The sequence below is a fragment of the Emydura macquarii genome, unplaced genomic scaffold (genome assembly GCF_026122565.2).
Source record: "Emydura macquarii macquarii isolate MOO-44397 ecotype Brisbane River unplaced genomic scaffold, CSIRO-AGI_Emac_v2 contig_3530, whole genome shotgun sequence".
Lineage (NCBI taxonomy): Eukaryota > Metazoa > Chordata > Testudines > Chelidae > Emydura > Emydura macquarii.
Window position 1 is genome coordinate 6,685,021 of NW_027133667.1, and position 72,089 is coordinate 6,757,109.

General features: G+C 41.0%; 2 long non-coding RNA genes across 2 annotated transcripts in view; both read left to right on the top strand.

Annotated features, from left to right (window-relative positions):
• Positions 1–13,829, top strand: part of LOC137145467 (uncharacterized) — a 16,752-nt gene extending 2,923 nt beyond the window's left edge. The window contains exon 2 of the long non-coding RNA XR_010917666.1: positions 13,687–13,829. This is a non-coding gene — a long non-coding RNA (uncharacterized lncRNA). The remainder of the gene's footprint in view (positions 1–13,686) is intronic.
• A 22,738-nt stretch (positions 13,830–36,567) lies between these two features.
• Positions 36,568–55,341, top strand: LOC137145475 (uncharacterized). Its single transcript, XR_010917667.1, has 3 exons — positions 36,568–37,057; positions 51,674–51,904; positions 55,184–55,341. It is a non-coding gene; the product is annotated as an uncharacterized lncRNA (long non-coding RNA).
• Positions 55,342–72,089: the final 16,748 nt, after the last annotated feature.

The window sequence follows — 72,089 nt, forward strand, 5'->3', positions numbered from 1 at the left end:
AATGCCCATGTTGCACACAGCCCATGCCCAGATATGGGGAGGAATTACTGTTCTCCTTTGCACTGCACTGATACTGCTGCCACAACGTACAGAGCCAATCCCCTTGCACTAAGACACAGCTACTGATTCCAAAACCAGCTAGGAACCAGCATGGTATCTGTTGCAGCTACTTAGCCTTTCCCCTCCTGTGCCAGCAACAGGGATGGGGTGGTGTAAAAGCTTCTATGCTACTCAAAGGGCTGGATATGCCAGCTTGATGGAAAGATTGAACCAACAGTATGAATTCCTTTTTTTATTTTTCCTAAGGAGTAGCAATGACTGCTGATGGTCACTTTAACCTTTTCAGTGGCATTATTTCCCCCTTTTTCAACAAAGATTTCAAATAGTTAGAGAGCCCTTCCATTCCTTTTGCATAATCTCTTTCCTGAATTCATGTGGTACAGCCCTCTCTATTCTGTAACTAACAATAAGGCTTGTTAGAGGTCTATTACAGGAGTGGTAAGGTGAGGTTCTGTGGCCTGCGTTGTGCAGGAGGTCAGACTAGATTATCATAATGGTCCCTTCTAACCTTAAAGTCTATGAGACAATGATCCTGCAATATTAAAGCACAGTATTAAAGCACATTAAACCCCATGGGTGTGGGGTCTGGGCCCTGTGGTTAAGTGACCGAGTGGCCAGAGTCAATAGCTCTATTATTCTTATTCTATTATCTTATTCAGGGTGGGCTTGCCTAGTGGCTTGAGTCAGTAGAGCCGCCCCTGCCTTTGGAGCAGCGTGGCCTAGGGGCCAGGGCCAATAATTGCCCTTATGTCCAGCACTGGCTGGCCTAGGGGCCCCAGTCATTGGAGCCTCCCCCATCTTCGGGGTGGTGCAGCTTAATGGCCACAGTCAATGGCAGCCCTTATGTTCAGGGCTAGGCAGCCTAGTGGCCAGTGACAGTGGAGCAAACCCTGCCTTCAGTGCAGCGTGGCCTAAGAGCCAGTGTCAATAGTTGCCATTATGTTCAGGACTAGGTGGCCTAGTGGTCCAAGTCAGTAGGGCTGCCCCTGTCTTTGGGGCAGCATGGCCTAACAGCCGGAGTCATTGGGACCACCCCGGCCTTTGGGGCGGCACAGCCTAAGGGCCAGAGTCAATAGCGGCCCTTAGTTTCAGGGTTCAGCGGCCTAGTAGCTGAAGTCAATGGAACCACCCCTGCCTTCAGGGCCGCTCTTCAGGGTAGCATGGCCTAAAAGCCGCAGTGGTAGGGGTCAGCACCAGGGGATAGGTGGCTGTGGGGGTTGGGGGACCCAGTCCCTCCCTGCTGTATTGGGTCCCAGCACAGGACCCTGTCAGTGACCCACTAGTGCCATTGTGTCATCGGGGATCTGGCCAAAACGCTGCTTCTTCACAGGCCAATACGTAACCCTCCCCCTGGGCCACTTCCTACCCTGATTCCTGAAGCCTCCACCCAGGTATCTTCAGGGTCTCCAGGCTGACCTGAGCTGCTCCCCCTTTATATTGAAGCAGCAGTTGGAGTCTGCCAGGAATATTGGCTTAACCCCTTCGTCTCCAGTGCAGGGCAAAAACACCCTGTCACAGCACAAAATAGTTAAAGCATTTCATCTTATAAAAAGCATCATATGCTCAAATGAAATAGCAGGGGGAAGTGCCTTTGTCTATATCTCAAACTATAAAATATGGACTCCTAAGTTAGTTTTCAAGTAAGATTTGCTCATTAATTTACTGAAACAAAGTGGATGCAAGCAAACTTCCATCAGAAACCTTACAAAGAAGTTTTTTCTTTCTACCTTTAAAGGGAGTGAACTCAAGAATTTTCAGTAGTGATAAACATCAGTAATCGTACATAATTCAGGTGAAGCCAATGACCACAATATAATAACAAAAGTGGCTAAAAATATTGTAATACGTTAATTGAAACAAGTAATTTCTAGTATGGAGGTAACTAAGTAAGAATAGGCTGTGTGGAACCACCTGGTGCCATTTCTCTTTAAACTCTGACTTTAGTTTATGGTAACATTTTATTGCTGGTTATATTATTTGAAGAAACAGTCCATCTAATTAAATGGAGGGTTAATTTAAGGTTCTGGCTTTTTGGCACATCTATTTATTTTCTGATTTTTATTCTGGGATTATATAAGAATGCACTTTATTCAAATTGATTTAAAGAAGTCAAATAACAAACTCAGGGCTGTAATGTTTTGACAGCATATAATGTTCCATTTGGCTGCTCAAATGTAACCTTTTAGGTAGCAAGTCTGTAGCTAAAGAATGATTTTTAGTCAGAGAACCAATTTTACTGCTAATATTCTCAGCATGAAGACATGCTAATAGGCATTTCTTCAAAACCAAGCTGCTGTAAATTCTCATACGCAAAACCAGCAAGACTATTGGCAGCCATCATGCCATCTGGTGATTCGCGATAATGTTACCAGGACAAGTGGAGATGTACCCATTTACACGAATAGTGAATGTGGACCTGACTCTCATCAACCGAGACCAAATCCTTCATATTTTGGATCAAGAAACTTCATATTTTGTTTGTCTGTTTTCCTTGCCCATACCATAAAACAAAGGAAAAGCCCTACTAACGAAGGGGAAGTCATAAATACAATAACCTTATGGGGAGCTGTAAGCCCACTTTGAACACCTTTGAATATATCTGCATTCAAGCTGAAGCTGAATCTTATGGAGATTAAATGATTTCAAACTAGTTTATATTTGGGATGGTGTGCCTGGATGTTTAAGAAAATTAATAATATACTGTAGAGCCCTTCACCTGTAGGTTATTAGTTCAAATCCAGATCAATTAGTGTGGCCCAGAAGATTAGACTATTGGATGACTGTTTAGAGGCCTGTGTGAAAGGAGCTGGGGAAGACAGTCCATTGTGAGTGCATAGTTATCTATATAACAAAAACTTAACAATTGCCATTCACATCCATCTCAGCAGAGAAGTGAAAGATAATCAGCACTGAAGCCATTCACATTTAGAGGTCATTATTCTCGGTCAGAGATAAGGATTGTAGGACTGGATGGGAAGTTTAAATGACTGCCACCCAACGCTATACCTATTCCGTGGATAAACAGAGGATGTTAAGGTTGCTCAGACAACTAGATAAAGGAAAACTGGTGTTTAGAGAACCTGAATAAATCTTCACTAATCATGTTAGTGTAATGTAATTAGTGATGGTGGACTCAACCATGAGTTCAGAAGCATGTGTTCTGCTTGAAAAACTTATTTGAGGCTTTCTTGGTGCCATGGTCTGTTTTTGTGTTCAAGTTATTTATTTTGTTCAGGTCTGGCAGTGGTATTCAGAACTTTGAGTAGATTTAATAACTTATTCAAATTTCGTATACTAGGTGTAAAGCCAATCCAATAATGGGATAATTGGCCCTTTAAGGATGAATCAGCTCCTTATGTGCTAATACACAGGGAAAAGCTGATTTCAAAAGAGTGGAGGAAATTTTTGTAAGCCACTTACTATGGGTTTTTGCATATGGATTGTATGAGGCACAAAAAATCAATTTAATCTTTTTTTCTTTTTTAAAAAAGCTCCTAAAAATACCTACAAAACATTACACATTTCCCATATTTATAGATGTTGTATTTTTAATCTATAGTAGATTCCTTACAAGAATTAATTAAATAGGTTTAAGACCAAAAGTCAGCAGCTTGTAACACAACTTTAATCTTCATTCAAGTGTATATATCTCTCTCTCTTAGAGTGTTATAGTGCTACATATCACCCTAGTACCTGAGTGCTGAGTCTCTGGTACTTCTCCCTTTTGGGGGTACAAATCTGCTCTGGGGATAAGGTTTTTTGTTTAGATTTTTCGGGGTTTACTGAGTAGAAGGAGATCTGAGTGGTATGAATGTCATTCTTATGCTGGAAAGACCTTTTTTGAAGAAGATTTTACAGTGTTTCCTAAAAATGTTCAGACTCTGGATTCACCTGATATAAGGAAGTTTGCTCCACAGCCTGATCCCCTGGGCTGGGGGCCAGCTCTCATGGCTTCATCCTGGGCTTTGTGATATGCATTGTCCCAGATGTGTGCAGCTGTCACTGTGGTTTTTAGACCAAAATATGTCTTTGCTGTAGCTGGGGCCTGATCCATTAATTGCTTTGAAGATTAGACATATACTGGAAGGTCTCTAAGTTTAAAAAAAAATGAGGAAGAGGCCCTTTCGTTGGGGTGGGGAGGGGATTGAGCTAACTTGGAAAAATGCACATCAGTGTTTGGAACTTGTTCTTTCTGGAGCACACTGTCTCTGAGCAATGAAGCTTTTATTAGGCTTGAACAAGCCAATTTAGGAAATGTAAGATACATTCATGCTCCTCCAAAAAGAAAAACTTTTGCCGCTTCTGGAATGGAACCCAAATCAAACCTTTCTGTAGGTTCTGAAAAGATTCAGTTAAGGTTTTGCCGTTTTATTTCATTTTCATGCCTGTCTATTTTCAGATTACATTATATTATTTCTTATATCTATTTCAAACACCAAATGACTGCCGACAGCTACAGATTTCAGTATTAACTTATTTCTCCATAGCTATGTAAAGTGTCAACTCAAAGGCTCTGTCAATAACTACCACATGGCATACAGTTTAGTGGGTAACAGTTATGTAAGACATTTAGCATAATTACATAAGATATATAATTATATGATCACCTACTGTCTGAATGCCTCACAGTTCCTAATGTATTTATCTTCATAACAACCCTGTGAGGTATGGGAAGTACTATTATTCCCACGTTCTAGATGAGGGGAACTGAGACTAAATGACTTGCCAAAGGTCACAGAAGAGAGGAAGCCAAGAACTGCCCCCAGATCTCCTGAGTCCAAGGCAACTACCCGAACACTGGACCATCATTCTCTTTACATCAATCTTGTTGGAAAAAACATGCAGCTAATTAGCAGGGTCAGTAGACTGGCACCTGCTAAGTTCTCCAATAGACTATAAAGGTGCATTGTAACATAAGCAGTAGCACACAACAGAGATCAGTCACAAATCATAGTTCAGAATGTCCAAAAGTTAATCAGAATTTTACTTTTGTGAGGAAATGATGTCTAGTGCTTGGTGCTGTTCCCACCATTGACCTGTTGTTTGCCTTAACTTCTCTGTGCTTCAGTTTACTCACCTGTAAATTTGGGATAATGCAACTCAGGCACCTTTGTAAGTTGCTTAGAGATCCTATAGAAAGATCCTTGTTATCCTTGTTGCTTTATTTCATTGTAGTAAAATATCACCCTGTCTCACCAATTATTTAAAATCCCATACATCAACTTAGCAGTCTGGCTAGTCATAACAAATGAATAACTTCTGAATTCAAATTTGCAGAACAACTTTGGATAAAACTTGTTTCTAGAGGACTTTTAAATTACAATGCTCAAGAGCTTTAGATGGATGTATGGTTTCACATAATGGCTTGAGGTTCTGAAACAGGCTTCCCTTGACACCAGGGGACCTATCCGCCCAAGAGGTCAAACATCTGATGACTACTTTCTGATCTCTCTTAAATGGGTGACACATCTTCGGATCTAATTCATTAAAAATTTACACCTGACTTATCAAGGGGCTTATGTACTTTGCATAGACATTCAACAACACTTTATATCTATCTCAGTCATACGCTTCAGCTTATTAAGCACCTGCGTCTGCTTCCATCAAACCCAATGGCAATGCTCCCATTAACATCAGTGGATGCAGGGTCATGCTTTACAGACCTGCTTATATCCAAGTAGCTGTATTTCTGTACCACATCAGCAGAGCATATAGTGCAAGCAATCCAGGAGCTGATTTAGCATAGAAGTAGTAAGAGGAATTACATGACTGCATCCTCTAATATGCAAAACATATTGGGCCAGATGCTCAGGTCCAGCAGAGTTGCACTCAGTGCAAGACTGAAAGAGAAGACAATGATGCTTTACACCATTTTTAGGCCTAAATAAGTGGTTTGACTTTGGATGATGCTAAGCACCTGCAGGTCCCTTGGATTTTACTGGGGGCTGTGGCTCCTCAGCATGTCTGAAAATCAGGCCAATTATTTAGGCGTTTAAATATAGATTTAGGTATATAATTAGAGATGCTCAGAACCGAAAGTCTTGGTTAATGAGCCAGTTGTCATGTCTTTATTGAATCTACAATATCTAGAAAGTTTTTGCATCTAATAATTTGATATTATAAGTAGTTGGGAAATAGGCTTTTTATCCATTGGAAAATTTCAGTGAAAATGAAAAGAAAATACTTTTTTTGAAATTTGCCCACAGAAGAATTTGGCTTTTTAATGAAAAATCAGAAAGCAAGACACTCAGGCTGAAAACCAAAATATTTCATTTCAGAAATGCTGCCATCATGCCTTATGGGACTTGTAGTTAGCTGCCTCATGTGCCTGTTCTCTTGAAAAAGCTAAGTTCCCTGGTCAGACTACATATCCTATGGTGCATCATGGTCTCCCATCATAGCGACACGGGCAGGTGCGTCATGAGGAGTCCCTAGCTGTGGTGCATTATGACAGCTGTAGTCCAGCTAGGGAGGTAGGCCCCACAGATGAGACCGGGGACATAACTAAACCCAAACTACAACTCTCATTAGGTGGCATGGCAAGATAGTTGAAAACTGGAAGTATTTTTATTTGGCTGACTCTTTTTTTCAGGTGTTTGGGGTTTTTTAAAATTTTCTGTGGAATCAGACCCTTTTCTTGAAAAATTCTGTTTTGTCAAAGAACAGATTTTTCACTGAAAACCAGTTTGATGGAAAAATTTGACCAGCCCTATTCAATCTGACTAATTGAGAACTGTTTTAATTTTAGAGTTTGCAGCTATATTGCTAAATCCAGCTACTCTCACACAGGTAACTTCCCCATATAGTTTTGTTAAGGCTTATCTCAATAAGTTAAGTCAGCTCTTGATTCTCAAAAGGTTTAGTATAAAGCTGTAAAAATAACCCTTGAGTGGAGGCATGAATAAAAGGGAAGTTACAAGTAAAGTGTAATTAATTATAGAGAGCCAAATTCTGTGGTCCCTTAGTGTAATTTGTCTGAGAAGAACTCAGGCATCAATTCGGAACAACATTCTTGCTTAAATCCTGTCCTGAATAAGGATGTTTTCCTGAATCAGGGTCTATGTAAGGACATCACGATTTGCCTTAGGGCTGGTTGTCATAGTGAAGAGATGGATTGAAAGTGGGAAGGGTTATGGAAGCGCTGTTCTGAGGGAAGGTGGAGAAGAAGCAAAAGACAGGGTTTTTATGTGGTAGTGACCACCATAAGTTATCTTATGTAGGAACAAAAGTTATTAGCCAATCTGTCCTTCTTTTTCTCCCCCACCTTATCTCTGCATTCAGAAAGAAAACCCCATATATCTTCAGCTTTCTTTTATTTGATTTGTGGTTCATAATCATATTAGAACAGCAAAAGAGATCTTTTACTTCACCCCTCTGAAAGAAAGACTGATAATGATTCAAAATACCCTGTTTATAGGGATGTACTACAGTTCCCCCAAGGATATGATCCCTCTCCTCCTCCTGAAATTGAAATGCTGCTATTAAAAATTGGGTTTCATTAGTCCAGCTTTCAGAATGTATCGTATTAGAATGTAATGAGAGAAACCCTAATGAAGGAGGCTAAAATCTAGAATGGTTTCAGAACATGCTAATAGGACATCCTAAACCTTCTTCATTGCAAATCAGGTTAGGGACAGAATCTTCCTTCACTGCAGAAATGCCTCAGGATTATAAAACACACACATGACAAGAAGTGGCAAGAGCCCATAAGGGTTGGACGTACATAAGGGTGTGAGTTACTTACACAATAGTTCTTTTTGCTCTCACACAAGACAGGGTTAGTCTGAACCTCCCCTTTTTCCACTATTTCTTCTGTTTACTGATTTGTGCTTTATTGCACCAGCTCTTCAGTAAGATGAGACCACAACTTTGGTAACTACACATTTCAGCAATTATTATAACAATTGCTGTAACTGATAGACATTTTGTAAATGGGTTCGTTTTTTTTAAAACAGTAAAAGTGAAATTTTGCTCCAAAAATGTTCATTTTTCAGCAAAAAACTATTTTCCATCAATCAGAGAAGTGAAGTTCTGGAATAGCCTTCCAATGGGAGCAGTGGGGGCAAAGAACCTAGCTGGCTTCAAAACTGAGCTTGATAAGTTTATGTAAGTGATGGTACAATGAGACAGCCTAATTTTTGGCATTTGACTAATCTGGCAGTTTTGGCAATTGACTGATCTTTGACTACTAGCATAAATATGCCAATGGCCTGTGATGGGACAGTTGATGGGGTGGGTTCTGAGTTACTACAGATAATTCTTTCTTGGGTGTCTGGCTGGTGAGTCGTGCCCACATGTAGGGTTTAGCTGATCACCATATTTAGGGTCAAGAAGGAATTTTCCCCCCGGGCAGATTGGCAGAGGCCTTGGGGGTTTTTTGCCTTCCTCTGTAGCACGGGGCATGGGTCACTTGCTGGTGGATTCTCTGTGCCTTGAAGTCTTTCGACCATGATTTGAGGACTTCAGTAACTCAGTCGTAGGTTAGGGTCTATTACTGGAGTGGGTGGGTGAGGTTCTGAAGCCTGCGTTGCGCAAGATTTTAGGGTTTTGGGGGGATAGGCTACATCTTGCCACCTTAACTGCCAGAAAGTGTAGTTTTTGTTTGCTAATAAGAACTGTGTTCCACCCCAAACATGGCTGCATTCTAGCAAGGAGTTAAGTGGTGTGGGGCCTGATCCAAAGCTTATTGAGGTCAGTAATGGGAATCTTTCCATTGACTTCAATGGTCAGATCCACAACTCATGAAACACATTGGGAGGATAGGTGCTAAATAAATGTCATATATTAGTAATTGTTAAGACTGAGGGGTTCTTTAGCCTGTAATAGCAATAATATAGGGATTGACGACTGGCTGAGGTTAATAGCCCTTTGCACTGTACACAACCTAAGCCATTTCTTTCACACCTGGCTATTAATCCTCAAGACGTGCCCTGTGTCTCACCTGACAATGATATATTGATTGAATCCATTTCTCCATAAATAAAGATAGCTGTCCTAGTCTAAGAGCTTATAGAATTCGGTTCTATACTGAATCCTTTTCATAGTTACGGTTTCTAAAAGAGCTATTCAAAGGTATACATTAGATACTAGAACTTACTGTGAGGAAACAGCAGCAATTATACAAACAAGAGGTCCTGTAATCACTATTCACTGAGAGGGGAAGTTAGCTAGTTCGTGGGAGTTAAACTTAGTCCGTTTTTAAAAGTGCCATAAACTTCCTTTCACCTACGTAGTCACCCAAGAAAGGACTGAAGTTTCAACAACTTCCCCAGCTTCTGTAAGGTATTCTACCCCACAAAGTCACTGAAAAGATTAATTTCTCAATTAAGCAGAATCGAACAAACACTATATCCCCCTCCCCACCTCCCCAATATGGGCACATTTTCTGATGTGCAACACATGCACATTACATTCTAAATTGCTCAGAAACTAGATGGAGCAATCTAGAGTTCATCTTCATCATCCAACTTTTGTATCTTCCCATAACCACAGCCCTATAACACGAGCTACACAGATTCAAGCAGGGACCATCTGTAGATTGCAGCCTGCTAGTGCTTCACACTTGAGGTGGTGATGACCAGCCACTGTTGTGCACTCTTCAGGGGAGGAAGGTTAATCTTATGTTTAAGGTACTGGACTGGGAGTCAGGATTACCGGGTTCAATTTCCAGGCACTGCCATACGCTTCCTTTGTGATTTTTGCACAAGCACTTCAGATCAAGCTTTAAACAGGGAAAACACTTCCCTTCTTCAGCCTCGTAGTGTCTAGTGTGGAAGAAACCAAACTCAGGGGTCCTTACTAACATGTCCGTTGCCTAGCGGATGGTCCAGAATTAGCCAAACAACAGATTAGCAAAATCAGAGTTTATTCTTTACGTAAAGAAGGTGGTCCCTACAATGTAAGGGGCGACAACTTAAAACTAAATTCTAACAGCTTTATAGCTTCACACAAACAAGTCTTTATATGTCACAGTTCCCATGATCATACATACTAAAAAAACCTACTTATCTAGGAATTTTCTTAGCTCAGTATTTGCATCTTTCCTTATCCAAGTTACAGGGTCTTTCTCTGCATTCCATCCCTGCTGGCGTCTAGGCCTCTTAACTATTTTGTTAACCCTTAACATTCTAAGATTTAAACTTCTGTTAGAAAGGCACTTGCCATCTCAGGCTTTTACATCCATTACTAAAAATCAGTTCTCAGCAGAAACAGAGACCCCATCTTCTTTTTCCTTCACACTAGTCAAGTTAGATGGAAAGCTCTTCAGTGCAGGGACTGTCTGTAGCTGCCTACAGTCAGAGGCACTGTGCTTTCAACTGATTTAGCTTAAAATATGGTTTTCAGGAGCTGGCATAATCTAATATGTCCTGATTATGTCAGCAAAGTAACAAATGAAGAATCCTAGCAGATGTTGGTCACATCCATTCAAAACACTTAAGAAAATAGGGAATGACATCCCAGCAAAGGGGAATATATATATTTCACATCAATCTGATGGCCATTCAGCAGGTTGTTCTCAATGCAGCAGTAGTAAAAGCAAAGCAATGAACTGAGTGAACCTGCTGGAAAGCCAGTCTCATGGGTGAAACGTACCTTTTGAAAAAGAAACAAGGTCATGAACTCTGAACTCCTGGACACAGAAGCTAAGTTTCTTTGTATAAGGTCACATAGCAGAGGCTTTTTTTATATCATCTTTCTAGGAGGCAAATGTAGAGGGACATGTGTAAATATGCATGTGACTGGCAGAAAAAAATATTTTTGTGAACCACACACAGCCCTTTACAAGTTTATTAAACTTGTTTTAAAACTGTTTGTAAACCATAAACACATAAGGAAACACCCATCCCATGCAGAAGGAGGGGGGAGGGTCAGCTGCATTAATGGCCTTTCCTTTCTAGGACACCACAGAGGTATGATCAGGATCTATGCTGAGATGGGAGGGGGGCAACTTGGAAGGGAGGAAGCTCCCTTCAGTCCTGCAGAGCTTCCTCGGGAGAAGTTATCCAGCTTGCGGCTACAATACCTGCTTCACGTAGTCCTTTTCATGCTAAGAGAACCCGAGGGGCAGCAGCATCCAGGGGAATCCTTGGTAGTGCAGCCATACTGCCAGAGAGGGGAGCAAATTATAGAGGAACAAATCTGGTATAGGGCAGAGATCGCTGAGCATCTCTCAGCTGTGTAGGTAAGCCCCGGGGTTCAAGGAGGACAGACCCCACTTTGCCAATGGAATCACCAAGAATGAGCTCTGTGAGGGGATCCTGTTAGAGATTCTCTCCCCTTTAGCCCCCTCCTTGGGTTTTACCCTGGGGACAAAGTGATCTGACCATTCACTAGTTTCAAGTAACAGTTATTCTGCTACATGAAAACAGCTGAGTTCACACCTAGGGACTGATTCACCTAGGGATTGTGATACTCATATATTTTAAGGCCAGAAGGGACATTATGATCATCTAGTCTGACCGCCTGCATTTTGCAGGCCACAGAACCTCACCCACCCACTCCTGTAATAGACCCATCACCTCTGGCTGAGTTACTGAAGTTCTCAAATCTTGATTTAAAGATTTCAAAGTACAGAGAATCTACTATTTACACTAGTTCAAACCAGCAAGTGACCTGTGCACAATGCTGCAGAGGGAGGTGAAAACCACCCAGGGTCTCTGCAAGTCTGACCTGGGGAAAAATTCCTTCCTCAGCCCAAACATGGCGATCGGTTAGACACTGAGCATGAGGGCGAGACCCACCAGCCAGACACCTGGGAAACCATTCTCTATAGTAACTCAGAGCCCTCCCCATCTCGTGCCCTATCGCTGACTGTTGGAGATATTTGCTAATAGCAGTCGTGGATGGGTCACATGCCACCGTAGGCAATTTCACTGTACCATCCCCTCCATTAACTTATCAAGTTTAGTCTTAAAACAAGTTAGGTTTTTTACCCTTACTGCTCCCCTGGGAAGGTTGTTCCAGAACTTCACTCCTCTGATGGTTAGAAACCTTCATCTAATTTCAAGCCTAAACTTTCTGATGGCCAGTTTATAGCCATTTGTTCCTGTGTCCACACTGGCCCTTAACTTAAATAACTTCTCTCCCTCCCTGGTATTTATTTCCCTAATGTATTTATATAGAGCAATTATATTTCCACTCAGCCTTTGTTTGATTAGGCTAAACAAGCCAAGCTCCTTAAGTTGCCTCTCATAAAGTAGGTTCTCCATTCCTCTGATCAGCCTAGTAGCCCTTCTCTGCACTTGTTCCAGGTTCAGTTCATCTTTCCTAAACACGGAGGACCAGACTTAAACACAGTATTCGAGATGACATCTCACCAGTGCCTTGTATAATGGTAATAACACTTCCCTATCTCTATGGGAAATAACTCACCTGATGCGCTCAACTCTCACACCTGACTGACAGTAGGTGGCCCAGCCACCCGGGCAGGCTGACAGTGATTTCTGAGTAAAATTATTAAGTCTGACTCATGATCTCGGAATAGGGCTCTCAAATGTCAAGATTCTTTTTCCCCCAGCATTGCTGTATCATGAGTCAGGCTTATTTTACTTAGAAATTGCATCTCTTCCGATTAATTCGTGAGAGTTGGCCTGTCTGCAAACGGGAGCCTGCCTGGGTCACTGAGGGAGCAACATGGTCGTGGCAGCAGGATTGGGACTGCCTGATGCTGCTTGTGGAGAAAGACTTTAGAAGATACCTCTAGAAGGGAAGGACATGGCGTGACCTGGCCAAAGGGTCATGTCACAAAGCCACTGTGCTGTAGCTGTGGAAGGAGAGCTGTGTGCTGGAAGAGAAGAAAGGGGGTGGTGAACCGAGTGGAGCAATTCCCAGAATGGCCAGAAGGAGGTGCAACCCAGTAGAGAGTAGAGTGCCCCATGACACTGAGGCAAAGTATTCATGTAGATGTTGGGCCATACCTGGGTTATCTTTCATCTCCACCCCATCTCCAGTCTTCAGCAGTCCCACTTCTTCTTTCCTTGTTTCCTTTTTATTTATACAGCTAAAGAACCTTTTACTACTGATCTTAGTCACATGGGTGTAAATCAGGAGTCAATTAATTTAATCCAAGGGCCAAATTCTGTTCTCAGTTTTACTGAAATAAAAAATTAAATACATTCTAATGAAACCAGGGGAGTTACAGTGGCATAAAACCAGAGTAATAGAGAGCAGAATCTAGCATAGAGAGTTTAGTTGTGTGTGTGTGTGTGTGTGTGTGTGTGTGTGTGTGTATATATGGACTCCTTTCTGTGTCCTTCTTATCTTTGGTACAAAGATTGCTCCTCTTACAAATGATTACATTTGTCCCCAGTTATAACTTATTGGGGCTTGATTAACTCTTGTTTTGTTTTGTTGGGATTTTTGTTTGCTGATGCTACCAGCAAACAAACAATGTGTACATTTCATTTCTTCTTCATGAATATTGCTTTAATGGGACTTACAAAAGCTTTGTCCCCTAGCAACAGCTCTCTGCAAGTTCCACTTATAAATCAATGCCAGCTAGATTCAGTGAGTGGAAGGGACTGAGATATTAAATTCTCTCTTGGTCAAACAAATTTTTGTTTTTTATTCACTTGATTGTTAATTTTTTAAAAAACTTTCATTGTCTATTTTTCTCTTTCTTCTCAGTGCTCTACAAAAACCTTAAGTTTTAGATCTTGAAGTGCTCTTCGACATCATATGAATCAGCACAAGCCAGAGACCTGGAAGATTTAAAGAGAAGTGGGTGTTGCAGTAACAACTAAAACAGCATTAAAGCACTGTAAATGTGATAGACAGCTGTCATGTTTGTATAATACAAATGATGTTCTACAATATTGATCTCCAGATAGCCTATGTCTTTAGGGAACCAATTTTGCTGAGCATGGTTCGATGGTACTGTGACGCTGTAGCTACATTATGGTTTCCAAAGGTATTAGGGTAAATTATGTTTTGCCCAACTTTCTAAGCCTGCGGGCGCTATGAGAGCAGGGCTAGATATTCATTTTGCCAGATCTTTAGCACTTACTCAAATATTATGGATTCAAATGTTTCATTCATGATTAAGGATAAGATTATGTCATGGAGATCATGGAAGTCACGGACTCTGAGACTTTCAGAGACCTTCATAACATTTTCCGCTTCAGCCCTGGGGCAGCAGGGCTGGAGCTGTAGGGCAGCAGGGGAGCCCCACAGCTGCCAGCCACCATGGGCAGTGAGTGCCGGACTGCCCCCCACCTTCCACAGCCCTCATCCCCCACTGCTCAGGCTGCAGTTCCCCCATCAGCGCCACTTTTGTGACATGGTGAAAAGTTCCAGAGTGGTAGCCATGTTAGTCTGTATACAGCAAAAACAACAGGAGTCCTGTAGCACTTTAAAGACTAACAAATTTAATTTCTGCAGGCATAAGCTTTCGTGGGCTGCATCCCATCTGACGAAGTGGGTTACAGCCCACGAAAGCTTATGCCTGCAGAAATTAAATTTGTTAGTCTTTAAAGTGCTACAGGACTCTTGTTACTTTTGTGTCAGTTTTTTTTTTTTAGAAAAATTCAAGGACAGATCACAGGCTTCCATGAATTTTTGTTGATTGCCATGACCTGTCCCCGACTTTTGCTAAAAATAACCATGACAAAACCTTAACCTTATTCAATATGTAAGATTATAACTTATTTTCTCCTGGCTCCCAGCCCAGTTCTCTTTCTCTCAGGTTAAAGGGTACTTTAATAGGGAAAAGCAGGTGCAGGAAGAGGAAAATCCATTTTGCCGGTGTCTAGCTGAGAGCTATAACTCCATCTAGTTATCAGCAAATAATGCAGGAGGTTCAGTAGAGTCTAGAGATGTGCAGTACAAAGTGGCAGACTTTCTAATACACTTATGCAAATGGTGATGATCTGCAACTTACAATGAAGACAAATCTGGAATGATTTTCATGGGGATCATGAAAGGCACCTCTGTGATCCCAGGACCTCCCTCTTCATCCCACCAACCAGATTTCAAGTTTCTACTTCAAACCTCTGAGGCACTAAAACTATTTTAATAAAAAAGCTGGAAAAATATTTTACAACATCAAATGACCTATCTTTCATTGATGTCCTTCTCAAAACAGAATGAACCTCTTGGGATCAAACTCTCCAGAAAATTCTGAGAAACACGACAAGTAGGGACATTTTCCACCATAAAAGTTAAAGTTTTGACAGTTATAGGCAACTCAAAGGAACAGGACTGGGAAAACTGTTAAGCGACCTTAACAAATATCAGTTATAATTATATCTTTGTTTGGCTACAATACTTTCCTGCATCAAATATAATATTCTGCCCTGTGTTGGCACAGAAGGAACATTTAAGTCATTCCCTTCTATTTCTTTCTTAGAAAATATGAAAAAAAAACTCCCACAAAGATAGAAGTTTGCCATGAAAAGAAGACAAAATCCCACTTCCAAAAAGGAGCAAGAAATTTCCTTGCACCACAAAGAATTCCATTATTCTTTCGGTTATTTGATCTTCTGCCCAGTGCCAGGTACAAAGCTAATTACCCATTCTGCACACCCTTCAGCTGTAAATATTTCAAAGCTGACTTTTATGTCCCTTCTCCGTAACAAAGTTACAACCTGCGGAATATTTGTAACCTAGAGAGCTCATTGTAAAGATTTAATGGCCTCGGTCCCAGAAAGGAGTGGTTCTCAAGAAATCAATTTTGGTTCGTTATGGCAGATTAGATTTAAATTCAAAATTTAAAAAGAAAAAAAAAAAGTCCCTAGTTTTTATTTTAAAAGAATGTATCACTTAGAGAAGTGCTAATGGGGTTGGAGTCATGGTTAATCAAAGCCAAGAAACCAAGTAGAAAATAGTTGACTTTAGTACGAACTAAATGCAACTATATGAGCAAAGTGGAATGGGAGCATCTTTCTAAGCCAGTGAGAGTGCATTTGAGATGCACTTAGTACTGACACGAGTCAGTTTACAAAGATGTCTATAAGCCACCTTGATGCTTCACCTTGTTCCAGGGGCCAGTTGGTGGGTCAGTCCCTGACATAAAGCAGGGCTTTAGGGCTGCTCTGCTTTGTGGAAGCTGCAAGTGGCTTCCAAGGGGCCATTCTGGAAGCCAGGGAAAACCTTTCCCCTTTGACCATGCCCCATGTGCTGGGAGCAAGGGTAGTGAGGGGCTGCCACTTGAGAATCCCCCACACAACAGGAATCCTCTAAAGGCTATATCCAGAGGTCACTCAGATTCAGCTCTGCATGTATAGTCCAGTTGCACAGAAACTTCAGTCACTCAAAGCTCTCCAGCCAAGGCATCAGTTTCCAAGAACCAATGCTCATGGAATGACCCACGTCCTGAGGTGTTACCTAGAAACTACTGAACTTGCTGGCATTACTAACTCACTCTTTCATATGTATCACATATTAATGCAATCCTTGCACACAATGCTTTGAACTTGCTGTAATGTACATTATTTCTTAAGGATTTAAAAATACTCCAGGAAGGTGCAAACTTAATAGAAAATCAATTTGTATATCCAATATGTCACTGGTGATTCTGCAATTCTGGTTGCCCCATCTCAAAAAAATATATATATTAAAATTAGGAAAGGTGCACAGAAGACCAGTGGAAATGAATAGGGGTATGGAACAGCCTCCATATGAAGACAGATTAAAATGAACTGGGAATAGACAATTTAGAGAAGATATGACTAAGGGGGAATGACAAAAGTCTGTAAAATCATGAATGGTGTGGAGAAAGTGAACGGAAGTTTTATTTGCCCTTTCACATAAGAGAACTAGGTCACCCAATGAAATTGACTGGCAGCAGGTTTAAAACAAGCAAAAGGAAGTACTTCACACAATTCACAGTAAACCTGTGGAACTCCTTGCCATGGGATGTTGTGAAGGGCAGAAGCACAACTGGATACAAAAAAGAATTAGATAAGTTCATGGAGGATCAGTCCATCAATGGCTATTAACCAAGATGATCTGGGATGCAACCCCTAAATCTCCAATTGGACGAAAGGGGACAGATCACTTGAAATTGCCCTGTTCTGTTCTCTCCCCCTGAAGCATCTGGCACTGACCATTGCCAGAGACAGGACACTGGACTAGATGGACTATTGGTCTGACCCAGTATGGCCATTCCTATGATCCTATGCAATAGTGTAAAGGGTATCTAAATTCACAGACAGCTGGGGGCAAAATTCTGTTCTGTTAGCACTGTGCAGCTACAGCGGGATTGCATCAGTGTAAGCAGAAAAATGGTGGAGGGAGGAAACAACTTTCCTGTTAAGGTGAAAGACATGGTCCCATGGAAAATCTTTTACACTGGAGCTGCAGCCATCCATCCCAAGGAAAAGCATACATCAGCCCTATCTGAGACAAAGCAGACTAAAGACAAAGCATGTCTAAATTGGATGCAGGCTTCTGCTGTGCACTGCTTGGCCTCTGTGTAACCATGCAGTCAAAGCAGCAAAGATCATCTGGAGAGCTGATTCATAAGATAAATGATGCAGCTAAGGTCCGATCCACAAAATCATTGGAACACAACTGCAGGGGAAGTTCTGGGGAAGGACAGAAGTGGAAAGGACAGTACTACGCACCACTCCAGGAAGATTGTTTGTTTTATTATCTGGGATCAGAGCTGAGTTTTCTGTGAACTTCTGACTTATTTGAACTGGCTTCTCTTTTATTGTGTTTGCTCAGCGGTCGTATTCTGGCAAGTGAGGGTACTGGTAAAGATGTTCAGGGGAACAGCAAGTTCTATACTAATAGTGAGACTATTCACAGATTACTGTTGTTAATTATTTGTCCTGTGGTAGTGCATTCAAGTTCCCAGTCTGCACTAGGGCCCTATTGTACTAGGCACTGTACAAAAACATAAGTGAGACTGTCCCTGTCCTAAAGAGCTTGCAATCTAAATATCAGATGAAGCAGCCAGGGCAGCCAACAACAGATAAGGGAAGTGCCAGGTAAGAGTGCTCAGCCCATTGGAGACTCTGAAAATTGCCGTCAAGCTCTCACCCATTTCACCTCTTGTGCTCACTGAGAGCATGTCTGCACTGTTGGAGCTTGTACCCATGCCAGCTTCCATCTAACTAGTACAGCTAAAAACAGCAGTGAAGACACAGCCACACAGGCTGTGCAAACCCAGCTGGAACTCGGAGTATGTCCTCGTGTGGCTAGCCGGCCCCAGAGTCTGTGCCACCACAGCTTCACTCCAGGTCTTGCCATGTTAGCTACCCATGGCAGCTTGGGTAGACATGCCTGCACTAGCTGTAATCACACATCGGACTGCAGCATAGACATTCCCTCCAAAGTACAAAGTTCTGCTACTTCACAGGAAATGCTTCTTCCCATTCTCCCTGTATAACATTAAGGGAATGTATTGCTTGTAAAAGATAGGAGTGCTGGTGCCTGAAAGCCATTGTGTATCCATTCAGCAGCTACCATACAGGCAAACATGTGCCTCAACCCTTCTTTGGAGGAATTACTGTTAGTGTGGAGAAGAAGGTTCAGACTCCAGTGTCCTTGATTTCTCTTCAAAAGGTAACTCAATTCCCTGAGCCGCCCACTTCCTTGTTTTATTGTATCTGAAAATGGCAGTTCCTGTTCCACTAATGGCCTGGCAATAAGATTTCAAGTTCCATAGATTTAAAGTAGAAAGTTCAAATGAAGTTCAGACTGCAGGAAATTAGCTTTGCCATTTACATTTGTTTGAAACTCTCTGTAAAGGGCTGGCACTAAGTGGGCAGGTAGCACCCTGCTCAAAGAGCACTAGTTCCTCCGAGATTGTTTCTCCCTTCAGTGTGCATGCATGACTCCCATTGCTGGTGGTGGGAGTTACTCACATGGACTGAGAAGAGAACAAACACCTTGTTTAAAGTCAGTAAGTTTCCTCTGTGTGTGTGTCTAACTCCCATTAATGTTAACAACAGCTCCACTTACTATATACTTTGTGAGGAGAATAGGCTTCTAAAATCGACTCCTCCAGGAGTTCTGCAGCAACTTCCTATCATAAAAAGATAGGTACTATGTACCAAATGAGAATAGAACTCAACATGCTTCACTTCACGCAGAGCAATAAAGAGAGGGCACACGCAGAGGCAGCATTTAAGGAAGTCTGTACCCTGAGAGCATCATTGGAAGAGGCAAGGCGTAGTGGGAGCAGTGAAGCAGAGGTAAAAGCAATTGGGGTAGCTGGGACTGCAACAGTCTTGGGAAGGAAGGAGCGACATACTCAGTGGAGCAATTAAAACACTTAAGACGGTGTTGCTGTAATGAGAAAATCTCCACAGGTTTAATGCCTAGATATGGGTCAGGCCAATGGCAACATCACGCTGCCCTGGTGAATTCTATGCATGTCAGAGTACAGGACTTTCAGGTAGTTCAACTTTCAGGTTGGTAGAGAGAAAACTGAGCAGCATTAATGTTGCTAACAGCAATTAATTTTCTATAGAATTGGCTAGCAGCATTCTCTTTGGTGTAAGATCTAGGGTACCAATTGATCTGGGGTAAGTAACTGGTCGATTGGGACTGGGAGCAACCTAAATGTGATGTGATTTTTGGTGTAAGTGGCCTTTTATCCAAGTCCAGCTTGTCTGGGTGGCTAGACAGACCAGTAAAACTAGTATTGTGATCCAGGGGAGTTCACATTTGTTACTGGCTTGGTGGAATCTAATTCTAGAACACACCACCATTTTGGGATGTCTGCCCTGTTTTCTGACTGTCTGCCCTGAGATAGGCACTCACAGTTGTGAGTCACTCTAGACAGAGTGACAGAGGATTTTTATTTTAAAATAGTTTCCAATATTTTACTCTGAGATTTATAAATAAGTATGGGATTTCATACAGCAGATGGGGAGAATGCAGAAATACAAAGTGTGGAGAAAGATAAAGAAGAGCAATACTCACTGTACCTCTGTTGGTTTAAGAAACTGGATGTATAAAAGCATTTAAATGCTGGCAAAGACAATTCCATCCTTCACAAAACGCCATTTAGACTCATAGACTTTATGGCCAAAAGGGACCATCATGATCATATAGTCTGACCTCCTGCACATTGCAGGCCATAAAACTTCACCCATCCACTCCTGTAGTAGACCCATAACCTCTGGCTGAGTTGCTGAAGTCCTCAAATCAGGATTTAAAGACTTCAAGTAACAGAGAACACACCGTTTACACTACTTTAAATCTGCAAGTGACCTGTGCCCCATGTTGCAGAGGAAGGTGAAAAAATCCCAGGGTCTCTGCCAATCTGATCCAGGGAGAAATTCCTTCCCAACTCCAAATATGGTGATCAGTTAGACCCTGAGCATATGGGCAAGACCCACCAGCCAGACACCTGGAAAAAAATTCTCCGTAGTAACACAGAGCCCTTTCCATCTAGAGTCCCATCACTCACCGTGGGAGGTATTTGCTGTTAGCAGCCGCAGATCGGCTACATGCCATCATAGGCAGTCTTGTTATAAACTCCATACACTGAACAAGTTCAGTCTTGAAGCCACTTAGGTTTTTTGTCCCCACTGCTCCCCTTGGAAGGCTGTTCCAGAACTTCATTCCTCTGATGGTTAGAAACCTTTGCCTAATTTTGAGCCTAAACTTGTTGATGACCAGTTTATATCCACTTGTTTTTGTGTCCACACTGGCGCTTAGTTTAAATAACTCCTTTCCCTCTCTGGTATTTATCCTTCTGATGTATTTATAGAGAGCAATCATATCTCCCCTCAGCCTTCTTTTGGTTAGGCTAAATAATTGAGTCTCCTCTCATAATAGGTTTTCCTTTCCTCATATTATCCTAATCGCCCTTCTCTGCACCTGTTCCAGTATGAATTCATCTTTCTTAAATATGGGAAACCAGAACTGCACACAATATTCCAGTCTCACCAGTGCCTTGTATAATGGTCCTAACACTTCCCTATTTCTACTGGAAATACCTCGCCTGATGCATCCTAGGATTGCATTAGCTTTTTTCATGGCTACTTCACATTGGCAGCTCATAGTCATCCTGTGATCAAGCAATACACCCAGGTCTCTCTCCTCCTCTGTCACTTCCAACTGATAAATTCCCATCTTATAGAAAAAAATCTTGTTAGTCCCTACGTGCATGACCTTGCACTCTGCACTATTAAATTTCATCCCATTTCTATTACTCCAGTTTTCTAGGTCATCCAGATCTTCCTGAATGATATTTCAGTTCTCCCCTGTATTGGGAGGTATTGCCAACTTTGTGTAATCTGCAAATTTTGTTAACATACTCCCATCTTTTGTGCCAAAGTCATTAATAAAAATTTTAAATAAGATTGGTCCCAAGACCAGTCCCTGAGGAACTCCACTAGCAACCTCCCTCCAGCCTGACAGTTCACCTTTCAGTATTACCTGTTGTAGTCTCCCCTTTAGCCAGTTCCTTATCCACCTTTCAATTTGCATCTTAATTCCCAGGTCCCTGGGCAAATACAACAGTTGTTGAAATAAGAGTTTATGGAACCAAGAAGGCTTCCCCATAGGTGTCTAATATAGTAATTACAAAGTAGAATTTAGGGTAGTTGTTGTTTACTGAGTACCGACAATGTGCTTGGTAGGGTAAAGAAAAGGAAGAAGAAAATGGGGCAGGGACCAAAGAGTTTATAAACTGAAAGACAATTCAGACACACAAAGACTATTGGATTAACATTGCAGGGCTTCAAGGAAGAAATGGGTTTTGATGAGAGAGTTAAGAGGAGAGGGTGGATGCCAGCAGCACTAGGATAAGACATGAGTGGTTTACCAACATACATCTTCCCCTTTTTCCCTGTGCTCTTCTCCCTTGGCTCAAAGGTGGGTGTGATATTTCTAATATGCATTGTACTTATTAAGCTAAATTGTGCTCTCAGAACCGGTATTGCATCAGAGTCAAGGAGACCAGAATTTGCCCCACTGAGTGAAAGTTATACTGCATACATAATTTGAGAGCATATTGCAAGTATTAATTCAGCCTCCCAGAATACCTGGGAGGGTAAATGGGATTTTGCTAGAGAAGGCATTTTTGGCTATGCAGAACAACAAATTCCCTTCTCTCTTTCCATCCCAGCACACATACACACTTACCTGTTGCAGGAGCTGAGAGAGGACGTACAGTCACCCTGTGCTCCTGCAAAGAACTATAGAATGGCTGGTCTCATTCTGGCCCATGTTGCCAGATTGTGTCCTGTAAATCTGTGCCCATATGGAAGGCAGGGGTCACCTGTCTACATGGCATTTTACACCCCCTTCTGTTTTCCCAGACCCCATGGAAGTCTCTCTGTGGGACCTAGTGATCTGGTAGGAAGAGGGATGGGGCTGGGAAAAGAGGATGTAACTGAACCTTCATGAAACACGAAGTTGAGCTGGCTTCTTTCTGTGTAATACCCTTTCAAGGGGCAGGAGCAGAAGAGAGGAAAGCATGAGGCAGATTCTGTGAAAACCATGGGTTTCAGGGGCCAAAATCCTCTTTTTCTTGCCACCGAGAGGGCAATCCCCACCCCAATGGAAAAATGCACAGGAGACTTTTAAAAGTAATAATTAAGATATCAAATGTAAATTTTATTTCATTAGCCTACCTGAACTAATAATGCTAAATTATTGTGAAAGTCTTTGGTATCTTACATAAGCATAAATAAAAGATCAAGCTGTGGCGGCTGCTTGAGAAAGGGGATAGAATTATTTTTCTCTTTACCTCAAATAAACCCTGGGTTTGGTCTTTCTGAGCACGTAGGTAAGGTGGAAAACAATTTCGGTATTCAATGGTGCCCTCTGCTGGAAAGAAGAATAAATCAACAGGTTCAGCAATCCCGATCCTGCAGTTCTCACTCCAGCAAAACTCCCATTGACTTCAAGTTGCTGTTTTGCCTACATGCACACTGCAGGATCAGTACCATAGGGGTCTAGTGGCCATACTTTCATTGTTCTTCTTAAAATAAACAGCTGTTAGGTTCACTTAACATATGTTTGGAATAATCAGGACAATTACAACTATTGCTTATCTGTTCATTGATTACCAAGGCAGCAAATCACGGTTGCATTGACCACTCACAACTTAAACTTTATTTTTAATATCAGATTAATTCTGAAAAGGTATTCATTGAAATAAAAAGGGACTGAATGGTATTGAATGCTACCTGTTAGTGTTGTAACTATGAAACAATTAGATATACGTTGATCACATAGCAGTTTGTTTTAAGAATTAATCTGCATTTCAAGTGAGACAAATATTTTGATTTCCTGCAACACTCATTGGAGGTCACTAGGAGAAATTCATCCTTGATGTGATTCCATTGAATTCAGTGGAGTGACACCAGAATGGATTTGATCTGGTATGCTTAATATCTATTAAACTAAGACTAGTAGGAGACACATGGGTTTACATGAACTGTAAGTTACTTTGCACACTCAGATGTTTCTGTGCTGCATCTTGGGTCCTAGTCCTGCCACGGAACTCCATTGGAGCAGACTTCTGTGCCTGCTCAGAGCCATTGACTTCCATGCAACTCCACTTGTTCACAGGGAGCTTGCACACACACAGGGTCAAGGTCTTAGATTGTAAAATTTGGGTTAATTTAATGTGCAATACAAATCATTAATGGTAGCAGTACCAAAAGCTAGGAAATCGAGAGCAAATTAATCTTCACAAATGTGTTAAGTATTGCGAGAAGGGAAAAGATGGGAGGGGAGGAGGAACACAGTGATATTTCTTTGACTGTGAGATTGATTGATGCTGCGTTTGATATTTTTGTGGGCTTCAGCATACACTGTACATCCAGCTTGTTTCAGAATATTGTGCATAGTGTCTGAGGCAGACTGCAATTCTAACACTCAATTGCTGGTGCAGAAGGTCCACTTTCCTATCTCACTTGCAGGATTGTTTTCTCACAGCGTTCCTTTCAGATTTTGTGGCTGACATGAAACAGTTAAGTTTTAAAAGAATCTTTAGAAGGAAACCAAACAGTGACTTTCTCCCCTATTCTTCATTTTAAGACTGGAATTTACTATTGTAAGTGGTCTACAAATTGACAAGTGACCTAGAAATGGGATCAATAGTTTCCACCCACCACCTCCCATCTACACTGGCTGTACTTGATCTCCAGGCCTCCCACATTGCCCCGGTAAATGAAAATGGAGGTCATATTTATTGATTAAATATTTCTTATCTTTCCCTCTTGTTCTCCCATTCCCAATTCTGACAACCAAAAAAATCAGTTTTTAAATGGCTGCATTATAGTTTCAACCCATGTTTGGTGGTGTGCTGGCTTTTTGTGTCCTGTGCTGTTGGAGTGCATTAGCCAATGCAGAAGAATGGGGGTATTGGCAAAGAAAAGGCGTAGGGCTTCTTGTAATTAAGCCATGTCCTTGTCTGTACCTTTAAAGGTCTTGTCACTTACATTGAAGGAGCTCTTTAGAAACATTTTCTGAGCCTTTTTAGTTCACAATTTGGACAGACTGAGCATCTAAGTAGCAGTTCAAAGGATTATGCCTGTTTCTTACCTGGATACCTTTCCGGGATGTTGGTTTATTTTAGACCCTTCTTGTAAAAGTGTCTCTTAAATTGAGCTGCCTTTTTTACAACTGTTGCAATTCTCTCTTCTCTCCCTGAAATTAGATGTACTGACAAGCAAACATCAGACCAAAAGGAAGCACAAATAGCCCCATTTATCTGAATCCAACACAGAATGTAACACGGGATAGCTATCCAGTCACCAACCATCACTATAGCGATATGATGTATTATAGGCAAAAACAATGCATGATCTGTAGAGAGAGATTAAGGACAGAAATTCCGTTTCTCAAAGGGTTTTGAGATTTTGGCTTTCTTTCAGGTCTCTACAAAGAAAAATTCCAAAAAACTTTTTTCACTACTGACCAACCAACGTATTTCAACTTGGACTTTATAACTTTTTCTATTATAATATAATACAAAATAAAACCATTCAAAACAGTCTCTTCAAAATTAAAAATTGAAACATTTCATTCCAAAAGTGTTGTAATGAGACTTTGGATATTTGTCACAACTTTTTTTTTTTCCAGTTTTTTCTGAACCAAAATTTTGGCAAAACTGATTTTCTTTTCCACAAAGCATTTTAATTTTAATGGAATGCACTTTGGTGTGACTGATAAGCTTTTGCCCAGGATATCACCCTCTTGAATTGTGTGTAGGAGCTCATTGTAGAAAACATGCAAAGGTTTATGTGTTGCGAGATTGTATGTAACATCTCTAGTGAGTAGATCTGACTAACGAAAACCTGGAAAGTGTTATGACTTCAAATGACTATTTGAAATAATGTGAACTTTTAAAGTTAAGTGAGTTTCCCAGAAAATCTCTAAGTGGAGCCTGGAAATTCTAAGTGGAGCCTGGAAATTCTCTGGTAAAACAGGAGAGAGATATGGGTTTCCACCCAAGAGAAGTGACAGGTGTGAGCTGCAAACCAAAGAGTAGGACCATGAAGGGGAAATACAGGTGCAGTTGCCCTGAGCAGTCACAAATGGATCTGTCAAATTTTTTCATCCAGCTCTAATGATCTTACTACAACAGAAAATGGGAGCATCAGTTTGTGCCCTGACTTGGTCTTTGCACAAATAAAGGACTCGATTCTGCCATCCCTACTGCCATCAAGCACTTCCTTACTTACGTGAACAGTGCCATTGATTCTACTGGGTCTTGGTTGGGGCAGCAGAATCAGTTCAAAAATGAATGTTTTATTTCTAAAATGATTATCAAAACTATTTCACCTTAATCACGAAAGAAAATAAAGAACCACTCTTTAATAGACCAATATTCAGCATATATTAAAATCCCCCTTTACTGTCTCATGGGTACTATAATAATGCATTCTTGATCCTGAAAACCTCCGTTTGATGTTACTTCTATTTAAGAGAGATTTTTAGGGGGAGTAATTAAGCCAAAGCTGTCAGCCTCTCTTCTCAAGGCTGTTTTGCAGCAGGGGTTTTTGATAGAAGAACAGTAGGTCTGCAAATTAGCTTGTCTTTCATCATGATAATCTCAAAATCAGTTACACGAGTGTATTGAATAAACAAGTTGAACACTTTTTTTTATAGTGAATCTAGTTCTCATGAAAGGCACTGGGCTGGTTGAGCTGGTGATGGATGTCCTTGATTTCCTTTTCCAAGCACAACATGGGCATCGCACCCCCTTATAAAACACAAAACAGCTTTTACATTCATTCAGCGCCCTAAAGCTCTGTTCCTGTGAGGCATACAGCTGGGCTGATACATTATTCTTTTCCCCCATGAAAAGTGGTAAAAAATTATTTTAAAAATAGGATATTTCCTATGAAAATGTCTCTTGTCAAATGTTATTTATATATAATGTTTATATATCATCTACAGAGGAAGAGTGCAATGTCCTGGTTTCTCATTTCATCAAACAAAGCCTATTTTATAACTATAAACTATCTCTTCAGCACATACCACTGTAGTGAGTAAAATTTGTCGGTGTTTCCTGGGAACTGATAGTTCAGTGGAACAAGTGCTCAGCATGCTGGATAGCGTCTGGAATGAATAGAAGTCAAATGGGTGTAGATCTTATAAACCATGTTCTTTTGCTTCACATGATACTTGTTCACAGTTCCATGATACATTTTGTTCAGAAGGCTCAACTACTAGAAATAATCCTCCACTCTGAGCCATCTGCCCATATCACTACTAAGTCTGAAACTGGTACTGGCGACACCAGAACATTTTTTTTTAAAGTGCGCCTTTTGTAGGAATATTATCAGGTCCTAAAAAAAGGGCATCACAAAAGCATCCTGGATTTTTACTCTGAAAATATTAATACTGATAGCAAATATGGTCTCCGAGGAAGTTCTGGAGACAAGTGCTACCTGCATAGAGACTGTGCTTCACCACTTAGGGCATGTCTACATTGCAATTGGAGGTGTGATTGCAGCATGTGTAGACACACCCGAACTAGCTTTGATCTATCTATCTGGGTACCATTTGCAGTGAAGTATGGTAGCACAGACTTCAGCACAGGATAGTCATTTAAGTAAGCACCCAGGGTCCTGACTGGGTTTGTACAGCCCACGCTGAAGCCCATGCTGCTGCAGCTTCACTAGTACTCACGCTAAACTAGATTAAAGCTAGCTCAGGCATGCCTACGCATGCTGCAGTCACATCACTGATTGCCGTGTAGATGTATCCTAACTCTTGGGAGCCTCTTCTCCCCTCTGTCTGCCAGGCAGCTTGACTTAAATGGAGTGAGATCTGCTCCTGGAGCTTGCCTGCTGAATGCAGATCTCAGGGGGATGATCAGATGCTTAATCCTTATCTGAAGACAACCTATTATCCTTAAAGGTTTTCACTCCAGAGCACTCAAAAGAGTAAATACTGTTCCTCCCCAATCACTTGGTTAAACATTCACCTTCTCAAATCCCCTTCGCCTCCTTCAGCTCCAAATCCTAATCCCTTTGCTTTCTTTTCTCCTGTGTAGCGGAGGAAGAAAGTTGGGTGTAATTTTGTGAATGTAAACACATTGGTTGCCATGGGAGCTGGAGTGGAGCTGTGATTACTGCCTGCAGTTACCTCATTTGCCGGGAGGCTAATTATCTTCCCTGGTAGCTCTAATTCAAGGCAGAATGAACACAATGTTAAAGCAAGTTCTTGCTTTTGCAACTGGAAGGCTGGCCAGGGGAGGTGATCCACGGTGTACTGCAGTTCATCTCATATAGATGGTTAGAATTGCATGTGTTATATGGGGCTGGGTTAATTGAAAGAGGAGGAAGCAAAACGGGAGAGAGAGAAAGCAAGTCTGTGTATAGAATATTGTATATAAATAAAAGGCACGTGGCAAAATATGGGCTGTATCAGGGGCTGGAGTCCTTGGAACTTAGGTCCAGATCTTCAGTGGCATTTAGAGGTCTAACTCCCACTGACGTGTTTTTATTTTAGGTTTTTTTAGTTTTTAGTTTTTTAGTCATTTTTAATTTTAAGTTCAGGTTCGCTAAAGTACTCTATCACATGCTTAAGTAATTCAGTGAGGATGGAAAGACATACACATGAACTTATAATTAAACATCTGCTGAAATCCTATTAACATTAAGCATGCGTGCTTTCCTGAACTGGGGCCTTAATATGAACATATACCTAGAGAGGCCGAAGACATCTTACACATCAGAAAATTAAAGATGTGCATTAAAGTACTTATTTGAACAAGTACATAAAGGCTAATTATTTTAATATGACTAATGTACCTAAATGACTCTTCCCTCTTGTGAAACCACTGCTGGCCGATCAGATTCCACCTCTTATTTAATGCATTTTGTAAATATATTTATTTTTAAAATGGGTAGGGAACTAAATTTGGATAGAACAAGCTGAAGCTGAGCTGTGGACCTGCATTACAAGACATCTCCTTCTATATACTACTGTGATAGCCTCAGATTTTCAAAGATATCTAGCTGCCTAAAAATACAGATAGGCACCTAGTATAAATTACACAACTGCCTAAAAGAGTTAGGCAGCTGTTAGGATTTTTCAAACACTCCTAAGCAGGTTAGATGCTTAGTTGCTATTGAAATCAATGGCAATTCAATGCCTTGGGACTAGTGGCCAGATTTTCAAAGGTATGTAGGCACCTAAAGATGTAGATAGGCAATCAGCTGCAAGTCATAAGCGGCTATAAAGGTTTAGTACAGCCAGTATGTAAAACATATTGCTGATATAACATGTATCTCCTTGTGCAAGGAAATGAGCTCTAATGTCAGTAGAGCTAGAGGTTCATTAAGTCGCATACAGTGTGATTAATTCCTTACCTTTTTATGATCGGTTAATATGATTCAACATATAAATGATGTGTTTTAAAGAACACCATTTAGTTTTTATTGTACTTCTCATTACAGAATATTCTCAAGAGATTAGAAAACAAACTTCAGCAAGGAAGTAGGAAACTCTCCAGACACCTTGTTGTCTAATTGAATTAATCTCTGAGGTACAGCACATAGATAATTATTTTAGTGGGGAATGTAATGGATTAATCTGGTGAGACAGTTCAAACACAGTTTAAGTCTTTCCTAATTAAATCAGCAGAGAGGAACTAGAATGAGTTATTAAAATGTATTGGGGAAAGTTCTTTGAGTAGCAAGAGGATGGTTCAAAGATCCAGATAACTGATAAAGCTTTACAGAAGACATTGTGCATCCACTGGGGAGCTAAAATGTTTTACTGAAATGGGCATTGATTGGTTAAAGCACCAGGTTTCTGGCCTCAGTGTTATCTGTCTGCAGTAAGCTGTGGCTTTTCTGCTTGTTATTCTTTCTTTGGGAAGGGTGGAAGAAGGAGAAGTGTCTGCCCACGCCAATCCCAGCGGAAGACTGCAGCCTGACAAACTGGCACCTAAGGTACTGGGGCAGTGAATGTGAGCTGGGCTATTAACGTCTGTGAGTTTTCTGTTTTTAATACGACGTTCTTTTCCTCATTTGTGCTTAGCTCTTACACAATAAATTGCTGCAAGCTTATGAACAGAATAGCAACAGGTGCACATTCACTGCTACTGGGTTTCATGTGCATTTTGGGGCTGGAAATATTTTCGATGGATCTATTTTTATTTTATCTGCTAACTTCTGACACTTTGGGTTTGTCAGTTCTGCCATGTGTCATTCAGGGGGAAGGGGAAACTAAGTCAAATTGATGCATTACAGCCAGCCCTGGCGCAGCTGTCATGTGACTGGTGCAGTCAGTCAGATTGACACTCCCAAATCACTTTACATTTGAAACCCAGTTGAGTTTGCCACCTAATTGTTTTTTTGTTTTGTTTTGTTTTTTTAAATCCCTACACTACTGGAGGAAGAAGCAACATTAAAAATGTGTTGATGCAAGATGTCCGTGCCCTTAAAACTTTGTTATGAAATTCCTTAATCTGACATTAAGAAACTCAACCCTGGAGATCCTTTAAGTCATAGAAACCTATCCTTGGAATGTCGTTTTTATAAACCCTTGATCAATTGTTCATGTAAGTTCTGCCCCAAACAAAGAACATTTAAATCCTCATGAGGCAGGAAGAATGCTTTTTTTCCACTCTGATTTACTGAATCTTTTTTTCTTCCTGCATGTAAAAAGCAATAAGCTAGACCCATAGCTGGTATATATTAGCGTTACCTCGATTTACTTCAATGTACCCTGCTGAGTCGTGGCATGAATGGGAGAAACTGAGACTCATTCAGCTTTTATGATTGCCGAACGCCATTTAGAACTGGAAATACTCAATGAACCTAAGTGGGTTTGTCATTCAGCATGATCATGGGCTTCAACCCATACTTGTGAAAGTTCAGCACATGTGATAGGCTGAAGGTTGGTAACAGAGTTGTGAATTAGTGAGCATAATTTCCCCACCAGCATCCATCAAGATCATACACGTCCATTCATGATAACCCCCGTGGGACACCTAAGGTAAAAGGTGACACTCCTGACATTTAAGGTCCATCAGTGGGGGGTAACAAAGGGCTGCTGGTTGGAGGTACTCCTTAGAAGCCCAAAATCACTGAATTCTATGTGCACATGTAATGGTTGATTCATTTCCAATCCCTTTGAACCAAATAGCAAGGTTCAGTTGGCAAATGGTGTTTATTGCTTCCACCATAAACACCACTCTTTAATTATCTTTAGGCACTCTTGCTTTTGGAGAGTTCACATTCAGAAATATTTGTTTTTTTCCCCACAGTGTTTTGCATGATTTTTCCCAGTACTGCATTTTAAAGCATAGGTGAATAGTGACAGAAATGTGCGATTCCATTTTGCAAGTTCTTGGATACCTTCCCATTGCCTTGGGAGTTGGGACAGCTAGTGCATGTCCTCAGACTAGATGGGAACATTGTCACCTCCTACGGATCTACCCTTACTTCTGCAAGCCCCTTTTATTTACTATGGACGTTAGTTGTGGTTATGGATTGATCTGCAACATCATCATAATTAATACCTAGCTCTTACATAGCACTTTTCATCAATTGAATAGCACACTGTATTTTTTTTTTTTAATTGTATTGTTTGGTTCATTCCTCTTTTCTACTGCTGAAGACTTCAATACATTTTGATTACCTGGCCATTCAGGATCACCTTGAGAACATTTGCCCACAATGTATTATTTAAATCAGACACTAGGCCACCAGCTGGCCTATCATCAAAATAATCGCATATAATTTGTTACATTGTCCAATAATTTGTTATTCTACACCTCTGATTACACATTCAATCTTTTCACTTATGACTATTTATTATGTCTCTTTCCTTTGATCATTTAAAACCTTCTGAGATGCTGCCTATGAAGGGGGAGCGGGGAGCGTGGGAAGAAGTGACCAAAATTCTAATAAGACCCAGGATGATCCTGCATACCAAAAGGAGCAAAAAAGGGCATTACCCCTCCACAGGACTTCCAGCAGTATCTCATTCCATTTCATCACCTGATGACAAATTTCATATTGTGTTGATTACAACCAAAGGGAAAATTGCCCATATTATTTAATCATATGCACACAGGGTATGCTCCTGCTCACTTATTTAAAGTGAAATCAACTTTTTCCCCCCAGTCTGCTGATATTTATTGTGCAGATTTTCCTTTATGGTAGCTGCTGCAACTTAACAACAGAAAAAGAGACAGAACATTAAAAAATCATTGAATCCCTGTGAAGCAGTCCAAGGCATCTAGTTACCAGACAATTGTGGTTTCTTTGTCTGAAAAATTGTATCCTCTTACTAAAGTCAGCTATCGTAATAGTTTAATCAGTCATAACCCTGACATACACATCCTCTCTTCCATCTTCCTCACCACCACCATTCCTACTACAAAGCGTCAGCCATGACTGTCTAGAGTCCTCATTTTTTAACTGTTTTAAATTTTTGTCTATCTTTTGTATAGTAGGGGTACACTATAAATATGTTATTATCCAGAGAGAGAGGGTGATCTCGTGGTTAAGGCGCTAGACTGGAATTCGGATCTGGGTTGAATTTCCAACTCTGCCGGACTACAGATGTACATAGGTGCCTAGTGGGATTTTCAACAGCTCCTAAATGAGCTAGGTGCTTAACTCCCATTGACTTTCCTGAATGCGACGCCCACTGCATCAGAAGAAAACCCCTCACTGTCCTCAGTGACTTTTGGATCAGATTCTGTATCTCTATGCCTCGTTTTCCCACCTGTAAAATGAGTCCAGAAATGCTTTCCTCCCACACTTTGTCATCTCCATTTAGATTGTAAAATCTTTGGAGCAGGTCCTGTTTTGCTATGAGTTTGTACAGCACCTAGCACAATGGGTTGATCTTGGCTGAGGCTGTTAAGGATATGTCTACAGTGCAACAACAGAGTCGTGGCTGACCTAGGTCAGCTGACTCAGCCTCATGGGGCTTGCACAGCAGGGGTAATTGCAGTGTAGATGTTTGGGCTCAGGCTGGAGTCCAGCTCTGAAACCCTGCGGGGGGCGGAGTCTCAGGGTATGTCTACCCTGCATGCCAGCTGACTTGGGCTTGTGGGCTAAGGGGCTGTTTCATTGCAGTGTAGATGGTTAGACTCAGAATCTAGGACCCTGCAAGATGGGAGGGTGCCAGAGCTTGGGCTGCAGTCCAAGCCTGAACATCACCACCGCAATTTTTAGCCCTGCAGCCCAGTCAATTGACCTGGGTGCTGAGACTCAGCACCACAGCATTTGTATTGCAATATATGTGCACCCTAAGTCCTACTGTTATACAACTAAAACTTAATTGTGACCCATGTATCCATGTATTCTTTAAATAGTCTCAAATTCCTATTAACATCAATGGTAATTGCATGGGAGTATCAAGAGGGAAATGGTCCATGACACTGCACTCGGTAATTCACAGTATGGGCCTCTTGTAGGCTATAATTGGAAGGATTCATATTTGGCAAGAAGTAGGAATTTAAGATCTCACGCCTCTCATCTCATCTACTACACACTAAAGGCCATTTACTTTGGTATGTATGACTGAGTCAGCTCTTGATGAAATATCCGCACAAATTAGAAAGTTCCCTTCAAACTGTACATGTTGACTTTTCTGAATTATGCTTTTTCTTGACACATGGCTTACAGTTTCCAGTCTGACACATCATTGGCACACAGACCAACATAAATAGTGCTGGACCCAGCTTCCCTCAAATTTCACTGCTCTCAGTTCTACAAATGATTTGGTAAAGCTGCCTACATTATTAATATAGGAAACGATTTGTCACCAGGCTAGTAAATATTGAACTCCATGATTAGAATAAATTGGCATCACTTAAATGCAAAAAGCCTGACTAGCGCAAAAGATTAGCCATGAAGATACAGATAAGTAAATAATATTCTGTATTTATTGTGACAGTCTGTACCCTTATGTTCACCCTTTATGTTCACAAGACTATGTCAAATTTTGTACAAAATATGCCTTGTGAGATAGCATTTGAAAACTCATAATCTGTTGAACATTATTCTCCTGGTAAAATGTGTGGCAACATTGTATGTAAAGTTAAAAAATTCTACCCTATAAGACATGTTCCAAGTCTAGGGAAACTGTTTCAAACCAGTTCCCCAGGGACAAAAGGCTAGCCAGCACCTCAGTCAGGTTTCAACATAATCAAATGGACTATCACCCAGTTAAGTGGCCATTTTTGACAGGAAGAAGGGTGTGAGTGAGAAATTTACATCTTGGCAATGAAACAGCTGGAGGTTTCCATGCAAACAGACTTTCTGTTTCCTGAACCTTAGCTGGAGATGGTTTTCAAAGAGGAAAATAACTAAAAGAAGTGAGAACAGAGGACACAAATCATCTCTCCCTTCATCTCTAATCACAGCATCGACAACACTTGAAAGACAAAGGAAGCATCGTTGGGCTGGGGAGAGATCCTGACTGGAAGATTCAGCCCGTAAGAGTGCTAGAACATATGGTGAGAGAGACTTTCACATGGCATTCACTTAGCTTGTTAAATTAGGTATTTGTTTGCATTTTACCTTTTATTTCTCTGTAACCAATTCTGACCTTCTGCCTCATTATTTGTAATCACTTAAAATCTATCTTTCTATAGTTAATAAATGTGTTTTGTTCTATCTAAATCAGTGTGTCTGGACTGAAGCATTTGGGAAACTCCATTTGAGATAAGGTCTGTGCATATCATTTTCTATTAATAAAATGTATGTATTGTCCAGGAGGGTTACTGGGCAGTACAAGATGTGTGTTTCCGGGGTCCAGTCTGGGACTGGGAATTTGCTGGCATTGCTCTAATATAATTCAGGAGTGGCTGGCTAGAGCACTCACATAATACAGCCGGGAGTAATTTACATGCTAGAGGATGCATGTGAGCAGACCAGGAGTGTTTGCTTTCGTAGTGAAGCAGTGTAAAAGGCACCCCAGGTTGGAGAATTGAGGGGATGCAGCTGTTCAACATTCCAGATTGTACCCTGAGTGATGTCATGCTTATGTAGCATATTCTAGCCGACAGTCTCAAAGCACATTGTAAACGCTAATGAATCTTAGCCTTGCAGCCCTCTCTGGGGGATGGGGGATAATAGTCATCTATTTTCCAAATGAAGAAACATTAAGGGCATCTACACTAGGCAAAAATTGGTGTTGCTACAAAATGGTGGATGCAACATATGCATAATAAATGCTGTCTTGGTTTGCATCATCAGTTGGTTGCACCACTTCAGAGCAAGCCTTTAGAGCATGTGTAAGCCTGTAGCCAGGAGCTCAGAGTGAAGGGAAGCTCTCTGGTGATGCAAAGGGAAAAGTATCTTTGTAGAAAGAACAAGGAGAGTCCTGCAGCACTTGTTTTTGCTGTATACAGACTAACACGGCTACCCCTCTGGAACTTTTCACTTTGTAGAAAGAGCATCATTTACATAACCCAGTTCCATCAGTTGCACTTAGAAATCACCCTAACTGTACTTGGTAGGGAGGTGAAGTTGGAACTCTGTGACAGAGAAGAGGTCTCTCTCCATGGGGAGAGAAGCTCATTGCTAAGTAGCAAGAAGTCTGCTGTAGGGTCCTAGGTGCTCTGGACTTCCCCCAACTGAGGGTCCTGTGGCAGAAAGGATCCTTCAGCAGAGATTGATGAGTTGGTAGCACAGCTGAGGCAAGGTCCGAGCGGTCTTCCCCCGTCACTTAAACTGAAGTACAAAGCGGGGTCAGGTGGTGGCACCATCAGGAGGGATTAGGCAAGCAGTTTAAATAGGGCTAGGGCCAGATCTGTAGGCAGCACTGGTCTTAGATACTTGGATTACTATTACCACTTGGCCTGAGCTGTGAATGGGATTTGGGGTGGGTGGAGTGGAGGGGTGTGCCCAGGGAACTTTGAGCTGCCTGGCATTCACTGAGACTGGAGGGAGAGCGTTGATTGGAGTATAGTAGATTTAGGGAATACTCAAATCTTCGAGTGCTATGGTATTGCTGAGTTTTCCCCAATTCTATGACCCTGTTTTCCCTTGTTTTGCATATAGACTTGGCATGTAATAGGGGCCCACAGAGCCATGGACCAGTAAACCCCGGTTTAAGGAGAATCCCAGTAGGCAGGTGTTGGGAATCAGCTGATCCAGCAAAGGAGAAGCTAACAGTTGGCTTGGATTCCCAGCAGGAATATTTAAATGAGAGCACAGCTGTGGGAGAGGTAAGTAGGAAAAACAAACACTTCCCTCAGAAGCAGGGGGAGGCTACAACAGGGTAAGCCAGTCCTGAGGTTGAGGGACGACCTTGAGCTACTGGGTAGTCAAGGGCCCTGCAGGATCAGTCCAGGTCAGGACTATCACTTTTTTCCATATTTCTTACATTTGTGTGGCAGAAAAAAAGAGCTTGTGAAAAAGGTAAAGCAGAGTTTGGGCTGGCTGACTGTTTGTTCCCCAGCTGGTGGACAGGCCCACCAGATTACACATTGTACTTGGAGGAGGGGAGGGTCTGCCTGTTAAAGGCAACAGGAGGAGGAGGATTCATTTTTTTTCCCCAGGATTCTGGATGGGAAATAAGCAAGCTCTCCTCTTCAAGAGGGACCCTAGACACATTGAACCTGGTCCTTATTACTGCAGTTAACCACCTGGCAGAAAGGGACAATGGGAGCTAGTCCCCAGCAAGGACTCCTTGGTTCTATGGTAATACAAATAATAATAATAGTGACCCTTACAGTTGCGCCAGTGAAATGTGCACCAGTTTTCCCACACAATGCAATCACAGGCATTGCAGCTGAATGGTTCAGCCACTCCCCAAGTTCCAACCCACAGTGCAGTGCCTCATTGATCAGAGACTGCAAGCATACAGCAAGACACCCCCCTCACCTCAATAGCCTATGGGGAAGTACTACAGGAAGTTCCTTATCTGTAACAAAAAAGGCAAACCTACACTACAGGTAATTATAGCAGCCACCAGATCAACAGCAACCACTAGTGAGATCCTTGAACTTCTGTGCTAGGTTCCCACTGATTTTTTATTGTAATGCTGCTTCCTGCAGTGAAGAATTTTTATTGTACTTTTGGGGGAGCATTTATTCTTGTTTTCTGATGCTGAACTCAATACGTTTTTATTATCTGAATATTCAGAATCAGTGTGAGACTATCTAAATAACATTTTGTGGACAAATCAGACACTATGCACCCTGCTGGCCTGTCCCATGTGAAAAGCTGCAAGATGGACCCAAACTAATGTGTGATGGACCTGCTCAGAATCTGGCCTAGCAGCCAATCCAGGCCAATATCTGTCTCTGAAAAGACCTTGGTGTTCTACCTGCAAAATGCCACAGAGGCTGATGGAGTTGGACACTGAAGCCACTGCCAAGCAGTGCAATGATAAGAAAAAGGGGCTGAAGTGCAGTTCAGAAAGGCCCAGGATAATAACCAGAGTTTGGGGGCCAACAGATTCAGCTGCCCTTCTTTGAGGAGCTACATCTGATCCTCAAGAACAGGCCATTCAGCAAGTTTGCCATGCATGTGAAAGCTAGCCAAGAGCCCAACAAGGCCATATGTGAAAAGGACCCTAAAGATCAGGAGATGACTTACCTGAAGTCCAAGGACTGGATGACAGAAGAGTTGAGGAGCCATTTTGCCAGGTACAAAGCTGTACTTTTTATTATATTTTCCTATTGTTTAACCATCTTCTTAGAAGATACGGTGGTGGTTAATTGAATTCCATTGCCACTGTTATTACTTATTGTAAAGGCAGACATTATAGCTCCAATACTCCTGAAAGTCACCTGATTGCAGATGGCCTTACAATTTCTTAAACAGAATACATGTATGCGGGCAGTTGCATGTTGGAGAAATGCTTGGTGTTAATTTTGGTACAGTTCTTTCTAGAAGTTGTTTCACATCACTGGTAAAGTCTGTTCTCTACTTAGTCTCTCTCTGACTGAATAATTTCTGAGGTGTAGATTCTGCCTACATAATATTCCACACAAACCAAGTAAAAACACTTCATTGGGTCAAAACAATAGAATCGCCCATGATGGTAGAAATTCTCTGGTTTCTGGAAGTGAGTAAACAGTATTAAAATGTACTGTACACTACATTGGTGCCACCTATAATAACTAGTCAGTGTGACAGCCCTCCTCCCACTGGCGAGTAAATATGTAATGTAGGTAGGTCCAAGCAGCAGATTGGAGAAAAAGTGATCTTGGGTATCAGAATAGTTAATCTTTCAGCCGTCCACTCCTCTAGCTCCTGACAAGTTTAAGAAGCAAAAAATCTTTTCCAAGTCTCATTGAAACTCACAAGACTCTTTGACTGACTGCAACAGTGTCGGTTTTGATCATCAAATTAAAATGTCTTGTTCCAAATTTCCAAGAGACTTTAACATAACAGTGAGTGACTAATAGTACCAGCTAAATGTCTAGATTCAAACCTCCCAGGTAGCCCTTCTAAAATAGGCCCAACCAAAATACCAGATCCAAATACCCTCTAACTTTGGAAGTGTTCAGATCTGGATTCAAGCTTTTGGCTTAGGCCCAACTATCATTATAAGGTTAAAAATAAACTATATTTGTTCACAATAAGAATGACTGATGATACCAAATTCTGCTCTCACCAACAGCGTACACTGACCTTACACCAGAGTAACAGAGTTCTGAGTTTGTCAGTGTTACAACAACAGCATGTTGCGTTTTCCCCAGTTCTGTTAATTTCTTCTTGTCTTTTTTGATTTTCTCCCCGCTAGCTGGAGAGGGAAACATTTTACGTGCTTCTCACTGACACCTTTGTTACACTCCTAGCTCTTTAACTGGCCACTTGCCCTTCCTTAAGGGACACTGGAGTCAACTGCTACTGCTTCAGGAAGGGACCAGAAAGTGTGAGACAGAAGACTAGAAAATTAAAGTGGCATGTAACATTTACAACTTGCTCCCTCAGTACAGAATCCCTCCTAGTTATAGCGATATGTCAGCAACTGATAGAAAAGGCCAAGTGAGTGTTGTTCAGAGAATTCAGGAAGGGGGATGTGAAGTAACAGTGGGAGGTCATGCTCAGAAATGACCTCAACAACCTTGCTTAAACTAAACTAAACTGATCTTGAGTCTGTGTTTCATCCAAGTATGAAACTGAACCCTTGTCACACGTTGTTTCAGATAGTAAGAGCCCTCACAGAGAGATTTAGGAGATTAAGTGCTGTAAAAAGAAATCTGCTCTAATTCTAGTCTTGTGGTACTGGTGTCTTGTTTTTGAAGATTCCCACCACCACCATATTCTAGCCAAATGAATGTTCTATGGGGATGGCTGTGTTCACAGAAGCCCAAGACAAACCAAACCCTGTCAAACTTAAAATAACGATACACCAAACATCACTCCACTTAACTCAGCAGTGTGTGCCAGGCATAGAAAGTTTCAAAAAGAGTACAAGAACTATTTGGAGAGAGCTTGTTGGTTTTTAAAAGTTCAGCTGCAGTTGAATTACAAGATTGTATAAATGAAGTTTTCTGGTTATTTTGATTCTTAAAGTAGCTCAATCCATGACGCATCATATACCCCTGTGCGTGCATGTACACGCTCTTCAAACGCTAAATCTCCTGGCTGGCCTGATAGCTTGGCATTAGCACAGTTTCTCACATATTATGATTAATGGCTCCCTCTTCCTCAGAAACCAAATATATAATAGGCTGAGACACTGAGCTGGCCTCTCCCAACTGATCCAGACCCCTCCCTTCTAGACATAAAACACCAATATACCAGTTTAAACCATGCATCACTGGTTCAATGAGCATGATATCCGTTGGACAAAGGCATTAGGATTCTCAGTCTCATATCTGAACCCAGGTCTCCAGCATGGCAGCACAACAAACTGCCTCTGTGCGGTACGGAGAGTCCATATGTCAGTTAATATAATTCCTTGATTTATTGATACTAATACCAGTCTTAACATCTAATTAAACAAGTTTCGTTTTTTAAAAAAAGAAGAAACAGTGGGCCTCTTATATTTAAGTCAATGTCACTGTTCATGTGAGTAAAGTTATACAGGTGCATAAGTGTTTGCAGGATCAGGGGCCAAGTATACAGAGGATATGCTTATAAAAATATCCTTTTTCACCCTGGAGCCTCTCTATAGATTTAATTTAATTTTGTTTGTGTTTTGAAACCTATTCCTTTAAATGAGCAATGTTCCTCTTAGTTCCTTTTCCAGTAAAACAAAAAAGCTTTCAGTGTTATATGAGGACATGCTCTGTTAAGTGACTCAGCCAGCTTACACTTCACTGGATTTGCTATCTAGCAGCTTGCTTCTCTGTGTTCAGTTTTGCTGTCAGCTTTATCTATGCTAGAGGATTTTCAGTGGTTCTGATGAATGGGTGTTAGCAATGTTAGGACGCCTACTGTAAGACAAGGTTTTGGCCGCTAGTGTGGTTCTCAGCACCATGTTGATTAGCCTGGCCCCTGCAGAGTTTCAAGACGTGCATTGAAACTGTGTCTATACTAGGGCTTCCAACATTACTAACGCTCATTCAGTTTAACCAACATTGGCACCACTGGAAATGCTAATAACACTTCCTAGAACAGACACGGCTTCTGTAAGCCAGACCACACCCACACACAGAACAAGCCATGACTAGTGGCTAAAGCAATGAGAATCTTTGAGGATCCCCTAATGAAATTCCTCCTCATTCATTCTGCCAGGGTTGCCCTCCACTAGCCCTGGGGCTCATCCCCAAAGTTGTAGGGTCCCCCGGTTACTACAGGTGGCTAAAGCCATGGGCATGGAGGTCCTGTGCCTCCAGACCAGCTCTTTGCCCCCAGTTGGCCTACGGATTCCTGCACGTTCTGTTGCAATGGAATCGCACTACCAGGAGCTCCTTCTTTCCAATAGCTGCACCTGGGATGCCATAAAGGGGGATTTCCACTACCAAGAAGCTAGGTTGTGTTACCTTTTCCGGGTAATCTCTGTTAGACTAGATGGGGGTCATGTACTTCCTCCCATCCTCACCCTCAGCTGATGAGGAGTCACCCATTCCCTGCCTCACCCTTTTGAATCCTCAAGGGGTAGGTTCTGCTGGGTTCCTGAAAAGATGGATGTTGCATTAGAGATGCTGGTCCCACTCTTTTGCCCGGGGTGGGGGGAAGATCCACATGCAGACTGTGGGGATGTGCTCTGGTCCCTGTGTAAACAGGATGGTCACAAACATAAGTGGTGGACAGAGTAGAAGAGCCACTAATGTACATACAACTTGCTTTTTATTTGATAAAGCCTAGGAATGGTCAGCCAAATAGATCAATTCCAAAAGGCTAAGGTCTTAATTTGCTAGTGTTGTGTTCTCTGTTCATAAATGTTTCCATCGTGCCACTAACGTTCAGGTGATGGCAATGAACAAGGACATTTTAAATACTGCCACCTATGAAATAAAGACGACAAAGGGTTGGATTGACACAAATGGTCATTAGCCTTTTTTTTCAACTCTAATATAAATATCCTGTTCCAGAGGGGTAGCCGTGTTAGTCTGTATACAGCAAAAACAACGAGAGTTCTGTGGCACTTTAAAGACTAACAAATGTAATATTTGCAGGCATAAGCTTTCGAGAGACTTCAGCTCTCTTCTTCAGATGCAGTAATACAGAAAATAGGTAACACAGAGGCATCCTGGATATCTATAAGAAAGCTTATGCCTGCAAATAGTAAATTTGTTAGTCTTTAAAGTGCCACAGAACTCTCATTATAAATATCCTGATATCTTTTGGAGCCCAAAATATGTCTCTCTCTCTGTAAATGACACAGGTGCTGGTGATCTTTGTGATAAATTGCATTTATCTTGCATCTTTGACTATCTCAGCTGCCCTTTGCACATTAATCCATCTCCACCAGGATTACTTGTAACATTCCAAACTCCTGAAGAGCTTTGCCTTCAAAAAAGCAACAAAACTGCCAGATAAACTTCCCACACATTATACTGATTTAAGACACAGGATTGGGCAATATTCAGTTCTGTAATAGTGACACAGTTAAGTGACACCCTTTGGGGCTAGGCATAGGAACTTTATACCCTGGAAAAAGAAGATTCACAATTTTACAGTGGGTCAGAGAGCACTTGCTTCTGGCTTGACAGGTTCTAAGATATCGTATCTTAAAATCATAACATTGTTATATATAGAACAGCTCCTTTTAGGTTCCTACAATGTTATTTTTCCCTATACAGTTGCAGCAAAGATATTGGCAGTCCTGTTTACAGACAGTGATACAAAAAAAGAATACTAAGGGCTAATCTACACTACAAAGGCTTCTCCAGATTAGCTATACTGGCAAAATCCCCTAGTAAAGACGCAGCATATGTTGACAAGAGTTCTTTTGTTGGTATAATGAAACCACTTCCAGGAACAACATCAGCTATACTGGAAAAAGGAATCTCTTGCCAATATAAGCTGTATTTACATGGTGTTTTGCTGGCAAAACTTTGTAGTATAGACCTGGTCAAAGACATTTTTTATAAAACTGTCCATTTCTGAAATAATTTCTCTGATACATATGCACAGGTAGTTAGTTAATATATAACAGGGCAGTGTTGAACAAAGGTTTTATTGACATTGATTTGGGATGACCAACACAATGTAGCTGTGACTTTTGCCATCCAGGAATAATGAGGACTTCATACACTCAGGCCAATTATAAAGCCAATTATAAACTTCTACAGTACATCATCATATATCCTGTGGCGTGTGTGTGTGTGTACATATTCACATGATATATGATGATGTGCTGTAGAAATGTATATAGTAGGAATGTGATAGGTAAGGGTGCTGCAGTGTGGAAAGGGTTTACAGGTCCTTGTGCATGGCTGTATAAGACAGAACATAAAAGGGAAGGGAAAACTGAGTCAAAGGGAAAAGCTTCTGGGAATAATTTCCCAGTTTTATTCCACTGATGTTCCTTGAAAAGGCCTTAAAGACTAACGCCTGAAACTTTATTGCTCACTAGCTTATAATTTTTTTGTGGTGATAACTTGAAGCCAAAGGTTTTATGCAAGCATGTATGTTCCCCATGGCAGACACGTGGCTCCCAGGATCAGGGAAGTTAAGACTGCCCCTGAAGACTAAGTGCTGCCCTAAATGTCCCAGGAGGACAGGCCAGTGGGAAGTAGCACAGCTGCTCTACTCCACCACATAAAATTTTTTTTTCTAGAGATGAAAGAAAGTATTTAATGCTGGAGTTATAAGGAAAGAAACAAGAGAAAGCAAGAATATACCCAACTGTCCACCAAGTAAATGTTGATAGATTTATTTTCATTGATTTCCTACCACCTCTTCTGAGGTATCCCTGGTGCAGTGATGCTTTTATTAGCAGTATCATTGCTTGATTTTAATGTTTGGGTTTTTACTATAGCATAAACATAGCCCCTAGGAGCCACCTAGTGTTTTTAGGTTTAAATTGATACGTAAAGAAGTCTCCAAAAGTACTATCAGAATAATAAAATTAAAATGAATGTATTAATGGGCCTTTTTAGTCAATCTAGTATAATCATCATTCTCAAATCATGTTTCCATTCAGAAAAGCCTTACCTGAACTGAACAGGTGAGTTAGAAAGACGGGTTTCTCTGTCTTTGGTAGATTATGTCATCTGTCCTGGAGTCTTCTCTTCTCTCATAGAAATATTTCTGAAAGACCTGGGATGAAATCCTGGCCCTGTTGAAGTCAATGGCAAACACTCTATGGACTTCAGTAGGACCAGGATTTCACCCATTTGTTTGGTGGGAGGGGTTGGTTTGCCTTTGTGCTGTGCTGACTGAACAAGAGGGAAATGTCGCCTCTACTTACCTAGCTTCCTGCACTTCGTTTCCTAATGAACCAAATCTCTTCTATAAAAATATTCCTTTTCAAACAGTGGGCTAGAGTGTGCATAACCCTGCCTGAGCGGGAACACTGCAGCCCCTTTTGGGTGCCTGCATATAGGTTAGAATGATGCAGTTTTGGTCTTTGCAAACATTTTTTCCTGGAAGTAGGAGATAAATTGATGAATTGTCCATTCGCAGGAATTCCATGGTATAGAAAGATTTGATAACACGGTACTTGTATTTTTAATTAATTAAGCTGTCTTTTTGTACCCTTATGAAATCCATTCCAGACACAGATCACACATGCCATTAATAGACCCATATTAAAGACGGTATGTGTGTAAAGTGGGAAGGTGTGAACTTTATTTTAATATTGCCTCTTGCCCTGTGCCCCTGATTCAGTAAAGCACTAAAGCATGTGCTTGACTTTAAGTATATAAATAATCCTATTGAACTTCACTGGGTTACTCATGCTTAGAATTAAGCACATGCTGAACTGCGTCAGTTAATAGGGTCCTATATTAGGAACAAGCCTTCCTCCCCACTGTCAAAACTGAGGCCTTGTCTACATCTAAAACTTAGGAAGCTTTAGTTACATTTCTAAGGGCTGTGAAAAATTTTGCAGCCCATGTGATGTTGTTAGGTCAACCTAATCCCCACTGTAGATGCAGCTAGGTCGTCAGAAGAATTCTTCCATTGACTTAAGCTACCACCTCTCGGAGAATTGGATTACCTAAAGCCATGGAAAAACCCTTCCATTGATGTAGGAAGTAGCTACGCTACAGCTGCAGTGAATCGTGGCAGTACCATTGTAGCTGCTGTCTTGTAGACATACCCCGAATAGCTGGCCTTGGCGCAAGAGGATTCTGTGAGGGTGAGAAGGGAAATTTTCCTCCCATGCCTAAATCATGAGACCACTGTTGCAGCTCAGAGGCAGTTACAGCCCTTGCTGTTGTTGCAGTATCATTTTATAGGGAGTAGTGGCTGGAGGATAGTAGCTTCATCTTCCCCCTCTCCCCACCAGACCTCATTGCCCTGCCTCATTGTGTTGGTATGTGAAGAAAGCTACCAGATGCGAGGCAGCGCAAGAGTACAGATCCCACACATGGCCTACCTAAATCCTCCCACCACCCTTTCACACTCAGCACAGTAAAACTGGACGACTTTACCCGTTGACAGTGCCTACCATGGGTGCAAAGGATGTGCGCACTAGTAAATAATTTAACTGCAGCCTCCAACTGTGAATGAGCCTAGAGAAAAAAATAGATATTTTTTTAATCTAAGAATGACTGGGAGGAGTTTCTGGATCTCTCACACACACCAGAAAAATACAATAAAAGGCATCTTTGTGATTTTTGTAGCAAAACTGAACACTTTAAAGTAGTGCGGCAGTTTTATTTTTTTATAATTTCCTTTTAGTGTCTGATTAGAGGTCAATGTATTCTTTAAATTTTACGTTACCCTCATCCACCACTTCCTTGTTTGGCTTCTGGATAGCGTATTATCATGTGTAAATAAGAGGTTCTTTTTTCTGAACGGCAGAAGCATTTACAATTATATTTTGAGACTTATCAGTTTGCCAGTGTTTGAGCCACTTAATAGGTGCCATGCTGATTTTTGTATTGTTCTAGCTTCTTAATCAAAATGTTGTGCAATAGCATGTCAAAATGTCCTACAAAAATCTAAGTATATTACAACACAATATTACCTTTATCAACCAAACTACTGTAACCTAATCAAAAATAGATCTTGTCAAACTAGCTTGATATCTATTTTTCATAAATCATGTTGATTGGCATCAATTATATTATCCTCCTTTAATTCTTTATTAAACGAGTCCTGTATCACCGGTGACCTTATTTTGCCTGAGATTGACATCAGGCTAACGAGTCTATAATAGCTCTTGCATTTACCCTTTTAAAATATTTGTACAACATTAACTTTCTTCCAGTCTTCTGGAACTTCCCCAATGTTTCAAGACTCATTAAAAATCAACATTAATAATACAATGAGCTCCTCATATTGCTCCTTTAAAACTCTGGGATTCAAGTTTTCTGGATCTGCTGATTTTAAAAAGGTAGATTTTAGTAGCGGCTGTTCAACATCCCCTTTAGTAACTTTGTATTTTGAAATTTTTTTCCCCTTGTAGTTCGTGTTTTTAATCTACTACACTGTACTTAGAGCTATAGAAATGTATCTTTTAAAGTCAAGTAAATAAACTGAATAAACAAATAAAGCATCTGGACATCTTAGGAACATAGGATCTGTCACACTGGATCCGGTCAATGGTCCATTTAGCCCAGTATCCTGTCTCCAGCACTGAGTAGTACCAGCTGTTTCAGACGAAGGTGAAAAGACCTGGCAGTAAGAAAATGTGGGGTAACCTGCTCTTGGGAAATTTCCTCCTAAACCCCATTACAGAATGGTTTGTGCCTTTAAAGCAGAGAATTTATATCCCTTCCAAAACACTTTTGTTTGTTTGTTTGTTTGCTTGTTTGTTTTTGTTTTTAATCCTTGCTCTTCTAAATAGGTTCTATGACAGATACGGCAATTTCCTGCAATATCCTTGAAAAACCTTATTGAATTAAGGTAAAGTATCTTTGGGATCAATTGCATTAAGTGTAAAGAGATTGTATGTAGTCTCTCTAGGGGGAGATGTGATGTGAACCCTGGGAAATGTTATACATTTCAAAGGACTGTATTGAACAGTGTACCAGACAAGAAAGGACTTTTGAGACAAACAGTATCACGTGGTTTGCTTTATGAACATGGGGGCAAGGTGAATGCAAATTTCCCACCTCCAGTTATGTGAAAACCCAACCTTTCAAAGCTACACCCTGGGGGAATCTTAAATTCCTGGAATCTTAAATTCAAAGGCCCATGCTGTGTTAAGGAAAGACTGCACTATTCATGGTGATTCTGGGTCTGAGATGAGGCTTCGTGAACTTGTAACCACAGACAAACCCCTTGGTTTGAAGGCCTGACTTCTACCCAAGCGAGCCCTGGCTGGAACTGGGGGATGATCTTTGGTAAGTTTATTAGCACGCTTGTAGTTTCTTTTATTGATTTAATCTGTTTTCTCTGTAATGTTTTCACCTTCAGAATAAATATGTTTGCTTAGAAAGAGCTGTGTGGTAACTTTAAACAGCTGGCAATTACAGCTTTTCGTAGCCTTTTTAGAGAGTGCAAAGTGCAGCCCGGCTTTCTGGGAATATCAATGTAGGCAGGGAACTGTGCCACGTGGAAAACCCTGAATAGGAGGGAGAGAGATGCAGGTCTCTACCCAAGAGAGGTGTAACAGCTGAGGAGCCAGGTGCCTAGAGTGGGTTCCCTTGATGGACCACAGAGGGGGAATACAGGTGCAATTTCTCTGAACTGTAAGAATGGTAGTAAGAGGATCAAAAGGCATAGCCATGCTGCAATTACATTACCTGCAGTTAAACTGCAATTACAATCTTTAATATAAAATGTAAATTGTATTCTGGAGTTACTTGGGCCCTAATTCTATAAACCACTACACAAGTGAATAACTTTGTGTGTGAGTAGCCCATTGATTTCAGCTATTAATTACTGCTAATACCCAAAATATTGTTCTGTTATATAAAACATTTTATTGCCATTCTCTGCTATATACAGATGCTATTATATTATAGATTGTTATAGGTTCTTTGAATTTTAATATGCTTAGATTAAAGGGCACAACTAGTGGGCATCAATACGTTGTTTAACTTATGTGGCTACACTGTTTATACTAATCACTGCTTCTGATCCCTTGTATAATTGCCTTCTCTAATTTTTTAATTTAGAAACAAAATACACAGCCCTCTTAATAATGGTGTGTTCTTTTCACAAGTTGTTGAAACCTTTTTAAAAAACACCTACATTGCATATGAAGATAATCATGTTGCCAAGTAATTTGACTGCTAGATGTAGCTCACCCCATGAAACTTTTAATAACATAATTCATTTCAGCTGCAACCCAGACATTATTGGTTCTGCTTCAGTAATTATCTGTCATTCTTTTTCATTTTGAAAAGCATAATCTCTCAGAATTCATAATGATCTTTTTAAAATGCAACAGAATTTGTCCTTATTTGGGATGTAAATTGGGCCCTTAATTATTTCTATTCAGAGTAGACCCTGTTGCCATCTGCAATAAATCTGTTCCTTTTGGGAAAATTTGCAATAAGCACTGACTGATCCCCAGACTTAATCATGTTAATTCACCTTAGGGATGCTCACTGGCAATGTTATAAAATGAGTTAGTGGTTAATATAAGGTCCAACCCAGTTAATAGCAAACATAAGACTATAAAACAAACTACAAAGCTGAATACAATTTCCATCCATTAGCTATAAATATTACAAATTAGATTTGTAATTAGCACTAAAGTGAGAACAAAAGGAGGGCTGGGAAAGATATATTGAAACTCCAACAAGACATTTAGGAAGAAGGGGGAAAGTGATGTTGTTGAGTGAAAATGAAGGATAAAAGTCATGAAGACAGAATAACCAGAATGTATTTGGTACTAAATAGAGTTTGAAGTACAGATGACCTAATTAGGTTAATTTTGCTTTTGTAAAACCCTATCCACCAGGCTTGAAACCTGGAACAACAGTGGGTTTTTTCTTCACATCCCTCCAATAATCTAGGGAAATGGGAACACTTGGATAAATTATTCCTATTTGGGCTCATCTGTAGCCTAAAGTGCTTCATGTGAAATGAAAACTTGGTTAAATGGGGGGAAGGAGGAAATCCTTGTCCCAATCTATGAAATGTGCACTTAGATCTACCATATGATTTTAAGGAGTCATTGTGATCATGTGGTCCAGGGGTGGGCAATAATTTTTGCAAAGGGGCCACTCCACGAATCATAAGTTGTCATTGGCCTGGGCCGCTTCCGGTTACATGACCAGAAGTTCGGGAAGCAACCAGCAGAGAATCACTAAGGTGCCCGATGTTCCAGTTACCTTGGCAACTGGGGCATCAGACAGTTTAGTGATTCTCGTCCGGTCGCTTCCTGAACTTCCTGCTTCTGGTAGTGCTCCTATATAGTGGGCCAGCGAGCCAGACAGAAACATTAGACAGGCCGGATCCAGCCCGCGAGCTGTATTTTGCCCACCCCGATCTAGTCTGACCTCCTGTGTAACACAGGCCAGAGAATTTCTCCCAATGATTCCTGCATAAAGCCAAACAACTTGTAGTTGGACTAGGGCATATCCCTTAGACAGACCGCCAGTATCGTCAGTATAGTATCTGATACACTAAATAGATTGAGCTCTTTCAGTGTCACAGGCCAGCTTGACAAACTTCAACATAGCTATATTGGCAGGTTAGTCCCTAGTTTAGATGCAGCTATACCAGCAAAGCTTTGTTTTTTCCAACATAGCTTGTTTTGCTTGGTGAGGGAGGTGGTTCTACTATATTGGCACAAAGCACAGGTTTACCGGTACAGTTACATCCATATTAGGAGTGTTTTTCTGGCATAGTATAATCTATTCCTACACTGGTTCAGTGCGCCTGAGGTAGACATAGCCTTATTCTAAGGCATGTTTTCCAGGCCACAAATCATTCTGTTCTGAACCCTCTGAAATTAGGGCTAAGCATAATCCATTCCCGGGCCATGAAATATTCAACATTCCAGAGATTCTTTGATTCTCAAATTGTGAAGCCAAGATACCGATCCTGACATACAGTAGTTCCCCCCAAGGGAATAAAGAACATACATGCTTAGGTACAAAGAATCACAATGCAGTACTCTGGTTTTATCACTGGTTTAGGTTTTGAAGGAATTGTCTTAATTTTCTCTTTGTACTGGGTGAAATTTATTCCTGTTTAGAGGATGAGTACAAGTTGCACAATTTAAGCACTATATTGAGGGCTTAAATTGGATTTTAGGTCACTAATACGTGCTGAGTTGGCCCCGTGTTCAGAAATCTATTTCTCCTGTTAAGAACTTTATGGACTGGAACCTTCTGTATGAGCCAGTTATCTTGGAGGGTGATAAAATGTATTGAAGTTGAAGCTGATTAAACCAGTAATACAAATTACAGAGCATGGACAGTTATATAGGTAGGACCCAATTCTTATCTCATTACACCAGTGTAAATACAGAGTAAATCCACTGAAATCAATGGAGTTAAACTGATGTCAGACCAGAATTAAGTCCCCTGTTGACTGTGCAAAGCTGTAACCAAATTCTATGAATGCAAATTCACTTAGAATTCCATATTTGTAAAGAAAAGCAGCTTGTATTCTCCAGACTAGTACAATTAATATCAATTTGCAAGGTAAATACGGATTGATTCAGTTTTTACTGATAGCGCGCAGATAACCCAGGGTTTTGTGATATGAGCAAAGCCTTGTCACTGGAGGGTACAGTATTCAATTTTATTGTGATATTATCCTTCAGTCCTACTCGGTTTCGGCAGCACTGTACGTTTGAACTTTTGCTTTACTACGGCTATTCTGGACAAATATTTCTACCTAGAACCTCTTTTTCTTAAACTCAATTCTGAGGTCTTTGGATCTCAGGTGTATTTGGATTACATTCTAGAATTTCTCTGATCCAGTTGCCATCTAAAGATCCCTCAATAAATTCCTGGAGGCTGATCATAGCTAAAGAGAAAATTCCATATAACATTATTATTAAATCTCTTCAGCACTTCCCATTGCAGTATGTTAACAGTTTTATAGGTTGCATTTAGTATGCATAATCTAGTTGCATTTAATTCCCAGCACTTGATATGCTGTTCAGATTTAATTCCAAGAAAAAGTACAATACTTTTTAATCTTTGGAAATTTCTGCAAACAGAAGGGAAAAGGGAAATGTGTTTTTGTACAGTGCCTAGAATAATGGAGCCCTGATCTCTGTTAGATGCTCTAGGCACTACTGTGATACAAAGAATTTATAGTGTAATATTCCAAAAGTTAAGAAAACGGGGCAAAGATACTGCCTCGAGTATCAGCAATGAGTAAATTTACTGTAGAAGAAATAATCCTGCTGCTGAGTTGTTGGGTTTTTGTGTGTGCTACAAACCATTCTCGTCTTTGTCCAGTATGATAAACATCCAGTTGGTGCTTGCTTCTGCTGTCAGTAGGGCTAGCATCGTAAGACAGGCTACTAAGCTCATTTTGTATACAGCTGGCAGAGAACAGTTGTTGTTAATAACATGTGTTTTCTGCTTAAGAAAAAACAAAAACTCAATCTAGATGTAAAAATAACAAATGTTTTCAAAGCTGGCCCGCCCACCCACCCAGAAGCACAAACAAAAACACTTGCCCCAAATCCCCCTCCACATACCCCCAAACACCCAGGGATTTCACATCCACAAATGTTGGCACCCTGGGTACCAATCCTGAAAGCTGGCCCTGCTTGGCATCTTTTCTGATATTATTGATTTGAAATAGCAGAAGCAATCTGCTGCTAAGTTCTGGACTGATGCCAAATAGTTCCTTGTAATATAGCGGGCTCAGGATTTACTTTCTGTACCTCTACATGTGGGTCTGTTTAGACATTTTCTCCCAAGAAATAAATAGCACTGACTGTCTTTTTCATACATTGCATTTTCCTTCCTTAAGTTATTAAATCTAGTCTTGTAGTTCCAAGGATGGTGCATATTTGTTATGTGAATGGTACTGAAAAATAACTGAAGCAGGCATATTTTATTAACAACATTTCTCTCTGTAACTGACATGTTTGACTGTAAAATATGAGTATCATCTGAGTCACTTAAGTATTTAGACTGTTTCTGAAGGACATTCTTGACTCTTCAAGAAGGCACTGGGGTCTAATGGATTAAGCTATGAGGATTCTAGAGTGCTGCATCAGAACCCAAATTCTAACACTGGCTTTCTTTGTGACTTTGGGCATGACACTTGATCTCTTTGATTCTCCATCTGTAATGTGGAGATAATCATACTTACATACTAAATAATGGGCCAGATCACTCCATCTCAGGAAAAACCCAGGGAGGGAGTTTCTCTTGCAGAGCTTTCACCAGCTTATTCCGTGTGGGTACAGAGTGTTGCCTGGATTCCTCAAGGAATTTGTGGGTGCTGTAAGCGAAAACATCTGCTCATTATACTGTGGGAAATCAGGGGAGTTCCACAGGCCTGCTTTCTCCAGCCTGCCTCCAGGACCTCTGTCCTCTGGGTTTCAGGCTTCACTACCCCAGAACCTCCCTAGGGGAGCTCCACAGAGAAGATGACTGGGTATGGCCAGTTAAAAATTTGCCCTCAAAACTGGTTTTTTTTGCCTGCAACTGGGTTTTTGACTAAATGAAATGTAGAAAACTTCCATTTTTTTGCTGAAACAACAAAAAGTGAGCCAAAAAGCAAAGGGTGGGGTTTTTTTGTTTGTTTTGTTTTTTGTTTTGTTTTGTTTTTTGGATGAAAATTAAATTTTGTTTTCATTGATTTTTCTGCAGGGGGGGAACCCATTTCCAACCACCTCTGTGTCTGGGGCTGTCCTGCCTTGATAGTGTATTCTCCATGAGGCTGGTGGAGAAGCTGTGTGTGTGCAGCGCACTCATTCCCTCAGTCTCCCACTCCACTGTGTGCCTGGCCTGGTAGAGGACTCTTCATGGGAATGGGCTGACTCTTGTTCCACACCAAAAGGTCTGTCCTAATCATTGGGAAGTATGAATTCTTATGGAAAGGTAACTTTCTTTTTGTCAGAAAGGGGGGGGGAAGGAACGGGTGAAATATTTCACCCAGTTACAAGTATAATTTAGAATGAACCCCAATTTTGCCTTTTATCAGAAGAAAGTCATGCAGGTTGATAGTACATGCATCATCAGTCTGAAAGAGTAGCTAATATTCCCCACATGCAGACCCTAATAAACAAAGCACTTAAGCATCTGCTTCACTCCATCCCTTGCTTAATTGGATTTAAGCATGTATTTAAGTGCTTTGCTAATTTGGACCCTAACAAGTTTAAATATACCGGAGACAGCCCTTCATAATCTCCATTTCCAACAGAGTGATAGCTCCATCTTTGTCTCCTATAGCTTGAAGGAGCATTTTAGCTTCTCTTCTGGGCTTCCTGGTACCAGTGTGCTGATGGCTGTAACACACTAAAATCCACTATTCCATTCTAATGGAACATTTTGGAAGGAGTTAGATTATATTAGATCTGTTGGTTGTTTACCTTCTTTTAAAGGGTTTATGTATCCCAAAGGTTACTGGCATTTAAAGAAACTAATGAAAAATGCCCACATAAATGATGTGACATTTCAATAATCTGCTCTCAGATTTTCACCCCTATGGCTTTCTGTTTCAGCGAGACAGTTTAAATATTCCCTTTAATGATTATTTTGGATTAAGATATTCAATTGGAGATGAAGGTATGACCTTATAAAACATTATAGATATTTTGAGAACACTTCCCCACTTACAGGCATCTGATCTTATAGATACAGCATAGGGAGACAAGGTGGGTGAGGTAATATCTTGTATTGGATCAGCATCTGTTGGTGAAAGAGACAGCTTTCAAGCTACGTCAGATCTGGGGCACACATACACATGCGTGCGTATGTTTTGTGCCACCTATAGTTAAGGCTATGTTGAGACTTTCATTATAAATCCTTTCTTTCACTGTGTTTGTTGCGTTATAAAAGATTCTCTTTCTGAGCTCAGATTTTCCGTGGTGGGTTCCGCTCCAAGGAGAATATTTCTGGAAAGCTGAAGCAAAATTTTCTCAAACTATCTTTGAGTTATATGAGAGTGGGAGGGGGGAAGGGAATCCCACTGTAGGGGATTTTATATTAATCTTTAAAATGGCTGAATTTTACAATATGAAATGTTCAGGCTGGTTGGCCCACTGCTGAAGAGTAAGGCTGGGATTATCAAAGAATCCTAAGGGAGTTAGACACCTAACTCTCATATAAGTAGGAATCAGCTGCCTCACCATTAGGCCAGGTCAATACTACAGACCTACATCAGTATAACTACATTGCGCAAGGGTGTGAAAAATCTAGCTTCCACATGTAGACAGCACAATGTTGAACGGAGACTTTCTCCTGTTGACATAGAAACGTCTTCACTTAGGCACGACAGTGGTGCAGCTGCACCAAGTCAGTGTTTAAGTATAGACCTGCCCTCAGACTCCTTTGAAAATCCTAGATTTTCTTTCATTCTTTCTTTCATTAGTTACACAAAATGACTGAGTTGGAAGCATTTTATATGCTTGGTTTAATTCATGCATAGTCGTAATTTTATGCTAACATTGGGAATCCCCATACTCCCTGAAGAACTAAAGCCTGTCTCCAATACAGAGCCAGTATTGATGGGTTGTGCACTGAGAAAAGGAAAGGCAAAGGAGTGAAGAAGGAATCCTCCTCCAGACTGCAGTGGGGCATCTGAGCTGTTTCATAGCTGCTAAAGCAGCCCTATCTTTTTGCTCAGTCATCAATGCCATGCTGGAACATTGAATGGCACAGTCTGCACAGTCCAGACCTGTCCTTCAGAGAGTGCAACAGGTCTGGAGACAGCCTGCTCGGCATTTTCCACTAATTCACTCCAGCAGTGAAAATCTGTACAAAATGTTTTCAGGAGAGCAGGATGATAAACAGGAAAATTATTGTGTGAAAATTTACATTTCAAAGTTCCATTTTGCAAGGTTCCAAATGGACCCATTTCCTGATGTCTCAGAAAAATGTCCATTGCATTTTTTAACTGAATTTTTTTTTTTAATGTTTTGTTTATCAACACCCAATTTTCCTTACAATGATATGTTTTTGGCAAACTGAATACTGGGAGGACAACTTTGAAAAGTAGTTTAGTAAAACTTAATTTCACGAAAATTGAAAAAAGTTAACCGATAATATTTCTCAAAGGTTTTTTTTGGTAAAAGGGCCACTTTTCTATTTTAAAAAATGGTTTAAGAAATTTTCAATCACTTCTAATTTCCTTCACAGGCAGATTTCAATATAGAAACAGATTCACTATTGAATTCTTTATGCTTCCAGTTCAGCACTTGCAAGCGCAGTGGAAAAAAGGCTCCCTCCTGTGGAGCTTATGATCTCTGCAGCTTTTCTCCTGCAAAGCACATATGATTGACAGGAAAGAGTCTTCCTTTATTTTAAAGTTGCCCAAACTTTTGAGACAGCCCAGAGTTCAGGATGTGTGGATAAGAGGCCATAATCAAACAGCTCTGGATCTTGAAACCTTAGGATGAAATCTTGGCCCCACTAAAGTCAGTCAGTCTGTTGGTTTCACCCTTGGCTTTGGCGGGATGGCTTTAGGAGGCCTTGTCTAGGGATGACTATGTTCAGAAGTCCTGTGTTAAGGCCAGCTGTGTCTGAGAGGCTTTCGTGACAGGCAAGCTTGTTTAGAAGGTGTCAGTTCAAAACATTTGGTTTAAGGAAGCTGGGTTTGGGACATCTTCCTTAAGGAGAGCAGAATTCAGAAGGCATAAACAAACAGAAGTACTCTGTGTATCTAAAGAGATGGGAAAATTGCATCTTATTACAGCACTAGTACAACAACAGACATTGAATTAAGTTAACATTTACCAATTATTCTCACAGGAAGATAACTCAGGCTACCCGCTTAAAATACAAGATCATCTTTCATCCCTATATCAGCAATTCTTTGATAGATATCTAAAAATATGGGATGCACCCCCTCTTTCTCATTACTGACCAAAATATAAATCAGCATATTCTGAGGATAGTCCCACTATACACTCACAAAAAAGGGTTTTTTCCCCCTAAACTCAAGGAGTGTTATCCATCCACTAGGGCATTCATTGACAAATTTTCTGGAGGTGGGGAGAAAAGAAGTAAATTGTTAGTAAATGTGTTGATTTAATTTTGATAAGTTTACCATTTTATTTGAGACTTTCAAAGACTGTTCTTGATGTTTTTAAATGCATTTTGCATTTCTCTTTTTAATATATAATTGCTTCAATTGCAAGATCATTTCTTTAATTTCAGATGATCCATTTGGTGCTGTGCTTCACGCATTCCAAGGTCCCAGTGTGCTCCGGTGGTTGTGTGATGATCATAAAACTTAGTCAAAACAGTCATTCTGAAGCAGCATCCTGCAAATGTTTCATCTGCATTACAATACTGCCAGGATACTAATATATCCAAAGCTGGAGTTTATAGTAATAAATTACTTTCTCTTAGCAATTCGAAGTGGTGGTATAGCTATGTTGGTCCCAGGATATTAGAGGGACAAGGTGGATGAGGTAATATCTTTTATTAGACCAGCTTCCGTTGGTGAGAAAGACAAAGCTGAAAAAGAACTCTGTCTAGCTCGAAGGCTTGTCTCTTTCCCCAATAGAAGTTGGTCCAATAAAAGATACCTCACCCACCTTGCTTCTCTTAGCAAAGCAACACTGTACATCCACTAAACTTTTATGACCTTTTTCTACCTACAGGAATAGCAGCTCCTCCTGTGTAGTATATTCTCATTAGGAGAACAGACAAACCACTCTAGTAACTAAATTTACTCTGTAGGTCTGTACGCAGGAACATAGCTAACAGATAATGATAGAAAATGGATATTGGAGCTATAGAACTCTAAGCTAAGGGTTAGGTTAATCATTCCATTTAAATATAATAAACTGTACCTCCCTCCTGGAAGGTGATTATTTCCTTTCTTTTGCAGGCATGGCAGAATTAAATACTACAATCTGGCTGCATAAGAATAAATCAGACTATTGTGTCTATAGAAACAATAGGGACATTACAAGCGCCCTCAAGAAATAAAGATAAGGACAATTTGAAAAGCCACTGCCTTCAGCAGACTTACTTTACATTTACACCAGGGTGACAGTGTAGTGATGTGCCCAGTAATTCTTTAGAGTGCAATGCTGTTGTTTAATACATTAAATACGTTCATTTCCCCCAAACTGCAAAGAAATCTGCTCAAAAGAGACCATAGTCTGAGTGGTTGTGATGTACTCTGTGCCACCAGAAAACCCCCATTGGAGGCGTTCTGGAGGCAGCAGACAGTGGGGGAAGCTAACAAAGTAGGAGGAGGGAGGCAAGGCAGTGCAGAAGCCTCTGGCATCCAATGGATCATCCAACAGCATGGGTTCTGTGGTTCTATCAAGGGAATATTACGGAACCTCTGGCTGGTGGCTTTTTCCCAAGGAGGCGGGGGAGTGATCTGTCCTCAATCTGAAAATCTTGGTGTCACTTTCAACCACACTCATACCATGTAAAGCCATTTATCAGGCAGGATATAAGTGCTTTTTACAGTCATCGAATTTATGTAAGCGATGCTTGAAATAAATTCATGATAACCTCTCAACAGCCATACATGCCTTGAGATCACAGTACTCCATGAGCAGTGTCTAAATCCCCTAGGCTGGTTTTAAAATCTCAACTGTTGTGATTTAATCCGGTTTTGTTATATAGCACCCTGAGTTCTGCATTAGGTATCTACTCGCAGTACATAGAAATATTTAGCCAGGCAATCACTTTTCCCTTTCTTAGACCCTTCATTTGGGAACCCTTCTTAAAAATGTAACCCTTTCCTGGTCAGACACAAATCAACTTTTACACCTGTATAATTTGTATCTGTCTTCATTTCTTGCAGCTTGGAAATTATGTATATTTTCTATGATATCTCCAAGTTGTTTAGATGCTTTTAATGTCTATGTCAAACTTACACTTAACTGGCATGGACAGAAACCATTGACATTATTTTCCAGATCAAGCAATCAATGAAGCAATCAAGCAATATTTTTTAATTTATTTTTTAAAGCTGCAGTCATTTTTTGAGCGCCAGGTAGGATGGCCAGGTAGCAAGTGTCAAAAGTAGGGCAAGGGATAGGGGGTAATAGGCGCCTATATAAGACAAAGCCCCGAATATCGGGATTGTCCCTATAAAACCGGGACATCTGATCACCCTGGGGCCAGCATTAGCCATAACACATACACGTGTGTGTGCATACACACAGTGTTTGCACATGGAAAGCTTCTTCTATTTGAAAAGCTTCTACTGGCCTGAGAGAAATTCCTTTTTCTTAAAGGTTGTGATCCAATGCTATTGAAGTCAATGCGTCTATCCTTGGACGTCACTGGGTGCTATATCAGGCTCAAAGTGGGGAATGGTGATAGAATGGTAATATCTCCCAAATGAGACATTTTTAGGTGTATCCCCCTGTATGTAGGGGGGTTGTGTGTGTGCATGTATAAAATAATTCTTCTGATACACAAAGAAAAGGCAGTAATACTCAGCTAAATGTATATTTTAACAAATGTACCTATACACTCACAGCAACTCCATAACGTAAATTCCATCTGTCTGTGGTTGCAACCTGTCCAATTCCTGATCAAAACAATACTAGAAAATTAAATCTCAGTATTTATACTTAATGCAAGTAATTTCACTTTATATACTGTACAAACTGAAAAATTAGTGTCAGCCCATCAAACATTCAGTTCTGTGAAGTCAGATGCATCTGTTGAATTAGATTTCAAGTAGATAATCAGCTCAGAGTAACAGCTCTCACTGCAAATGTAATTACTTCTATCTTAATCCATTTTAATTAGGTGAGCAGAAAATGGGTAGGCGAGTTTAGTAAACAAACCTTGATAAATGTAATCAAGAAAGACATTACTTCAAAATTACTTGTTAGTTTTTTTTTTGCTGTGATTTGGTAGGTTAATCTTAGCTAGCTATTTTTAATTAGAAGTAAGAATACTTAATTGATAACCTGAAAGATGTAAGTTTTCCTGTAAATGAATTCTGCCACACCAATAACTTTTAAAAATTCTAGTCAATATAATGCATTTGTCAAAGGCTTGAGCAGGTGGTCAGTAATTTAATTAAAATCAAATTGGATATGGAGATTAGGCATTGGTTAATTTTATTTCAATTATGGTTCGCAATTGGATTAGAAATATTAATACCTGACTTATACACAATACATATAATGTTCAGGGGAGCTAATGTATGCATTAGAAGGAGTATACGTTAAAATGTCATGCATCAAAATATATTGAAAATAACAATATAATTAGCCTTGATCGTTTTAAAAAAAAAAAAAAAAAAAAAAAAAAGTTGGTTTAAATGTTGAACGTGTTTATCTAGGCAGTAAAGAGATTAACAATCCAAGGAAGGGAGGAAATCATTGAGAGACCCATGGCCCAAAGAAAAGGACACTCGATTGGGACTCAAACTTGGGTTGCATCGTTCATCTGGGGTGACCTTGGACAAGTCACTGTGCCTCTATTTCCCCATTCCACCCATTGCATGCCTTGCCTATTATAGGCAGGGCTAATAGCAATGCCCATTATTAAGGGTGCCCTGACATTTCCCATTATGAGAACTTGTTTTCAGTTGCTTATAATGTTGGCAAACTTTTGCTAATGAGATGGAAATTTTATATTCCAGGTGCATGCCTTAATATGGTTATTTCCTATCTTTTGAGCACTTGACTTTGCAACTTTAATGTTCTTTTAATGGGGGAAGAGGCAGGAGAGAATAATTTAAGCTGTAAACTCTTGGCAACAGGAAATGTTTTCACTATGTGTATGTACAGTGCCTAGGTGGTGGATGCCACCACTAGACAATGATGTAATAAGAAATCCTCATACCTGATCAATGGTTGGATGGTTTGTACTGCTTGTAGACAGGACCAGATCGGCACAGTTGTCCCAATCACTGGTTACAGACAAGGAGTACATAGTGTGATTTGGAGGCCGAGGGTGTGTTCAAAGATGGCTTTGCTCTCCCGCATTTCTGTGCTGATCTTCAATCATCAGCAGGGATCCTAGAAATCCGTTTGCTGTGGAAAAACAGGGAATTTGCATTTTTACAGAGTTTAGTTTTTACATTTTGTGAAAAAATAAAAACATATAAACTATTAACTAAATTTTACGGAAAGTAAATTTTACGGAAAGAAGGGTGTGACACAGGAGCCTCTATGGCACTGGGAGATCTTCCCACGGCTAACTGTGCCAGCTTCAAAGCCACTTTGCACTGGCATTGTTGTGCAAAGTGGCCTCAGTGTAGGGGAGGATTTGAGCCAATGGGTGCCTTAGTCCCTAATATTTTGTGCACCTTCCTCTATATTTTTAGCAATTAACCATGAATGGCACATCTGGAACAGCTCAGAGGCTGAAGGGTAGCAGTACTCCCAATAACATGCCCGGCTACTAAACACATTTAAACACATTTAAAGAGTTAAATATATTTTCACACACAGCCACTCCTTATGAAAATCGGCTATTTTATAGAGTAGTCTCCTGTTTGTGGATTATACAATACAGTGGATGTAGATATTTTTAAAATTCTGTAAGTCTTTTTCATAAATAGACCATGTCACTGATTGTTTTGGGTTTTTTGTTTTTTTTTAAATCAATAAGGTTCTATTTTAAAAAAAAAATTGATGGGGTTCTATAGAAACTATTCCAAACTATAATCATTCCCTAGGCTTTTCCTGAATCACACTATATAATTGTAACTACTTTCTGTTAAATTCCATAGAAGGAGTTCATTTAGCAAGTAGGAAACCTTTTCTCTTCCTGTACCTTTTTCATAAGAGATGTGAAGTGTAAATATTGAGACATGCATTGATTTTTTCTGAATTGCCACTATGATTAGTAATCAACCCCCTGAGAACTTCTGGTGTGGCTTCCTAGACCCAGCATTCTTTATTACATGCAGTGACTTTTAAAAAAAATTCTTTATAGATTGATACAAGCAGAACTTGATGTTTTCTTTTGCTTGTCTCACATTTTATGGCATTTAATATACATGTTCCTCGTTTATTTTCTAGTTCCAGAAGCTGACTTTACACTTTTTTTAACTTTTTTTATCACAACATTTTAATACGTTTACACTCTCATTACTGTGTTTATTGCAACACGTAATTGCGCTGCACTTAAAAAAATCTTTGTTTACTTTGTTAGAGAGAGACACAATAGTATCCCCAGATCCAAATATCTCTACACTTCAGAGTGCATTGTCTCCATCTCCAGGGTCAGACATTTTATTTATATATACATATTGTTAGATGTTTCATAGTAGCATTTTTATCTAGTATGTAAATGTAGAAATGTAACAACAACCTCCACCTCCTCCCAGTCTGTCTCTCCTACATAGTGTTTTTACTCTTCAACAGGTCATAAGCATAAGCTTCCCTTCTCTCCTCCATACCTACTTTAAGACCCACCTGGCAAATTCCATCGGTTTAAAACCCAGGAGTCAACACACCCTTTACCTAAATGGAGATGATCAAATCCAAACAATCCTCTCTCGTAACCTATGGAATGCCAGTGCTCCTCGAATCCATATCACAGTTGATGCCTTCACTAGTATCATGCTTCTCCTTTCTTTCTCCATGCTTGCCAATGGTAGGGTCTTTGAGAAGATTACATTCCATGCTCCTCCAAGGGCCTATAAGACATTTTTGATTATATCAAACCTTTCTTCACTGATGTCAGTTGTTCCCATGTCAATGTCATTTGCTGGAGTGTACCAGCTTGTTTAAGGATCGCTCTTATTGTCACATCCTTTGTTCTAGCACCCTACCAGCAGACTACCTTCCTTTGTTTATCTTATCTAGACTGCAGATGTCATGGGCCATATTCCTCATTATGGACAGATTTTTTTGCAAATACCATCTGCCAGTGCTTGCCACTTGTTCTTGAGTTGAGCTGTTCTTAGTCTGCTCCTCTTCCTGTCAGTTCATGATAGCTATTGTTGATATCAAATTTAACAGTATGTAGGAAGGTGCAGTGGCCTTCCTCAGAGCCTGGGCCCGAGGAAGGGCCACAATGCTCAGAGCGGATAGTGAAAGGGTCGGTGGTCCAGTCTGCCCAGCAACCAAGACGCCGGACAGGGATAGGTCCACCCGACCAGCCAATCGGGCAACAGAGGGGCGGAGCTTCCACCGGGGCAGGAGATATAAAAGGCAGGCCCAGCAGCTCAGTGAGGGACAGACTGCCTCCGGAGGCAGATGTGCTGTCCCGTAAGCTGCTGCACAGGCCTGACCCCATCCGGGCCGCTGCCCCAAGCGAGAGCCTCCGTAGCAGAAGCGCCAGGAATGGCCCAAGCAACCAGGCCCCAAGGACTGAATAGGGCCTCTGGGCCCCAGCGACTGGACCGAGGCCCCTGAGCCGGAGGGCTGGGAAATACCCTCGGAGACCGGCCCTGACCTGGAGAAGCTGCCTGACACTGACACCCCGGAGCCCTGTGACCTGGAGGAGTTTCCCTCTGCAGAGGAACCCCAGGAACCCTGTGACCTAGAGGAGCTGCCCTCCGCCGAGGAGCTTCCCCCTTGCCGCCAGTCGATGAGGAAGGACTGGTGAGCCTGCCATGGGCCATGTACCCCAGCGACCCCGAAGACCCTGACAATACAGGTACCTGGGGACACGGGGAGGAAGTGGCCCAGGGACAGCCATAGCCAGTGGCTGAGACAGGGGCGAAACCCCACTGTCAGTGTGTTGCAGCGGGAGCCCCGCTGACACAGTGGCAAACGCCTTTGCCACTGCTAAGGCCCTGGGCTGGGACGCAGTGGAGATGAGTGGGACTGCGTCCCCCTCTCCCCTTCCCTAGCCACCCTGGGAGCACGTGTTCCCCCTGCCACTACCGTCAGTGGACCCACTGCCCGCCCGCCCTGCCTGAGGGCCAGGGGTGATAGACTGCCTGCTTGCTCGCCCGCCCGCCCTGCTTGAGGGCCAGGCAATAGACTACTTGGCAGTCCGCCCTGCCTGAGGGCCCGGACTACGACTCCTACGGAGACACTAACATTCCCCTTTTAGGAAGGTGCAGTGGCCTTCCTCAGAGCCTGGGCCTGAGGAAGGGCCACGAGGACCAGGCCGGGCAGGACCCCAGCTTACACAGTGCCATCCATGTTTCCTTCTTCTCTTCCTACAGCTTCTAATCATCTTGACATCTCCCTCTTTCTTCATTTTCCTACTCTGTCCTATCTAATCCATCAACCTGTCATGTCCCTCCTGATTGTTCCCATTGGTGTCTCTCCATTAAAGCCTGCTTTTTTTTTTAATCAGAGACTCCAGCCACTGTTCAGGTTCCTACACCTGTTTTGTTGCGTGTTTTTTTTTTTCCCCCTCTAACAATTTTACACAAGTGCAATTCCATTGATTTCAGTGGAGTGCTTCTGCTTCCACCGATGTGCAAGAAGAATTGGGCCTCTCCTCTGCAAACAAGAAACCAATCTCCTGCAAAGGGCATGTTTCGATTCCCTGATCTCTGTTACACGGTTTGCCATTTGGTTTTAAAATTAATATCATATGAATACATATGTGAAAGCAGAAGTATCCGCGCTATCAAAATTTCATTGTTCATATTCTAAGTAAGAGACCCAACCGTAGAACATGGAAATAGGCAACTGTGACTTCAATCAGAGATTTAATTCAGGAAGTAAATCTTGATGTATTTTAATTCTGCTTCTCAGGCAGATCCACCAGATATATCACTTCTGCATAATGTCCCAAATCAGGGAAAGAGACTGACCGACACAGACCCATTTGTTTTCATTTGACAGTGATTGCCAAGTAATAATGGCAGCAATCATAAACGACAGCAGCTTTAGAGAGCACGGTCATCAAATTGACTTCTGTTTGATACACGTCCATGCCCCCAATGTGACAGGCTTCTCCTCCTTATGGGCTGTGGTTTGCTCGGAGGCGCACTAGCCCTCTCACCAACGTTGTGCTCTCTCAGGCACTCAAGTGCAGTCTTGTCCCACAGCAGTGCGTGAGCCAGGGCTTCCCTGTGTCCTTGTCCCCGCATCCCACCTAGCACACCCACCTAACAGAATACAAGACTGTTAGTGTGTGTATGTATACACGTGAATACAGACGTGCTCATATACAAGGAAAGGTGTCACTTCATCCACTGTGAAAATACAGCCATCTTGGAAGACAGAGCACAGCAGCAGTTTACAACGGTCACAGTGGCACTGCACAGTGGCTAGAACAGAAAGCGGAGAAAAATCACCCCCCAGAAAATTGAAATGGCCCCAGAAATGTAGATAAGCAGAATATAAATTACTTGACTGGGACTGTGGCCATGAATCCTCCACCAAGGCTGCAATTTTGATGGAAAGTAATGAAGAAGCTGCAGAGCCAGATTTTTCAAAACATTTTTTGCATGTGCAAGTTCACTAGACATGAAAGAATTTGCAAATACGGTCAGCACTTGTACATGCAAGTATCCTTTTGCCTGTGCAAAATCTATTTGCATGTGAGTATGATAGTAGGTCTTACTGGGACTCCAAAAGGAATTCCTAATAGTTCTCTTTGACGGAGAAGATGGTGACTATGACACTGGATCAAAAAGGGCAGAGGTGACACATTGGGTGAGATCTTTGGGATTCTAATACAAGTTCCGAGGACCCAAACAAGTTAAGTAGAGGTAATTTTCACGTTTCAGAACTGTCTGCATATTCCACACTCGCAAGCATTTTCATAATTATTGTACAGAAGTACAGGTGATGGAGGAAAAACCATTAGCAGAGTTTTTACAACAGCTAGAGACAGATCTATCAGTGTCATGTTGTGCACCCTTTGTTTCTATCACTTAAACACTTGGCCTCCGGACTCCTGGTAAGTAGCAAACACTGCTGAACTAGAATCTTTTTGTGCAGTCTTTTGTGGCAGGTATGATATGGTCAAGAAATATATATGGCTGCCTTCCATTCTGTTCACTGGAATGAATATTCTATTTTCAACTGCACCCTCAGTTATAAGCAAAGTCCAGTAGCAACAAAGAAATGATCAACAATGGTATTCTGGGGGATCAATTTGGCCAAGGGCTGGGTGAACACAGCTTGAGGAGGAATAGCAAACCAGATCTAGCACTATGGCAGATCTTGCTAATTCATTAAATGAATTCTCCAAGGATGTTATACCAAAACAAATTTAAAACATTGAATGGGCACCAAGGCCCACATTCATTCCTGATATATCTCTGTTATGCGCAATGGCACTACACGGGGGATAAGTTGGCCGGATACGTTTAGTTTTCCAGGAGGTGCTTTTACAGAGCTCTCTGTTGCCAGCTGGAGTTATTGTCTAAGGTTGTTGAAGAGTCACGGAATGGAAACAGCAGGGACACTGTGGACTCAAAATGGTCTAAAGGGTTTGAAAGAGGAAAATGCTTATACTCAATTTCACTGAGCCAAAAAAAAAAAAAAAAGAAAAGAAACAGGACCCTGCAGAGACAGAAATTGGAGCAGGAACATTTTTTATTATTTATTTAAATGGTTCCAAAAGTTGCCAATAGAAGCAACACATCCAGATTTGCTGTAGTTATTAAAATGACACTATTTGGGAGCCACAGCAAATCATGAAGAACAATGTATTGGCAAACAGAACTTTTACCATGTAGGCCTACCACCTGGGCTAACAGATGGCAGTGTTATAATACTGATAAATATAAACAAATGCATCCAAGGAGGGGGAGAACAGGAAAGAGCTTGAGCATATTGATCAAGCAGCATATTTCTAGAAAAATCCCCAGAGCTTCAGTTCAGTTTACAGATTGCCTGGAGGAAAGGAATTGGATTCCAATTATTTTGTTCCTCCTGATGTTGTCATGTTTAATTCATTATTGTATGCAAAACACCCTGAGATCCTTGGACTGAAGACTCTGTAACTATGCAAACTAATACAATTAGAATGCAATCAAAGAAGATCATCACTGCAGAAGGTGTTCTCTATTCAATAGAGTCTTGCATATCTTTACGTGGGGTAGAGGGGAGAGAGTAGGGAGGGAGGAGAGCTTTTATGTAACTGTGGGATAGCTGGTTTGCAGTCTGAAAATATTTAAGATACATCAGTGTGATTTTTGTTCAAAGTTTACTGTCTCAAACAATGGGTTCCTGTATTTATTTCCTTTTGATCTGTGGTCATTTATCACGTGTGGGTTGGTTCACACATCAATCTTCCCAGTTCAGTTTCAGGTGTATTTCATAAAATCCTGAGGTGTCCCTTGTTAGCATCAAAGCTGGAAGGCTAATTACACTGCCAATAGCAAAGCTAAGATCATGTGCTCTAGTGACAGGCAAATATTAAAAGGTTATATATAGCTGAGAAGCATTCTGAAAGTTAGCTGCTTATCTGAACTCCTAGCTGTTCTGAAACTTCAACACCCAGACACTTCTGGCCAAAACAAGAAACAGAAAAGACTCATTTTACAATACTTAAGAAACTGGCTAAAGCAATCTTTGAGTTCTAAGCAATTGTCTTTGAGAATGCATGGGGGAGAGGACTGGAAAAGGAAAAATATAGTACCTATCTATAAAAAGGGAAAAAGGATAACCCAGGGCATTATAGACCTGTGACCCTTCGTGCCTAAGGTAGCCACCTGAAAATGCCAAGGTCAGGGCAGGCTGTGAAAGGAGAGCAGATTCTCCTAGCACTGGTGGGTGACACTGAAATCAGACTTCCCAACCAGCCATAAACAGTGCTTCTGATTCCCCACACTGGTTATTAAGAAGCCAACATAAAATATACACAGTCCTCTTTACTGCATTTCAGTCTCTAGGTCCCAATCAGCCACTAAGTCCAGTAAAGAGACCAGTTATTTAAAACTCTATGCTCAACTCTATACTCTTTACCAAAAAGGTTTCTCCTGACCCCAAAGGGTCAGCCACAGTACCAGATCAATATAAGTTTGGATCTTACCCAAAATACCACGCTGCCAGCCAATCCTTTAGTAACTAAAACTAAAGCCTTTTTATAAAAAGAAAGAAAACTATAAGATAAATGTTAAAGGATTAAATTAATCAGATACATACAAATGATTTGAAAGTTCATACATATCAGGTTTCTAATAGAATTGTGGAGTTAGCAGGCTTGTACGGTCCCTCTGGTGTACATCCAGTACCTGGATGGGTCTCAGTCCTTTGTTTCACAGCTTCAGTTCAGTTCAGTTGTAGATGAATTGATCCAGAGGTAGGCTGGAGAGTAAAGATAGAGTAAAGACCAAACGCATCCCGGGCAGCTGCCTTTTATGTCCTTTTCTTTGCCATACTGCTTGTGCAATTTTACAGGAACGAAATGGAGTTCAGAGTCAGATGAGTAAGTCCTGGTGACTCCTCAGGTATATCCCTGGCTTCTCCCCCTGGGCCCCTTGTATCTGTCAATCTCTTAATGGGCCATTAAGCATGCCAATGGTGCAGCCATCCTGTCTGGGGTGTGGCTCAGACACAGCACAATTTGAAATACTGATATATCAAACATATCCATAACTTCCATTACACATGTAACACATGAACATAAACATCATCATCTTACTTAGCATATTATAGCCTTTTTAACAGTACCTGACATGGCATATGAATTATTATGATTTTGACATACTGATGTCAAACAATACAATAAATGCCCCCCCCCCCCTCCCCATCCAGCCAGCGTGACACCCCCACCATGAGATTGTTGTAGAAGGGAGTGATCAGAGCTCCTAAATACACCTCAAGGGCCCCCTAATCCAGCCAGCGTCACAAGACCAATCAACTAAACTTCAGTACGCAGAAAGATAATGAACCAAATAATCAAACAATCAATTTGTAGCACACAGAAGATAAGGTAATCAGTAACAGTCAACATGGATTTGTCAAGAACAAATCACGTCAAACCAACCTAATATCTTTCTTTGACTGGGCAACGCCTTGTGGATGGGGGGCAGAGAGCGGAAGCAATAGATACGATATAATCTCGGCTTTAGAAAGGCTTTTGTCTCTGTCTCACATGTCTTCTCATGAGCAAATTAGGGAAATATAGCTAGACAAACCTACCATAAGGTAGGTGCACAACTGGTTGGAAAAGCATATTCAGAGTCCTTATCTTTGGTTCATAGTCAAACTGGAAGGGCATATTGAGTGTGGTCTCACAAGGATCTGTCCTGGGTCCAGTTCTATTCAATATCTTCATAAATGATTTGGATAATGACATAAAGAATACACTTATAAAGTTTGCAGCTGATACCAATTTGGGAAGGGTTGCAAGTGATTTGGAGGACAGGATTGGAATTCAGAATGATATTGACAAACTGGAGAAATGGTCTGAAATAAATAGGGTGAAATTCGATAAGAATAAATACAAAGTACTACACTTAGGAAATAATAATTAATTGCACAAATGCTAAATGGGAAATTACTGCCTAGGAAGCAATCCTGCAGAAAAGGATCTGTGGGTTATAGTGGATCACAAACTAAATATGAGCCAATACTGTTGCAAAAAAAGTGAACATCATTCTGAGATATATTAGCAAGATGTTTTAAGCATGACTTAAAGAAGTAATTCTTCCACTCTACTTATCACTGATAAGGCCTCAGCTGGAGTACTATGTTCAGTTCTGGGCACCCCGCTTTGGGAAAGATCTAGACAAATTGGAGAAAGTCCAGAGAAGAGCAACAAGAATGAGTAAAGATCTAGAAAACATGACTTACAAAGAAAGATTGAATTTGGTTAGTCTGGCAAAGAGAAGACTGAGGGCTTGTCTTCACTACACGGCTCCATTGATACAAGGTACATTATATTATTATATATATAAGGTTATATTACGTAAGTATGTTACATAACTGAAGTTGATGTTCCTTGTATCAAGTAGCTGCGCTGTCTTCACTACACTATGTCAACGAAAGAGTGTCTTCCATCGACATAGCTTATGTTTCTCATTCCAGTGGAGTACCAGAGTTGACAGGAGAGCACTCGGCAGTCAACTAAGAAGTCTTCACCAGTTATTTGAACTACAAAAATACTTTGGCTCATTTTGAGTTTTGGGCAGAGTTGGATTGGTCCATGTCTTACTTGACCTGGTTCACCCATTCCAAATTATTATTCAAATTGTACCGACAAAGAGTTGGTGAGACTGACACCTCACATGGAAAAAGTCTATTTTGAAATTATACTGCATATAAAACAGCCCTGAAGGACTATACAGCTGCTGAGGATCACCAGTGTGTAGGGATGCCCTCAATGCAAAAGTTTTAAGATGGGGTGGCATATAAGCCACTGAGGTAGTTCTCAGCGGGGAGCAGGTCTTCCATCTTTATGGCTGCTTTTGCCACTGGAGCAGTGAAAAGCTGCTGGAAAAAGGGCCCAGGATCTACTTCAATATGCATATATGTGCATATGCATATTTTCAAGATTATTCTCTGTTGTTCAACTCAGTCCATAGTATGTTTTGTAATATTAATTTACTATGTAGTTTTCATATAAATGACTATCATGTGCTCTGTTTATCTGTTATACACCTCTCAGTACACAGCATGGTAGAAGATCTTTCACATGTGTATCGAAGGTTGTAGAAAAACTATATTATATGGAAATAGTGCGTGATCAACGAACATGTAATTAAAGACAATATCTTAATACATACACATAATGAGGCACAGTTAAGATTGCAAATGTGACCTGAGTTAGGATAAATAAAAAGCCTAATGCAAAGGGTAGGACTGACTTCGAAACATTATTTTAATGTAATTTGTGTGCTTTTTTATTGAGTAATAACACAATTGTCTGAGATTTTTATTTCCGAACAATTCATCATTCTTGTATATGACCAATCTACTGCTCTTCAATTAGAAAGAGCTGTACTAATAGCTGTACTAATAGTTTTTTTGGTTTTTAAAAAAATGAACCAAAAAAAAAATTTCCCTTTTTCCATGGGAAAAAAGTTTTTAAAAGTGAGACAACAGGATGGTTCCCAGCAAAGTGATACCCAATTTTTAAAAAAGAGATTTGAATAGTTTTTCTTTCCGAATTTTTCATCAAAAACCAGAAATTTTCCACCAAAATTTTTGTTTTGGCCAAAAAGCCATTTTCATTGAAAAAGCTTTTCCATAAGCTCTACAAAATAGATTTTAAGGCTGCATCTTGCTTTAAACTGAACTGCTCTGCCCCACTCTTTAGTCTGGGGGTAAAATATAGTCCATACCTAAAGGGACTTTTGAGGAGTGGTAAAAGCACTGGAATTAGATTTAAGCGGTTTGGGTTTAATTCCCAATTCTGCCACAGGCTTTCTATGTGGCCTGGGATATATCACTTAATCTCTCTGTACCTCACTTGTAAATGGAAATAATAAGACTTCCTTTCACCTACTATTTGTCCGTCTTGTCAATTTACACCGTAAGCTTGTCAGGGCAGAAACTCTTACTATATGTATGTACAGCACAATGGGCACCTGATGAAAAATGAGGCCTGTAAGTGCTACTGTTGTAATCATTACCCAATGAACTCCCCTACTGTCCACTCACTTTCAATGTGTCCAGTAGTCTGAGTACTCATGTCTTCACATAGGTATGCAGCACCATTTTTATTAATTTTATTTATTTTTTTACTGTGGCCAGATTGGCAAGGCATTGAGAAACAACAGCTGTTCAAGAGGTTTGAACACACTTGTCATTTAAAGCAATGGATTCATTGCTTTCCAGCACTGAGTTGATTGTGCAAAGAAAGTGACTTTATACTCATGTCACTGCTCTTTTTACCATAGCCAAGTGGTGAGATGAGTTGAATGTTCTTCCTGCTACCTTCCCGACTATCACGCCTGTGCCCAGCTGAGCTCCCTCCTCAACCGACCCAATTACCTATACATTTGAGTCTAAATTATAAACAGCTTATAATTGTTTCACTGGAATATTAAAGAAGAGAAACAGACAGAAAGGATTAAATAGATGGCCTGGGGGAAATGAAATTGGCGGGGGAAAGAAGGAACTGAGGGCAGGGATGGGCGGCTAATGGTAAAACATGCAGGAAGGGGGTTAAGGGTAGAGTACTCCACAAGGAGCTGCTCTACAATTGTTCCATGGAGTGGGACAGGTTTGTCTCCCCCACAAAATCTGCTGCAGGTTTGGTCCCAGGACCTTCACTCTCACTCTCCACTCCAGGATGAGCCATGGGTCTAAGCCCAGGACCCATGGACTTTGTAGGAATCCTGGACCATCTTGGGTCAGCTCTGGTCCCTCTCCCCCATTATCCCCTGCTCCATTGGAGAAGCACAGACAGGGTAATACAAACCTCAGCTCTCTTTCCTCTCCCTGGGAAATTGCATGAAGCTGGCTCCAAACGCTGGCTTGCTAACGCCCCACACCAACCCTTACACTCTCTGCCATCTCATCCTTCCCAGGGACATAAGAAAAGGGGACACAAGAGCAGCCATACATATATGATAGAGCCCTGAAATTTCTTCTGTTGTGTATAACATCTAAAAATGTATCCTGGATAAATTTTGGCACACTATAGATCTCTGCCTTGGCATCCTAGTCATGTTACACACAATTCAACATGACAATTACAGTATTCAAAGCCTTGAAAGTCTGAGGTCTGGCTTTCTGAACTCAGGTCTTACCCTACACCTCCTTCCGGGCGCTGTCCGGGGTTCTCTGCTTGGTGTTCGTTTGACCCTGTGATCCCCATGCCCACTCCTTTTTTCATTCTTTGTCGCATGTAATCAGTTGTATCCTGGGTCCAGTGACTCCTACCCCACAGAGGGAGGGGCCTTTAGCAGTGGGCAGGCATGAGCCTGCCCACTTCCCAGATCACAAATAGGTACCCTTCACCTCCTGGTCATAGTTCAGATTGACTGAGATGCTCTCACAAGAGGTTCTTGAACTTTCCAGGACTAGAAGCAGAGCTTCATCTCCTCTGATATTCTTTCCTTTCAGTGTGCTGGGGTTCTATCTATCTAAGATTACAACATGAGCCTGCTCGCCATAGTATCTGAGCACATCACAACCTTTAATGTATTTATCTCTAAACACCCCTGTGAGATAGGGAAGGGCTATTACTCACTCATAGACTTTAAGGTCAGAAGGGACCATTATGATCATCTAGTCTGACATGCTGCACAACACAGGCCACAGAATCTCACCCACCCACTCCTGTAATAGATCCCTAACCTATGACTGAGTTATTGAAGTCCTCAAATCATGGTTTAAAGACTTCAAGGTACACAGAATCCACCAGCAAGTGACCCATGCCCAATGCTACAGAGGAAGGCGAAAAATCCCCCAGGGCCTCTGCCAATTTGCCCTGGGGGAAAATTCCTTCCTGACCGTAAATATGGCGATCAGTTAAGCCCTGAGCATGTGAACAAGACCCACCAGCCAGACACTCAAGAAAGAATTATCTGTAGTAATTCAGAACCCACCCCATCAAACATCTCATCACAGGCCTTTGGACATATTTACTGCTAGAAGTCAAAGATCAGTTAATTGCCAAATTAGGCTGTCCTGTTTCACAGATGGTGAATTGAGACACAGAGCGCCTCTAAATGACTTTGAAAATCTGAATTTAGATGTCCTTAAAGAACAAACTGAGGTGACTGGCCTTTTTGCTCTTGCACAGGGAGAAAAGGTCTAAAAATGCCACTGTAGGTCATGAATGGAGATGAAATGTTGATCTCCTATAGGTTGCATGCAAACAGTGCATTTCCTGGTGTTTTAAACATCCTGCGATTTCCAGGGCTTGAAAGATATACCATAATAATGAAAGAAAAATGTGAGCATTATTGAGATAAATGTGGTTTTCTAAATTAGCCACACGATGGCAGTGTAGGTTCTTCTGTCCATGAGGTTATACAAGTAGCACAGAATCAAATCACTCCCAGCTAGACTTCACCTTATTATGATGAAACAGAAAGAAGATGGCGGGGAGTGGAGACACAGCTCAAATCTACCTGCTTATCCTAGATTTTTATATAGCACCAACCACCATGGTATCTAACTGCTGCATAAAATTAAGGAGCATCACAACCCGAAATAAAAGATGGTTTTCATAGGGAAGCCAAGGACCATGGTTTTGTGTCTGCAGGATATTTTTTAAATGCATCAATCTCAAAGAAGGCTTTGCCCAAAAAAGTGTATTTTACACCTTGATCTGAATGCCCTGGGGCTTAAACTTA